The 72,089-nt window shown below is 40.5% G+C and overlaps 4 protein-coding genes across 8 annotated transcripts; 3 read left to right on the forward strand and 1 right to left on the reverse strand.

Moving 5' to 3' along the window:
• Positions 1-28,755: 28,755 nt before the first annotated feature.
• On the reverse strand, positions 28,756-33,981 carry LOC120785338 (alcohol dehydrogenase class-3-like). Its single transcript, XM_040119978.1, has 11 exons — positions 33,909-33,981; positions 33,745-33,791; positions 33,505-33,606; positions 32,961-33,111; positions 32,765-32,852; positions 32,435-32,654; positions 31,175-31,435; positions 30,942-31,074; positions 30,060-30,198; positions 28,973-29,058; positions 28,756-28,866 (listed from the first exon to the last, which is right to left on the reverse strand). The coding sequence occupies exons 2-10, from the start codon at positions 33,760-33,762 to the stop codon at positions 29,034-29,036; spliced, it is 1,137 nt and encodes a 378-aa protein (XP_039975912.1). The 5' UTR covers positions 33,763-33,791; positions 33,909-33,981; the 3' UTR covers positions 28,756-28,866; positions 28,973-29,033.
• gar1 (GAR1 homolog, ribonucleoprotein) lies at positions 33,654-37,067 on the forward strand. Of its 2 annotated transcripts, none has more exons than XM_040119979.1 (7): positions 33,654-34,107; positions 34,359-34,576; positions 35,358-35,512; positions 35,639-35,698; positions 35,803-35,929; positions 36,332-36,448; positions 36,542-37,067. In XM_040119979.1, the coding sequence occupies exons 2-7, from the start codon at positions 34,375-34,377 to the stop codon at positions 36,550-36,552; spliced, it is 672 nt and encodes a 223-aa protein (XP_039975913.1). In that variant the 5' UTR covers positions 33,654-34,107; positions 34,359-34,374; the 3' UTR covers positions 36,553-37,067. The 2 variants fall into 2 exon arrangements, with proteins under 2 accessions (XP_039975913.1, XP_039975914.1); XM_040119980.1 differs by having other exon boundaries at positions 34,090-34,185.
• Positions 37,068-37,867: 800 nt separating this feature from the next.
• LOC120785579 (alcohol dehydrogenase class-3) lies at positions 37,868-42,219 on the forward strand. Its single transcript, XM_040120410.1, has 9 exons — positions 37,868-37,996; positions 38,581-38,682; positions 39,061-39,202; positions 39,312-39,399; positions 39,664-39,883; positions 40,523-40,783; positions 41,048-41,183; positions 41,703-41,841; positions 42,008-42,219. The coding sequence occupies exons 1-9, from the start codon at positions 37,979-37,981 to the stop codon at positions 42,030-42,032; spliced, it is 1,131 nt and encodes a 376-aa protein (XP_039976344.1). The 5' UTR covers positions 37,868-37,978; the 3' UTR covers positions 42,033-42,219.
• Positions 42,220-44,351: 2,132 nt separating this feature from the next.
• LOC120785361 (eukaryotic translation initiation factor 4E-1A-like) lies at positions 44,352-50,844 on the forward strand. 4 transcript variants are annotated; one of them, XM_040120030.1, is made up of 8 exons: positions 44,442-44,460; positions 45,344-45,453; positions 45,775-45,878; positions 46,351-46,446; positions 46,826-46,889; positions 49,166-49,279; positions 49,656-49,795; positions 50,604-50,844. In XM_040120030.1, exons 2-8 carry the CDS (start codon positions 45,403-45,405, stop codon positions 50,716-50,718), a joined length of 684 nt encoding a protein of 227 aa, XP_039975964.1. In that variant the 5' UTR covers positions 44,442-44,460; positions 45,344-45,402; the 3' UTR covers positions 50,719-50,844. The 4 variants fall into 4 exon arrangements, with proteins under 4 accessions (XP_039975967.1, XP_039975968.1, XP_039975964.1 ...); XM_040120033.1 differs by lacking the exon at positions 45,344-45,453 and having other exon boundaries at positions 44,352-44,460; XM_040120034.1 differs by lacking the exon at positions 49,166-49,279 and having other exon boundaries at positions 44,432-44,460.
• The last annotated feature ends 21,245 nt before the right edge of the window (positions 50,845-72,089 follow it).

Genomic DNA, 72,089 nt, shown 5'->3' on the forward strand with positions numbered 1-72,089 from the left:
TTCCACAGATCAGACAACACACTTTATTTTTATTTTTCAACAGAATCGCCCACACCCTGAGTTTAGTGATGTTTCCTTGGGAGAGACGGTCAGGAATGGCATGACCACAAGGAGGACAGGGAACTTTAGGGGAAAAAAGAACAGAGGATGTTATCAGATCGAAGGAATGAGCAGGAGAGCGAAAATGAGACAAAGTGACTCAACTCAATATGTGCACAACTCCCCCGTTTTCCTCTTCTAGCTGAAACTAATGAATTTTTGCGGGGAGAGGAAATGCTTTGGGAATAGGTAAAAATTTCATCAAACACCGGATGTGTGCACTTGATTAGTAATTCAGACCAAAGCTAACTTTGGTAAGACAATATTACAAGAGGGCTCAAGGAAATAGCTAATGAGCAACTAAGCTAACTTCCCTTGCTCCAGAGCATACAGTCATCTGATTTTCTAGGCATCGAATCCTAATTGGATTGTGGAGAAGTGAAGAGGACAAAGAACATTTATCTTTCCCAATTATCAGGAATTCCTATCTTGGGCAAATTTGCCATCTTACATTACCATTTGATTGAATTAACTATTGATGAGTAGCGGAAACCAATATAATTTCAGTCTTCTGACCCTTGACAGTCTCTAGATTATTTTGGTTTTGAATATTAGAGAAAGCTTTAAAAATCTTCGGTTAATTTCGACCATCTTCCCAGCCCCATCTTTAATTCCTCACTCTGTCTTTCTCTTTCCCTCCCGACACCTGTCTTCCATTAGGGTCTGGTGACCAGCTATTTGCTCAGACTGCACAGGAAGCGATACAGTGACATGCGCAATAGTCTCAAATCATCCGCGAGCCGACGCTGAGGTTGCATCCCGATGAAGACGTAAAGTAATATCCCAGCAGTACATGAGGCCAGCCAGCCCCTTTTTTTACAGGCAACATAAAAAGAGGTTCGAGTGTCGGTCACGAGACAGGGCTGGGCCCCATTGTTTCAATAAGGGTTCATCAGTTCAGATAATGTAACAGGGTGAGGTGGCTGCTGCCGGACATTGCTAATGTACCATGTGATGTAATTAGGTAATACTGCATGCCTTCACTGGCATTTGCAGACACAAACAACTCTCATAACTGAGAGATTTATCATCACTACCATGTCAAGTCTCACGTTTCCCTACGGTCAGCTTTTCAGGAGGTAAAACCCGTCTTAAAATTTACCGTCTTGCATTTTTGGAATTGTCAAAGGGTTCACGAGAGGGTTTCATGGGGTTAAAAGTTCAAAGAATTTGCTCAGTTTACATAAGATTGTGTAATCTGAGATTGGTATTGCAAGTTTTTCCCCTTATTGTACAGAAAATGTTTGAGACAGTGTGAGACACGATGCCTTTTTTCCCAGCTGTTTTTTTTCTACAGGGATGTTTTGTCTACCCTCTGAATAGAAAAAAAAAACAGTAAAATTGAAATAATTTTTGTCTGTTTTGACGCTCTCCACAGGTTGGGGTCCCAATTAACCCCAGATGGATGGAAATCGCCCACACGGGAGGTGACGTGAGGTGATTCGCCATCACTTTGGTATTAATCCCATAATGCAAGCTTACGGTGGGGATTTCAGAAGCAGAGGAGGGGAAGTGGGGGGTCCAGAGGGTTCGTGTTCAGGCTTCTTCTGTGAATCATGCAGCCTAGCGTGCGATCGGCACACTGCCCTCCTCTTGACTCCCTCATAAGCTCTGTTACAATAACACACTTGCCTTTCACTCCGGCCCTAACCCCAAGCCTCCCCCGTCCCAAACTCCCTCCACCCACCACCGCCACCGCCAACACTCCACTTCTCTGAAAAACACAGGAAGAAAAAAAAGAAACAGCCCAGTACCTACAGTTTTCTGTAAGATAAAAGCTGGAGGGTATTTATGTCGGCCACTGGCTGGCCCCGAAAATCCATTACTGTTGTTAGCATAACTGTGATGACAAAGATAATCTTTGTTATCATCATCATTATTATTATTATTCCCTGCTTTAATTAATTTCTCCCCGGGGCTCAGAGCAGTAATAAGGAGCAGACGTTGACTGTTTCTGCCCCACTCTACTTCCTCAACGCTGACGTCCCAACCAAGTGCAAGTCAAGGTTAACAGTGCCATCTACAGTAGAGAGAAAACTAGTCCATCATCTGCTTTGAGGATATGAGAGGTACATTGACATATCTTAGGTATCACCCATCTTATACTGGCAGGTTTTTTACTTATTCTTATTTAAGGTGGGTTCAGAAAAAGTGGGTCTCTTTGGCAAAGGAACAAGTGTACCACTCCAACAAATATTCACTCACACTAGTCATGTTTTTGTGAAATGGTACAACCCTTCTTAACATATGCATGTAAAGTTTTGAAGGCAACTGATTACTGTTTAAAAGTGATATACTTTCTCCATCATTCGTGATTTTAAGGCTTAGGGGGACAGCTTGACACTCAATTGTGTTATGATAATCAATAATAAACCGATCATCAACACACGTCGAAACATTTGAATATTATTTGTAATTGAAAAATTGTTAAAATTTTAAGTTTGTGTTTATGTTGAGCCTTGAAAATTGGAAAACCACTAAAAAAAAAAAAAAAAAGTTGTTGAACCCACCCCGTACTCAAGGAATTACAGTTTAAACCCCAGATGCCGGCCAATCTATAGTATATTTATCTAGGTCTGGCACTTCTAGGGTTATTCCTTGATGGATAGTATGGTAGAACTGCAGCCTGTTTTCCTGGCCTTTTTCTGTCTGTCATATCAAAGATTTCCACCCCTGCGACAATCTATAGCTGAGACTAATTTCTGAGCATTCTTAAGAACATTACTGGTTCCTTAACTGTTGTTGGAACCAAACTCAAAGTGCGCTCTACGTGTCACATGGGACAAATTCATGATTGACACAGAAATCCATTCTCTCCCCATTTTTTTTCATCACCTACTTTGTTAGAATATTCCTGAGTAATTGTTTGCCATTTTAATCATTTAAACGGGACTGAGGCTGGGTGAGTGACATGAACTCATTCACAGCTGACTAATTTACTGCATCAGTGTCAAAGACTATACACAGGGATTCAGAGATTTAACCATTTGCCTTGACGAGGGAGAGAGGAGGAAAAAAAAGCTCAAGACGGACCATTACTGTTTATCCTCAGCCTTATCACTACTGGCGATGGGCTTGTAAATATTATCCTATTCTCCTTAATCCACTGCACAACGCTGTGCTCACCCACTTACCGGAAGCTTCGACATTTACCTCGGGATTTGCCGAGGCTTGGGCTACAGTGGCTGCGAGTGGGAAAGTGCTAATCTACAAGGCAGATTCAGGATTAGTCTGGTGAGCCAGGTGACCTGAGGGCCTGAGATCTTATTGGCCGGAGGAGATGCAGGCCTGTGGTCCATGGCAGGGGGTGACTAACTAGAGGAAACTAGGGGGGGGGGGGGGGGGTTCTCCCCAGCTCTGCTTTCTCCTTGTTTCTCCCATTCTCCTTTTTTCTCTCTCTTCCACACACTTTCTCTCTCGCTGGCTCTCAAGAAGCCCTGATGAGAATTCCACTAATCAGCTGAGGATTAACAGGGACTCAGACAACACTACATCTAATTCCCCCTTCACCGCCACTGGGGCAACAAGAGGCCCCACGCAGCACTACGGCACACCAGCACTGAGCGGATCACTATGAATGTGTATGTAACTATTTCTATTCACCTCAGATGTGAAATAGATACTCACTTGTTGATTTGGACATAATTGATCAGTATGAGTTATCAATAAATTGCTCCATCATGCTACCCCTGCTTAGAAATTAGGTGTATATACTACTTGTTTTGCCAGATACATTTTTAGGTAAACATAACTGCTACCTTGATTATGAAAGTAAACACTTCTTGAATAGTGCTTCAAGTCACTGTCGACTCAAAGAGAGCAGTGATGATTTGATTAATAAATTGGTAGATAGGCAGAAAAAATATTTAAAAACCACTGACAACCAATCAACTGTATCGTCAATTATCAATCAGAATTGCCAAATATTTACTAATTCCAGCTTCTCACTAGTGAAGATTTGCTGCTTTCCTCCTTTTTATTGTTGTATAGTGCATACCTTTGTGTGTCAGACTGTGGACAAAATAAACACGATGTTAGCTAGGGGCTCTGGGAAATTATAATGGGCACTTTTGTTGGACAGTAGAGATACAGACGTGTAAAGATGGGGGATATGGCGAGTAACGATAGTTGCTGGCTGCAATTGTATCCCCACGACACCGAACAGAATAAACACTTAATAACTTAAATGAAAATAAAAAAATCAATAATGAAAAGAACCATTATCTGCAGAGCAAGAAGAGTTTAAGTGAATGTGTGCAGCTGTGCTATTGCTGTGCAGGAGGATGGTAAAAACATCATATAAAAAAAACAAACTAGAAACAAATATAAATAAGTGACTGAATAAAAGACTAATTCTGGCTAAAATACCCATATTGGATAAGACAGTGTGGTCAAAACACAGCAAAGCTTAATGTTTTGGCCTCCGTGTTTTGAATGCGCATTTTATTTTTGTCTGAGACGAGCGTGTCAGCGTGTTATCCCGTATGCCTGGATGAGAGCACGACGGTCAGCCTGTGTTTTCAAAGTGACTCTGGCATCGGGAACTCATTCATTTTAATGCCGAGGCTCATTCACTTGCCAGGTCATGCTGGGCCACCCAGAAAGTAAAACTACTTATAAAAAAAAGAAAAAAAAAAAATTTACAACATCAAGACTGTTTAGTTGGCACTGTGTGAGGTGGGTTATGTGATATATTATAAAGTCAGTATTTCTGCATCTGCTCCATAGTAATATCTCAAACCGTGCATTATGCCTGATGTACAATTCATGATAATATATTTGAGGCATCAAGGGTAAGTGGGTTGCATTTTCAGTCCGGTTAAGTACATTTTGGCAGCAGTCCCGTGCTATCTCGGAGACAGGTTGGCTTCCCAGCCTCCCACAGTTTTGCAGTAATGAAGGAGCTGTCTTACCCAAACAAACAGGCTCTCTGGAGATGTACCTCAACTACCTCCTTAATCCAGGAAGTCTCTCTTATCTCCCCACAAATGGCCCCGTAGTGAGGCGCAGCACACTACAGTGTCATTCATCAGTTAAACCCCAGAGCGATGAGCAGGTACGATTGCTTCACGCTCGGAAAGTGAAAAGTGACAGCACACACTATGGTGGCGTAGATCAGGGCTCTAAAATCTGTTTTGTTGATCTGATGTCAATCTGTGTGTCACAATGCCGAATCCACACAGAATGATGTGCTTTTATTTTTCACTGGCAGATATCAATACCTCTATTACTCAAATCCCCCTGGTGTGATGGTGCTGTTATGTTGGTCAATGAGGATTTTAAGCTTATTCTACTGTGGCATTCGTCATAAATCTGTGTTGTCATAAAGCCTATTCAATACAGTTAAAATATTTTGAAGCATGTATTTCTCAGACCCTCCTAATAACATTTTTGGATACCTGTATTAATCATCACAAGTTTTGGCAGCCCAAATTCAGCTCTGCCACAAAATATTTTTTCCCTGTATGTTTCAACTTCCTGTTCAGATTTATCTGTTTTGACCAAAAGCAATTTTCCATCCTCACTTATTTGAGTCGGTAGAATCGGTTAAAACCTTAAGATCCCGCATTTATTTTTTCCCTAATTGCCTTTTATGTCTTACTCAAATGTAACTTTTGCTTTGTATATTTTGACTTTATCTTTGTCTGACAGCAGAAATAAACAGGAAACATAGTAAGACCAACCAAGTGCAACTCACTCACAGAATACTATTGTCTTTTATCTTTGAGGTAGTTGCTTTACTCGTCTGACAAATTGCCCTATGCCATATACCACAAACGTCCCCTAAATTAGCCCCACGGTCAAATTTCTCCAACATGTAGTCCTGACATTTTACCAAATGTAAAGTGCATGACATCTGATAGAAATGCACCGAAATGTTTGATGGCTTGTCCGTAGGGTATGGCAGTGCCTGAAGGTGCTGACAAGAAGGAAACGGGGGCAAAAAAGTGGGGGAGTGAAGATTGGCAGCAGAGAAAAGTAATTTGTGGAGGAGCTGTGACACCTGGCGCCACTCATTAGACAACTTCATAGAGAGCTAAAAGCTTTGCTTCTCCCACTGAACAGACTCCCACGCGATGCTGACTGGACCATGTCAGGCACAGCGCTGTCGAATGAAAAGCAGGAATCTACAAAAGTTTGTCCGAAATTTTAGAAAGCGTGTTTATAGTTTGCACAGAAACAGTGATTTTTAAAATAGTTTTAAACTATCGACACACACACATACAAACACTCCAAATCAACTTTTGGCAAACTTTTTTTTTTTTCAGTCTTTGACCTCCCAAATTGCTTGGTTTATTTTTTCAATTGTTACAGAACATTTTATTACGAATTATTATTGGAATAATTTTGATGATTAATAATGTCTGAATATTACTTATAATTCTACCTCTACTAGTACTAGTACTACTACTACTAATAATAATAATAATACTAATAATAATAATAAAAATAAAAGTAATAGGATGGTAAAATGTTATACTGCCATACATATTCTCACACCCACAATGTGAAATTACTATGGAAATACAAATAATACAACTTTATGTTTATCAGTTACATGCATATACCTGCAGAGAAAAATATGTGTTATTTTAGGTCTTTATCCAGTTATCCAGTTAGTAATTTAGTATTTAATGCTTAAATAAGATAAAATATCTAATCAATTATGAAACATTTCTTTTTTTCACTTCTCAAACACAATAATCCTACTAACAGCTGCCAACATTAGGTAATTTCAATTTAATTATCTTTCTTTTGCTGCTGCGCATTTTCTGAGGATAATGTTGTCTCTTATATGCCTTAAATGTTAATGCAATGTAAAAGGTTTAGGGTTTATATTACTGATACACTTATATAGGTATGTTACTTATATATGTATTATATACCCATATGATATACATAATAAGAGGAAGACAGGGGTTTACAAGTAATTATTAAAATTTTAATTGCTGATGATTTATGAGATACATACATTATTGCCAAAATAAAATAATCATACTGTTTGTCTATTCTAGATACTATCAATATTTTAAAGTTGTTTTGCCATTTGTGTCTGTCCTATAATTTGTACATCCTAATAAAATACCTGTTCTCTTCCAGCTCAGACGTGTTCTCTCTCATTTTGAGTTAATGTGTGTGTCCAATAGCCAAGCAGTTTCCCATTACTATCAATTACTCCGAGGCAGGTTTTGAGCCAGTTGCTAAGAGCTTTCATCCAATAGTGTTGATCGTTAATACTGATCTTTACATTTTTTCCAACCAAAGCTCTTATAAAGAGCTAAGACCATAAGACTGTGTTTGCGAGTTTAGTGACTACGCCAACAAGGCAACAAGGAGCTGGAGAGAATTGGAAACCGAGCACACAGCCGGTTCAGAAAGCTGAAAACAGCTGTGTTTTTACAACCAGTGAAACACAACGCTAGAAAGGATTTTTTTTTTTTCATTGGCTACCCATACTGCACCTGCCATTTCCATCACAGCCATGTGGTCACAAAGGGAGCAGTATATCTGTCAACAGGATCAAGTCCTCAATAGACCCCGCGAGCCTCTCAATCCTTCAAGACACCCCCTCCACTGGCCTCAACAAAGCTTCAAAACCCCTCAACCTGGCCATCTCAGTCCAATTCATTCAGGATATCCTCCTATTTTCTCTAAAGAAGATACTTCCTTCACCTGTCCAAACTGTCCAAACTACCTGGGGAGCAGTGTGTTACCAATACAGAGTCCAATTCGCCAGCTGTTCTCCAAAATCTGACACACAAGTTTGTTCTTGAACAAACCTGTATGTCAGATTTTTGAACCTGAAACTGGGACATTTATCTTTGAAAATTTCAAGCTAAACATCCTGCTGCACTGAGCTGTTCTGAGGGAAATGTGCGGGTTGATGCAATACTACCGATGCTGTTCCGGTCTGGTTTGTTTGCAGTTTCTGAGTAAATGTAAATCTCTCAGTATCACCTGTCTTAACTAAATTATTTACAGGAGTAATTTCACAGAGGAGGGACACGGCAAATAAAAAAACTCACTGCCCCTTGTAAAGAAACTTGTGGCTCAGCCTCTAAGCTCTAAACCTGTGAGTGATCCCCCAGTTCGACATTTGTGCCAGTATGGGGTACGTACCCTCTGAGGTAAAAAAAAAAAAAACCCAAAAAGAGGGAAGGAAATATAGAGACTGGGTCGACGCGCTAGGGATTAGGGAGGGGTCACAGTGGATCAGCTGGGTCTTCCTCTCCCACAGAGGAGGGAAAACAAATATTAATCACCTCTGGCACTTCACACACAAAGGGCCCCGAGATGCGAGGGCAGGAGGGCCGACGGAGAAGAAGACACAGGCCTCAATAACTAATGAAAAGCCCTCACAAGGGCCATGTCGCGGTGGGGCCAGCGCTCTCGGGACACCTCAGTGTGTGAACGTGTGTTTGTAGTGCTTGGAGGCAAATTCAGTTGCACTTACACATGCAGGTGATGCTGAGTGGGCATAAGGGGTTTCTTCTCCTTGATGTGGTGTTGACTATTCCACATTAAGTGCATGTTTACGTTTCTGACTGTTTATAAGTGTTGACTGGATGCTCGAAAAGGAACAGAATGATCGAGACAGAGAAAAAAACTGGTTGTCTGTAACAACGAAGGTAACTGAAATGTGTGTTTATTTACTCTCTTCCTTGTTGGCAACATGCTCTGTCCACACTCGTCTTCCTCCCACACCTCCCAAACCTCCCCAAAATCCTTCGTCCATGAGGCATCGTACGAGTGGCAACGACGAACCCCACCTGGCATACTGGCGACGGCGCCATCTGGTCCCGGCCAAGGCTCGCCATCGGGCCTGCAGGCAGTACCCGCAGTGCCAGTGTGGTGTTGTTTAATGAGCACATATGAGCAAACATTTGACTGCCAGGTGGCGTTGCCGCCACGCCATGCCGACCAGGCGGAGTTCTGCCATTGCCGTTCAAACCCAGGGGCATCAAAGGGGGGCCTTGGATTTCCAAAGTAACTAAGCCATAATCCACCCCCTTATTGGTCCCATTCATATTGAAATACATGATCAGAGGAGCTGCAGAGGCCCTAATCTTGCCAATGAGCGGTCCGGCACAGCTGCAGGGATAAAGTCAGAGTATGAGACCACCAGTATATTAGAAAAACTAAGGCCTTGCTGATTGGATTATGGGAGACGAAAAGGGGAAGGGGGTGCTAGGGGGTGAGGAAATGTCATCTTCCAACGTTGTGTGTGGTGTAGCGGTCTCGGTGTTGGCAACCAAGGATCAGGAGGTGGGGCAGACACACTTTGTCCCTGGGTTCGGTGACCCGCAAAAGAGAAATTGGAGGGGGTGAGATGAAGAATAGCGACAACAAAATGGAAAGCAAAGGCAAAGGCTGACTATGTGGAGTCAGGCCTTGATAGTTCCTCCCAGTTGCCCAGCATGAGCTCGTCTGGAATTAAGTTGTAGCATGGCAGTATTGAGGAGGGAAAGAAAGCGCGGGAGAGAGAGAGAGAGAGAGAGAGAGAGAGAGAGAGAGAGAGAGGACTAAACCGGGCATTAGCTGTCGACTTAAAGGTTTGTGCTGGTTTCTCTGGTAGGAAGAGCCGCCCCGTTTAAGTGTGATTGAGCGTGGCTTAGATGGGGATCAATGGTTATCCTCTCGACTGTTTTGTTTTGAGGTTTCTTTTCTGTATTTACTGTGAGGAAACGGAGGAGCCATTTTGTTTCACAAAGCAGGAGCCAAATATTTCCATAGTTGTATGTCTGGCACTGGCAATGTGATTTATTCATTTAAACTGACAAATTTGTCTTAAGCACAAACTTTACTATCCATTACTGTTCCTCCACACTTTTCATCTTTAACATTGACTGTAAAAACCAAACTGTGGAATCTAACAGGATTATCTTTGGTGCTATTTTGAGAGTGGATCATTGAAATTAATTTCAAAGAAAAAAAATCATATGAAATACACATCTCCTTATTTGGACTCCGTAGCAATGTGAATGTAATTCTCATGGATTTTTTATTATTATTATTATTTAGTCCGGACTTCTTTTGCCCTTGGTGATTAGAATGATTCCTCTTCCATCTCTCCTTCAGACTCTACAGTTGAGCAGCAGCACAGCTTCACAGCCTATACACACTGGGTTGACAGTGAGTTTTTTGGCCCTTGTTAGACCGACCCAAGATGTCTACAGTGGGTCGACACTTAGCCTGCCTTAGGATAGAGTTATAGAGAAAGACTCTGGTCTATTTCATATTCACTTCTTATCGACCTGTTCACGTCTAAGCTGAAGATATGAAATACTTGGACAATTTGAATGATAATTTGCCCCAGGCATAAAAAATACAAAGCATTATCAGCTTTATCATTATCACGTGACCTCAACCCAACTGAGCATGCTTTTCACTTCCCGAAGAGAAAACTGAGTAGAGATAGACCCACAAACACGCAGCAACTGAAGGCAGCTGCAGTAAAGGCTTGGGAAAGCATCTCACAGGAGGAAACTCAGGTGATGTCTGTGGGTTCCAGACTTCAGGGAGTCATTGACTAATCCTTGTATTTATAATTATGTTGGTTTGTCCAATTACTTTTGAGCCTTTTAAAATGGAGGGACTATGAATAACAATGGTTGTAATTCCAGTTAATGTGATATTTTTGTTAAGCCCCTTGAATTAAAGATGAATGTCTACACTTCATTCACATCTTGATGCCTTCATTTCAGGGCCACTGTGGTGGTGTAAAGAGGCAAAATTACAAAAATTGTGTCAGTGTCCAAATACTCATGTACCTACATATATATATATATATATATATATATATATATATATACATATACACACACAAATATATACACACACACACATACACATATATACACACACACACACACATACACACACACACACACATACACACACATATATACATACACATATATACATATATATATATACATACAAATATACACATATATATACATACATATACACATATATACACACACATATACACATATATACACACACATATACACATATATACACACACATACACACACATATACACATATTTACACACACACATACACATATATGCACACACACATATACACACATATACACATATATACAGAAACACATATATACACATATACATATATACACATATACACATATATACATACATACATACATACATACATATATCCATACATACATACATACATACATACATATATATATATATACACATATATATACACACACATATATATATATATATATATATATATGTATGGACCTAGAAAATATGTGGGGAGTGCCAGTGGTAATTGGAGCACTGGGGGCTCAGAAACCGGGTACAACATCTGAGGTCTCTATCCAGGAGAGTGCAGTCCTAGGAACAGCTAAGATACTGCGTAGAACCCTCAAATCCCCAGGCCTCTGGTAGAGGACCAGAGCTCGAGGAAGACACACCACCACCACCCCCATGGGAGGGGGGTGAGAGGGAGATTTAAAAAAAAAAATAAAAAATATATATATATATATATATATATATATATATATACATATAAAAAAAAATCTCCCTCTCATCCAGCTGCACTAGAAAAAAACTTCTCTACTTCTGCATATATATATATATATATATATATATATATATATATATATATATATATATATATAAATATATATGTGTGTGTGTATAAATATATGTATAGATTTATGCATGTATATATGTATATAATTTGTTTTCAACTACTTTTCTACTTTTTTTGTGCAAAAAAGATTGGGTATGTATTTGAATACTGACCTTCAAAAATCTACATCATTTAAAGGCTGCATACCCGCAGCATCCATCATGTCATTTAATCCTTGTTAATGTGCTGTAAGGGTCACTTCAGTTCAAAACAAATGTCAACTTTGGTCCCTGTGGGCTAAGAGAGCTAGCTCAACAATGCGATTGTTCCTCAGAGGGATCTACAGTTGATTAAGTACCCTGTTGAAAGAGTGGAGCAGTTGCCAAACCAATACTAAAATGTCCTGCGCAACAATGGTTGGTCAAGTGCCAGAGCTCATTATCCACTGTGCGGATCATTACATTAGCAATTTGAAATTTAACATTTACAGGTCTTATTTTACATGTGCCTGCACTAGTGGCCTGCAGCGGTCCAGGCTATGTGCTACAGACAAGAGCTGCAATACAGTAAATTCAGAGTAAGCTGTTGTTTGGCATCTGAGTTCAATCTGTCCTATTGATCTAGTCTGTTTTGATCATTTTTGTGAAGGGAACCAACAAAATGAAATAATCAGTTTATCAAGTTTTTGCTTCTTACTGTAGCTTGTGTGTTACCTTTGTTCATAAATTGTACATATTTTGTCGAGTGATAACATTTATTCTTGGTAAAAGTTAACTCTTTGTAAAAGTTAACAGATCATTCACCTATTTTTTTAAAAACAAGAGTGAGAGAAGTCTTACGCTGACAATGAAAGCGTCTCGTTTCACAGCACAGTTTCCCCCGAATGAAAGGCAGATGACAGAGCACCCCACAAGCACACTGATTCATATTGCTTACAGTGTAAGGCAATATGGCCGTTAGCCATCAGTTTTTACTTGAAGTGACTTAGTTATTGCCACATATAGTTCCCTTCTCAGTCTTGCAGGGGTCGTGATAGTTGCCCTCCTTCTGCTATTCAAGCTAGCAGCCTGTGCCCGTGTGACAGACTGCAAATCTATAGCCCCAGTGCGCCCCGGGAGTTGGGTGACAGTTTGTGTCAGCTGTGTCTTTTACCTGTCGTCGGGGAGCGGCTGCTATTCTTCTTCCCCTCTCTCTGGGAGCTGGTTTCTCCGTCGCCCACTTGTAGCAGAAGGTTCCTCGCTGGGTGACATGCCTCTTTAATGCGGGGGAGCCCCGCGGCTATTTATCTCCGTCTCCGCACCTTTCGGAATTGGCAACGTCCCCGTCTCGCTAGTGATCCCTCAATCAGCAGCTGAGTGCCTGGCTATCTGGCTTTAGCCCGTGACAGTTGTATATTCTCACCTGCTGAAATAGCAGCGAGCGAGTGAGTAGGGGAGCGAACGCGTGTTGAATTTTGTCTCTGTACCACCGTGTTGAGTCAGCGGCGAGGCCTTCGGGGGTACAAATGGCACGCAGGAGTGTGACATCGCAAACATCACAAATCACCAAACGGCCCCGAATGCTGTCATTACGGAGCTGTAGAGTATGTGGTAGGCAGACTGAGCGCAGTCGAATGTGAGCTAGATTGGGTGTCACACGGCACGGTAATTAGGCCCGAATTTCGTTTGACTACGTCGGCCAGCGCATATTCGAAGCAAAGTTGTATATGCACCGAAATAATACAATGTTCGCAGACGCTGTAGCCCAAGAGCTGAAGACCTCTAACATGGCTGACAGAGAGTGCATTACATCATCAAAAAGGTAATAGCTGTCTCTGTTAAGCTACGGGTTATTCAACTAGCTCACACTACGCTAAAAGTCCACGCTGTTATCAGGCGATGTCTGCTTTAGATGTTGAGATTTCAGTCAGCTTCTGGTCCATTACAGTACCAATTACTGCCATAAAAAGATGCAGCATGATTTACTTTGATTTAACCTGCACTCAAGGAAATTACCTGAAACATGCAGAGAGCAAGCATCTGTTTAAAAATCTAAAATCTTTAAATGTCCTTGTTTAATGACTGCAGCTTCAGACTGCAACTAACTGCCAATTTGACCGATTGAGTTGTTGTCTGCTGACTCAGACGCCACCTCCGTACGACAACAGGAGCAGAGAAAAGATTCATCTTTAACTGTAAACCCCTCAGATTATCTTAATTATACACAATACCCAGACTCGGTCCTTTGAAATGTAATCCTCTCTTGCCTCTCCCCGTAACCGCACGCACCAGTAAAAGATCACTGGAAACCCCCCTGAAGTAGTATGAACATGTACAAAATCTTCTGTTTGTACAAACACTGTGTACATGTACACTAAACACAAAGCATTATAAGGAATGCGGTACTTTTCACAGAATAGTCTGAATTCATGTGAAGTTCTGTTTGTTAACCAGGTCAACTGGATGCCCATTTACACCTGGATTGTGCAGAAGGGTGTCAAGCTCAACTTTAGGAAGGTATTCTTGATATTTTGAACGTTCAGTGCACAACAAAATAAGCATATACAGTTTTTTTGTCTGTTTAATTTGAAGCAAACTAAGTAAAGATTTGTGAAGAGTTTGTTTTTTCAAAATCTATTCAGGTCTGTCACCTGCCAGCTTGTCGTTGTTGTTGGCCTACTCGGCAAAGAGAGAACGAGAAGAGAAAAAAACGAGAAACGAAAGAGGATAAGGTAATCTCGATCGAACTGAAATGAAGTTGAGACACACACTCTTAAATCCACCTGCTGCTTCGCTACTGGTGTGAAATACGTTTTCAGAACAGCCTTCTTTTTCTCAATTACAGCGCTGAAGTTTCCTCAGTGTAGTACTCCTTGAAACTCCTTGAATATCAGTTGTTGAAGCTGACAATATGCATAATCGATCAAATTCGAGCTTACCATAGATAAACCCAGTTTTTTTTCTAAGAGCTTACCCACACACCTGCTGTGAGGTCACATGACTTTATCGAGACCTGCTCCACTTGACAGAAGAATCATATGGTGAGCGAATGGATCCTGTAAAGGAGATCAAAGATTTATTGCGCTTCCTTTGCACCCAAACCTTGATGTCATAAAATTTTATGATGTGTTTTCCACCGAGTACTTTTTAAGCACATCTTTACCAGACAGCAGAGACATAATTCACTCGTGGCCATAACTTAGGCAAGACAGCTTTTTTTAAGACTGATATGAACCAGCTTCGAGTTAGAACTAAAGCACATACTTGAAACTTTCAGTTATATCTTCATTTTCTTTCAATTACTTTTATTGGGAAAATTTCGTTTTTGTACAGTCCCCGCCCCCCCCAAGTCTAGCCATGTTGTCTTAACCACTCTGTTGGAATTGAAAGCAAAAATGAATATTTGAAGTATTTCCCAAATTCTGCATTTTACGCAGCCATGAGATTTTCCAGAAACAACCTTCTGGTTCAACTCTGGTTGAAACTTTGTGCGCAAGCAGAATTACAATTGAGCGGAGTATTCAAATGTACATTATAGGGCAGAGATGTAAACATGTGAGCTGGAGAATAACATTAGAATGGTAGCCAAAACTATGAATACAGTTGTATTATATGGTAGTAAAAAAAAGTGTAAAAGTATAGTAAAAGTGCCTTCATGTGTAATAGTTAGGTTGTTATTCAAAACCTTTTTTTGATAGTTAACTTCTGTATGCAAGGAGGGTATCCTGTATTTTCCCATGCAGATGAGGTCTCGACCTTGCCTTAAAGCGACGAAAGTCCTAAATGAATTTATAGGGCTTTCATGGAGTTTTTATAGCTACGTTATGGTTGAAAAAGAGGGGTTTCAACCCTGCCAAATATCAATTTCTTCTGGAAACACTTTTACTTTTTTGGCAGGCATCTGGAGATCTGAGGAGATTCAGTATTGGCACAAAACGTCTATTATAACCAGGTTCAATACATAAATAGAAGTATTTATCACAACCCTGTTACATACACATAATGCTGTAAACTCCACTGCTATATACATATATACATACACACACCTCTGATGCAGACACACTGCATGCATATAGTATTCAGTTTTCAAAAATGTTACACCATAAAGAATTTTGGCAGTGAGGCTGTTTTAATTAAGCTTATATGTTTTGGTTCCCAGTTCGAACTCACTCATTTTCATTTGGATCTGGAGAGCTGCGAGGGTCCTCTGAGCGATATGGTTGGAGGACACTAAATCCTCATGCTGTTAATTAGGGCTCAAAGAAATATTGCGGATGAGAGAGAATGTCTTGGCAAAAATCGGCGAGAGATGCTCCTGGGAAATTATTGTTTTTAAGTTAATACGTTGTTTTACTCTTAGCAGAGTGAAAGGGGATTTTAGGGATTCAAATCAAAACAAACAAAATGTCCAAATGAACTAAAAGAGCAAGGAAAGGATCTCTGAAAGGAAATCGACATCACGAATGTTAAGAACAAAACAAAGTTCAGATGTAGTCAGCTAAAATTCTGCTTCGCCAGTGTCTATGCACATGCAATGACTCACATAGACACACACACACACACACACAATCGCAAAAAGGCTTGTCAAAGATAAAACATTATGAAGTAGCCCACAGTCTCTTCATGCTAATCAAGATAAATAGCTTCTACTGTAGCAAATTGAACAGGCTCCATTTAATGCTGTTCTAATTTTCATTTCTTATCTGAGGATAGGCACGCTATTAAAACAAATTGTGAGCATGAAGGTTTGGATAATATTTAAAAGCTCGAAACAGCCACGTGATTAATGTGGTTACAGTTGGCAGATAAGAGAAAGACTAATGGCTCTGAGAGGCTGCCAATTCTATAGCACCTTGACAGTCTATGTTAACCCAGTGATTTCCTAACCTGCTCTCCGAACACGTTTCATTTCTCAAATGATTTCAAGAGCTTCATTCAAAAACATGGCAAAATTAACAGAAATTACTGACATGAAAAAATGAGAGACGATAACACATTTGGGAAATTCAAACTTAAAATTGTGAAGGCACGTTTAATTAGGAGGGTTTTTTTGTGCAAATCTAACTTGAAAACTTATAGTAACTTCAGCAAATTTAAAAAAAACAAACAATAACAAATAAACAAATTTAAAAACAAAAACAGAATTTCCAGATTCATTTTAGGTACCAAGCAAACACCTTTAATCAGTGTTAGTGAACTATGATCAGTATGATTATACTGTACATGACAATGGGCCAATAATAAGAAACTGTGTGAAGACAACAACAAGAGACAAAAATATGTTATGCTTTTACCAATAAAACAATAAGCCCAATGAGAGATCTCCTTTAATTTTCCCACGACCCGATCTATTCAGATTTTAAACTAGACAATTATGTAGTAAGATATCTTACAACACTATGAGCATTTTGCATGGTGCATAAAAAAAAAAAAAAAAAAAAACCCAACTTGTTTAATCACCCACACAACAACCAACTGCTGATTATCAGTGCCGCAATTGTGTTAATTACATTAAGGCTTTCTTCCACACACATCTATAAGTAACCATATAGCCATAATTCTTATCATTCACTGAAATGCATAACAGTGGTAAACTGATTCGACACGTAACAGCTTTTTTTTCCGATAAAATTATGGACAGAAAGTGCTTCTACTTTTCATTAATGATGCTTTAACTATATACATATACATATATATATATCCACATATACATATATATACACATACACATATATATATATATATATATATCACATAAATATACATATACACATACATATACATACATATATATATACACATATACATACATATATATACACATATATACATATATATATATGTATATGTATATGTATATATATGTATATATATATATTTATATATATACACACAAATATGAGGCTGTTTAAAACTAAAATTGGAAAATCTACCTAAAATCCATGATGCTGCAATACACATAATATGCTTTCATTATTTTTACTGAATTTCTACTGATCTGTGATGTTATTTATCTACCATAAAAGCAAAAGATAGCCCTTTATTATGCATGTGGCAAGTGCTCAAAAGCTCCCACTGTAATTGATATCATTGATGTATGATCGTAAAAGAAATCCAAAATATATCTTAAAACTACAAAATACAGGTCAATCCCTGCATATTAATTTGACACTTGCAAGTTGAAAAGCCTCCTTTTATGAGCTTTCCCATCCAGTTAATACGTTTTCAGCTTTGCCAGATTCCTTGTCTCTGAAATGCAGTGACACGATTCTGTGCAACACTGCTCCCCCAAGTGGAGCTACACCTCCACTGCATTTACAAAAAACAAAACAAAAAACAAACACACAACTCATCACAAGATAAATTCTGATTTTAGATTTTTGCTCAACCAGAACTAGTAGTTTCTTGACATTCCCGTTGTTGGATTTGTAGAACGCAACACGCCGTGATGCTCTGAACAGGTCTGCAGAACTGCAGATTTCAGCTCGAGCAACAAAAATGACCAGATCAGATAAGCCTCTCCCGTTGTTCCTCCAAACATCAACCGTGTTTCAAAGAGCAACGCTGCAACTGATCATTAAGCAACGGTTTTCCACTTCAGGCTCTCCTTGAAACAGCCCAGTCAGTCGTTAGAGCGCTGATCCCTCTGCCACAGGGCTCGGACACGAACGCGCAGAAAATCAATTGGCCCCCCTACAACTCCCTACAAAGCCATATTTTTCTTCACACCCACCACGCCACCTACAAATTAGTGTTAAACTTGTCCATAACTTGATATGTTGCTACATAAAAACAGATGTCACATTCAGAGATCTATGATGTAGACTGTTATTCTCTATTAAACAAGGAGATTTCTAAAATATCTGACTGTCTTTTGCATATATTCCCAATGTTCTGTGCTTTTCAACCTTGAAAACTTTGCTGTTTGTTGTTTGTAATATGCCGGCACTTAAGCTTATTCTCCTTTTAAGAACTCTAGTTAAGCTAAAGGCCCTAAAATGAATATAAACTGGTGGCTGTGGGTGTTCCAAGGGCCCCTGCAGTACACTTACTTGTCAGGACAGGACAGAGCTCTGGGGTGGGTAAATCTGCCTCCAGTGCCCCAGGGATGAGGGATTACCCTGGGCTATTTGGTTGCTTCCAAACAGGTGAGGAGCCAGGTTAGACATGACAGACTTTGTCGGGGTGTCCAGGGCTTAGGGGATATTACTTTAAAAGCAACTTGGTGGGTGTTCCCGGTGCTCTCCCCCTATCTTCTCTTGGTTGTTTGTTTGTAAGTCATTAGAGATGGAGCATTTTGCGCCGGTAGTGGTTCTTAATCCAAGTGGTAGTGATTATAGGGGCAGTCAATAGAAGCTAATTGTGTGCACTGTGCAGTTAATAACACAAACGCAATCGGTCGGCATTAAATGATGAAGTCATCTCGTGTTGTTCCACGCGGCTCTCTTATCTTATTTCTCATGAATAAAAACACAGCACATGACTGGAACAGCCCTCTAATGAAATACTTTTTCGGGACGAATATCTTCACTTTCAACCAGTGTGTGGGATCAAAGTGCTCAACTGGCATTGTTACTGGACCCACTTCTCAAACATAAACCCCTATCTAGGCCGGGGACTTTGTGTGCCTTAATAAAGTCCTAATCACTGGGAAGCATTGTTTATTTTCTGTTACACTGGCCCTGGGGCCACACAAATTTAAACCCTCTGGCACTGTGGCTTTCCCTCAAAGCCTCACATATCCGCTAAATACCATCGGAGATCTGAGACTTTCCGTGATCGTCCCTTTCATTAATGTTTGTGGTGACCTGACTCGGCCTCTCTGGCATCAGTTTCCTGCACTAATGCTGATTCAGCTATGCTTTCTCTATCAAACATTTATTCAACAGGGACAGGAGTTATTTGTCAACGTCACGACACTGTGTTTCTGACAATTTCGGTCGTTAGTATTTATTGACTTACGTGTGATGTTTGTAATTTGGGATTTGTAGCTTATTTTGCTATTACTTTTACTATTTTGATTAAGAGCAGCAATTTAATGCCGAAAGATACCGGTCGAATATCTGGAAAGTGTCACTGCGAAAGTTGGAGTTCTGTCAAAATACAGAGTACATAAGCACTTGAATAATAGGCAAAGGATAGTTTTGATTAGCACGCTAAATTCAAGTCAACATGGCAATCTGGTCTTTTTTTGTTGTACTAACTCTTTAAAAAAGGTCTGCGTATTTGCAGTAGCAAACAATGTTTTAAAAAGATTTGATGGCATTAGCTTGGAGTATTTGTAATAAGAATGTATGGCTCCTGGTTATTGGGGATATCACATCACCACCTAGTGGAGTTTGTTGTTTTTACAGCTGTGACAGATGCTCTTCTGCTCTAAATGAAGGGCAGCCAGCAGCCTGCCTGAAAGAAGGTACCAATACCAAAAAAAATTCAAAAATAATATCGGACCACGTGTGTCACTTCATACGATTTCTGTACGCTGGACATCTCAATAAGGAGCACAACATCCCTTCCCAATTATCTTTGACTGTCACTGATATTCATATCAAGGCCAGATTTTCCCCGTTTGCTCAGGGAACATCCCATTCAAGCAAATGTGTTTGCTCACACTCTCGAGACATGTGGGCTGAGGAATGAAATATCAAACAGGACAACTGTTTAACGGGATGCGCGCACGCTCATACGCCGCACGTGCGTGCACACACACACACACACACACACACACACAATGACGCGTGCATTCAAATGCACACACTTGCTGCATTTCAAAAGCAAGTGAATCCGCGAGAACACACACTCGCTGACACTACATATCTCAGTATCCTACATGGTAACTGGACCTCCATCACGTCAGCTGAACGATCAATGACAGAATTGTGGGTATTTCATTAATGATTTGTAAAGGAGAGAGAGTGAGAGAAGCGGGAGACGTGTCCTGGTGTGCTCTGGGACAGGGGAGGGCTAGATTACCCATGTGCCAGGGGAATCTAATGCAATTACGAGTGTTTGCTTACACCATGTGTCCCCTTCCGTCTGCGCAGGGGCATCGGGACTGCGCCCGCCATCATCCCCCTATTCAGCTCTCTTGTTTGTTTTCAGTATTTACACCACCACAAGCCCCCCCCAGCCTCATCCTCATCACCACCACCACCACCCCCTCCCCATTTGCCCCTGCCTTCAATATCGCTAATTAAAGTAAACCAATAAGGTTGGGGGAGGGCAGAAAATAAGACGTGTTTGAAGACCAGATTGAACTCTACCGGCAACTCACAAGTCAAAAGAGACACTGAGGGTGGTGGTGGTGTGTGTGTGTGTGTGTGTGTGTGTGTGTGTGTGTGTGCCCGGGGGGGGGGGGGGTTGTTGCTTGGCAAAATATACATTATTTATAATGCAGGAAAGAAGGCCACATAGGGAGAGAGGAGGTTTGTCTAAGAGATTAGCGATGGCTTGCTTATTAGCTTTAGCTCACATTCCCAGTCATTTGCCTTTTCTTCAGGACTCCCATTCCATCTACAAAGAAGTAGCCAGATTATTGATTTGAATCCATTTGGACTTTTTTTTGCTTTAGTTCTAATCTTATTATGGCTCCACTTGAATGCATCTGTCATTAGTGGAGAGGGTAGTTACAAGAAATGTAAGCGGAAAACTAGAAAAACTAGACAGATAGACAGATAGATAGATGGATGGATAGCACAACTCTAAACATCAATATGTAATTATTTTTGGATTAAAATGTTGCCCTATGCACTATGTCTAGCAGGGCAGCCCTGGTTTGACTTTCTTATTTTGACTATTCCCTGGGAAACGGATGACATTTCATTTTTGTGTATTTAGTGCCAAGGATGATATTAAGATAATCTGCCCATGCTCCTGTTTGCTCTCAGGGATTTGGGAAGTATAGGCAAATATGCAGCGCACAGAGACTCCAGCTAAGATGAGGGGCGACAGAGAGACTTTTGGTAAAGCGACAGAGCCGGGCCGGTGGCGGTGAACTGTTGGCTCTCTCAGCGTGAGGTTGTGAGAATATTGTCCATGTCCAAACCGCCCTCGTTAGGATTACATATTTGATGTTAAAGCCATTGCTAAAGTTTAAATCTGTGTGTTTTGCTGGCAGCAAAGTTGACCTTACAATGTGAACCTTCTTGAACACTAACTTCCCAAAGGCATTCAGGATTTCTGCTGCTATGCTAATACAAGTCAAGATCATAAGGGGGGGGGGGGGGGGGCATTCATTTTGGAAGTGAGCATTTGAAATCACAGCAGGACACATAACAGAGTGACTGCAGCTGTATGGTACAAAATCACCAGGGTGAACCATTTTAATGTCAGGTAGTTTTAGTATTTTATCTAGCAGGTGTGTGAATCTAATAGCGTTAGGGACGTATGGTGGCCTTTTGGTCAGCAGAAAAACATCCTGCAACGACTACTGTATTATGCCCTTGAACCCAAATTTAAACTGGAGCTATTATTACCGACCCACTATAGAATCTATGGCTGTTGCACACGGCCTCACACTACACAGTACTGTCAACTGAAATTGGCAACTACACAAACAACACCAATGCACCTTGTACCGGATTACACAATATTATTTTACAATAGTGTTATTATTATATTATTTAGTGTATGTTTCATTTTACATTCGTACACACACACAGATATATAATGTATAGAATAAAGTACACACTGTATATTATAGATACACTGCTGTATATTTCATGTCTTGCATCTACTCTTTTACCCACAGCGTATTACTACACTAGTTCATACGCTACAGATATCCTAACTTCATTTGGACTCCTAAGAAGTCAAAATTCTACCCCAATGAGGCCTGCAGGGTTGCTCTATTAGAGGACTTACGTGTGCACATGCATTGTGTATTTACCCAGCTATTTTCACAATGCATAAATAATGTACACGGCCTTGTAATCTATACAGTTTTTGAAGCTTTTTCATATTTATTCGTTTTAAGTAGTTCTTAATCCATGTCCTGACCCTTTAGATTATTTTTTGCACTGCTGTAACATGAGCATCCCCCTGGGTATCAACGAAGTCTTATCCCTTATTTATAGGTTATTAACCTACTATTGCCACCTAAAAAATGCTGGCTTGTGTGAGCTGTCAACATCCAGTCAGCTTTTCTATGCTATGCCATACCAGTTCTCTGCAACTTCTGTTGTCGATAACTGGACAAATAACGAATAACACAATTACCACATGAAAAATAACTGCATATAGGAATGGGGCTGACTAAAAGCTTTCGAGTCATTTCATTATTAGATTTTCAACTCATAAGTCTTTGGTGTTTGTTGCTGATTATCCGACCCCTTTGAAAGGCAATGCCAAAGCAGTATAGAATCACTGAATCACTATTTTTCATTCAGTTTATTTCACCCTGACCAGGGCCAGCTATATACTTAAAATATACATAAATGTAAATCCACGATTACTCACCTCTACCCTTCCTGCAGATGTATAATTGAAAACTGTGGGAGGCTTGAGAGTGAGTAATGGGCCCAGGCACCTATAATTATTCATTTCAGGTTTCTTTTATTTTTCGCCACAATTACCAGCCAAAGAAAAGTGTTTCAACTGTGCTCAGTTAGAAGTGTATTTTTTGGGATTGGCCCAATCCTTTTGTGGCCTGGCAGCTGGCCAAGGAACAGTGACTTGGGAGCCTCATCTTTGGACAACAGTGAGTTGTCAGGAGGAGAAGGAGAAAAACAGAATGATGTACTTTGCAGTGGCAGTGTAACAAGGTAACTATGACTCACCACAAGCTCATTTGGATTTTTCTTGTCCTACCACAACGTAGAGAGTCATTTGACTTTGAATCTTTTTTTAAAGGCCAAACAGAACGATTGAAAAACATTTTGCTCAGGGTTGCAGAAAAAAGTTTACTATTTCTTATTGTTATAAGAAACATTCTGGGATGAGAATTTTCTTTTTAGCCATTTAGGTCTCACTTTCATCCAAAGCAATTTAAAATGAAGAGAGCAAAAGAACAGACCAGACCCATTTAACTGCAGAAATTCTTTATGCTATTATTCTTATTATTATTATTACTACTAGTAGTAGTAATAAAAGAGTTTGTCTGCCGCTGACTTAAAGTCATTTGTGTCTTCATTAAAACTCATCTTTATTATTGTAACCGTCTATATTCAGCATTTAGTAAAAAAGTGCAAAATTGTTTGCAATTGGTACCAAAATGCAGCCATAATGATTTCGACTAGTAACTAAGAGAAGAGACCACATTACTCAATTTTTAGTGACCCCCTTTTTTGACTTTCAACTGACTCAAGAATACAATTCAACTTCATATTTATCACTTGTAATGCATGACATAGATTGGCTACGAATGATATTTCAGACCTACTAAGCTCATATTTACAAGGGCACACATTTAGGTCAGGAGGGAAGGCTCTTCTAGACTAAGACAGAATGATCATGTGTTTGTCTTTATGGTGCTGAAACTGTGTATGAACTACCGTTCACAATTTGCATCATTTTCTTTTAAACATCAGCTAAAAACTGACCTTTTTAAACCAGCTTTCATCTGACTAATTTTATACTCCACTGACTATATTATACTTTTTTATTTACTTTTTCACATTTTATCAGTCTTTCATGTTTTTGTATAAGCACCTTGTAACTATGATGATTAAGAAAAGTGCTAAACAGATTTTTATTATTATAATATAGACGTAAGTCCTATATAGAAGTAACTACTCACTTGGGTTTTATAACACATAGTAACAGCCCCAAATAAAAGTAGAAGCAGTAGAAGACAGTCTTTATGAACAGCATCACTCCACATGCCCATTTTCTTATTGTTTGGTGTATAGACTATTGTAGATTGTTCCATATAGGAACACAACCAGCAATTTCATACCAATTATATTCTTACAATCACACACACACACACACACACACACACACAAAACCTTCACAAACATTCCCAGGAATTACCCGAGCCCCATGTGGCTGTGGAAAACAGGGGAGCTGCAGACTGAGCAGGTTTGGGAGGTAGCTAAACCTCCCAGTACTTTCCTCATGCTTGTGAACTTCTTCTTGGGGATTAGGGGGTAAACACACTGGGTCTCAGAGAAATATCTCCCCCTACCTCCAGCCCGTAACCACATGAAATGACTCTGTTGACTCAATGTTGGCACGTTGAAAAAAGGCATTGTGGCAGATGGGGATAGGGCTGGGTCCAAGTCTGTCGTGGATAAGTTCTATCAAGCCCACAAGGTTAAATGATCTAAGATACAGTCAGTGTAGCTTTTTAAGGCTGCTATCATCAATCTTTTACTTTTATCGCATTAATAATTAAAGACAGGGGTTTTACCGGTTTATTCATACAGACAATCTGATTCTGCGATCCTGCTATTTGACATGGTATGATGTTTATCTGTAATCAAAATGTCCAAAATTGTCTTTGCTATGGATGCAAACTTTGGACCAGGTCGTACGTGACAGACTCAAATGAATTCAAATAAATCAACCTACACCGACTACTGTACCTCAGTGTATGACTCCTTCCCACACATTCTAGTGGTACTCTGTGGGACCAATAAGGGAGAGACCAAACAAAGGAGTGCCATGATAGCACCTTTGAGCTAATCTCTCAATTACTACTTTACTGCTGCTGTCAGACAAAACACAACAAAAGCTTAGAGCTGTCACGCATGTAGCTCTTTGTGTGTGTGTGTTTGTGTGGTAATAGCCATGTATGGTCTGTCTAATCCCGCTCTTTGTTGTCTATTTCTGTTGCAACTTAACTATAAAACACTGACACAATATGATTGACAGGTAACAAAATACAAAACATATAGTCTTGCATGGCTCAATGAGAAGAGCATGATATAATCATTATCACGGTGAGGGGTTTGGTGTTACAATAAAGCCTCTGAAGTGTGTGGCCATGGACTTTTATTGTGTATGTATGAGGAGTGCCAACAAAAATGTCTTATTTTTATATACATTTAAAAAAAAAAAAGTAAGCCATGTCATATTTCTAAGTGCTTCTTATGTGTATAATCTATGTTAGGCAAACTTTGGGCTCGGCACAAAACAATTTCTAAAAATGTTAACATGCTGAAAATAAAATAGGCTTTCAGTTAATGACAATACACTGTCGTGTCAGATCTGTTACTGCACAATGCACTAATGCAGATCCCCCTCCAAGACACCAAGCACTGCGCTGCGCTGTGCTGTCCTCTACTGAAGCTGGGTATTCCACTGACACAGAAGCTAAAGCTAACCTTGTCAAATAGAAGACCAGGGATGTCACAGGCAATGCCTGACATTAGCCGTATAATGGCGAGGATTTGCGGATAAAACAGGGGCCTCACATTGGCAGTCTTTAGTGACTTAAGTGGGCCATTCTTCCGTAGCCATTCGGGCTATACTGTATATCCATCCCTCTCTCTCTCTGCCTAACTGACTATGTCTCTTTCAGATTTGCTTTTCCTCTGGCTCATTTCTCAGAGATGTTGATACAGTAGTTTTCTTTGACCGATTGATGCGATTTCGTGTTTTACGTTTATGATGTTCGCAAGACATATGGCCGACATTTGGACCAACGGGTGTACAGTTCATGTCCGAGCATGGTAATGGGCTCGCAGTTCAAATAGCCAGAACTTTCTATCTAGTTATAAGGCAGGCCTTTTTTTCCACAGCAGACACGTTGACTTGTCATAGTAGGAAAAAAGGACATTCCAAGTGTCCCAGTAAGCCATGAGAGTGTGACAGTGGGCCGGCATGCACAACACTAGGACCCTGAAACGCAAGCAGCCAAATGAAATCCGGCCTTCAATTATTTTATTAATTACACCGGCACTTGGAACAACATGTCTTTTGTGAAAAAGGCTTATCGAGTGGGCCATACATCCCTATAACTTCACCATAGGTGTAGCAAGCAGAAAACTATTAACACTAAAAAGGTGTTTGCACGAAATTCGAGTGAATGAACCAAGGTTGGATGGAGAGAGAAATTCCGGTTCTGGCAGAACCTCAGGGATTTTTTTTGACGGTCCTTGGGCTCAGAGATGCAGCGGCCCACCGGGGATTTGTCCCCATTATTGCCACTGGCCAGTCTGCTCGATTCTCCTGTCTGGTCACACAGTCAGTTTACAGATTACACTTCAGTAAATAAACCAGTCTCTCTTGATGCTTGCTATGAATTCTCACCATATCACAGTTGTTTTCACTGAGGAAAAAACAGCCAGAATGTGAAAGTCAGCACGACGAACATGAAGTAAAGCTAAATAAATATAATATAGTCATAAATGGACGCCTACTCCTGGAGATCATATATTGACTAATTAATTGCTTTTGCAGAGGCAACTCTTGTTCTCTATGTATTGAATTAACTAATATAAAACCATACAAACAGGGATTCTAAAATAGTACAATTTGTAGTTTCTGGTGGATATATTATATGTACCCGTTGAATCAGAGTGACACCAATTCCCATTAACCATGTGTGTAAATCAGTAATAGTGAATTATATGTTCTGTGTTTTTGACTAACAACACTGTCTTTGTTAAAATACAGTGATCCCCACCTACTATTTTCATGCTCTCATCATATTCAGTGTGCCATCATGTGTCTGTCACACACGGATACGGCTTAATAAATAAGGGGAAATCTCTTGATCCCAATCTAAATATTGTGAAAGGCAAGGCGGCACTTTTTGACATTTTTTTCCAGACATGCCCTTATTTTTTGTGGTGGCATTTACCTCGTCTGGCATTTCTATTGTTTGTCAATTATCTTCCTGGAGTCTCATGTCTGAAAGAGTTGTCGCAGTGAAGTGATGACAGCAGTAGGTTAAAAAAAAAAAAAAAAAAAGGAACACAGAAATATAACTGTAAATATGATTTGCAAATTTTAGGGTTTCTGTCTCCATCGCTATTCAACTCCGTGCCACTTAATGCCAAAAGGTTCCTATGCGGGCAATATCTGCAGAGAAAGCCGCACGGATGAATGTGAAGCGTGACAAGGTGGATGGTTTAAAGAATGTGTACAATGCTTCGGTTGTTATTCCGATAGCATGTCCTCTCTGTATCAGTTGCACAATGATGTGACAATTCCAGAGGTTGTAGAGTTCAAACACAAAAAGGAAAAAAAAAGAAAAAAAAGAAACAGTAGGAGACTTATGGTCATCACTTTGGATAGTTTCCTCATAGATAAGGCAGACATTCAGACACATGTCCCCAAGAAAAGCCTAATAAATCTGTGAGCATGTCCAACATTTACAGATGAGAGTGCCCAGTCACATAACCACCTGTTAAAACTCGTCTTTTTCTTTTCATCTCCCTCTCGTATCCCTCTCTACTGCTTCATTCTCTGCATTACTCCACTTTCTATTTCGCGAAAATTTTCTCAACTTTGAGATTCTTTGGGATGGGGGGGGGGGTCTAAGATGTATAATCTCTGATTGATAGCACACAGGCAGACGATCCCAGGGGAGGGAGAGCACCAATTTATTTTCCATTTTAAACAAAGATGGAAAAGCAGGGGACACTGCCAAGGATCTTCATTTGATCTGAATGGAACTTCAATAAAACAAATTCCTTTGACGGCTATTTCAGTTCTTCGCTGAGAAGAACTGAAAACAACCTTCACCAAACAACCTTTTGTCTTCTGTCCTGACAGCCCACAAGGCCACTTTTATTTTAGCCCTTGTCACTGACTCCCTTTTAAATCAATATATAATATTACCAAGGGTGAAATTTGGTAAGCCTGACAACATGAAGCAAATACTTCCCCGTGGCTGATGACAGATTTGGCTCCTTTGTCTTTCAGCCCATCTTCTATTCAAGGGTATTTAATTCCAACTATCACGACTATCAAGACTAGAACCACTATAGAGGCCAAGTTTAACAAATGTAGAGATTAAACTTCATGTTACTGCAGGTGCTGTGTGGCTGTCTCTTTTTATATATATATATAAAAATATATAATAGATGATTCTGTGGTCATCAAGTCTTTGATAAACAAGAAGAAAACAACCTCGGACTTTAATCTGAATAAAAATACAGCATTCCTCGCAGGTAGAAACACAGTGTCTTTATAAAGTTAGGTGGTATTCACTGACACGAATACAGGAGCGGTTGCGTGACATGAGACTGCCATCTAGTGGCAAATGCGCTAATTTGCTGCAAAAGACAAGCACAGAAAGAATATTAATTATCAATATCTTTTAAGAAAAAAATGGCAGAGTGATTTCACAAATACACTGCAGAGTGGTGTACAAAATATTACCCTGCCACGAGTGTCAATCCTCCTTAGTAGCCTCTTTAGGTTTAGCCTCCTCTGGAGAATCTCATAGACTGATTATAGTACGGATACTAAGAAAAAAAAAGAAGAACAATTATTAGGATAACTTAAGTCACAGATTTCTCACCAGACCCAATATGTAATACAGACAAGAGAATCGCCACAACTAGACAATGAATCAATTAGACAGAAAACTACTCCTAAACTATTTTGATAATTGATTAATCATTTTGAGTACTTTCTTTTTCCTTTTAAAGCCAACAATCTCTGGCTCCAATGTGAATATTTGCTGGTTTCCTTAGTCTCCTACAATTGTTAACTGAATATCGTTGGGTTTTGGACTGTTGCTCCTGCAAAGCAAGACATTTAAATACATGACCTTGGAATCTGGGAAACTGTAAGGGACGTTTTTCCCTGGTTTTTTTTTTTCCTTTTTTTAAAATTTCAGAGACAAGCGATGTATCAAGAATATAATGAGTAGATTAATCAATGATGAAAATAGTCAGTTGCAGCCCTAATAGAAAGAAACAATATATAATATAGAATAATATATACTGTACATTTATATTACACATACTGTATGTATGTTCCTGAAAAGTTATCAGTTTGTAAAATATTTGTTGTTTTCCTGACAGGGGAAAGACCAGGGGGCTCCTGTCATCTCAGGCCCCTGGGCCTGTGACTGGCAGGCCCGTACGGTGATCCATCCATGTAAGTGTACTTTATGTGGCAGATATTCCATGACGTGTGGGAGCACAGTTTTGACATTAAAAAAAAGGAACAGACGTATTTTGCAAAGACGGCCACTGCAGCAGTTTGACATACAACTGCTAGGTCAAGGTATTTAGGAAAATGCTGTGCTTAACCCCAACGCTAACCTTAACCGCAAACCAAGTCTTAAATGATTAACTTTGTGAGGACCAGCTTTTTGTCACAAATAGGATGAGTCCCAATAATGTGACTACGTGAACAGATTTTTGCCCCCGTATTTCGAGTAATGCAGGGAGACGCGCATGCACACATCAGCGGCAAAAGCCCAAAAACTAGCAGCCACAAATAAATCCGGTCTTACCTTTTCCCACTTTTCAAAAGGTCAAAGGCCACATTGATTTGATCCAGCAGGAGGGTGTGGGTGATAAACTCATCCAGCTTCAGCTTGTTGTTCATGTAGTCGTCCACCAGGTTAGGCACATCCTGCACACTCTTCCAGCCTTTGAAAGAGGGATGAGGAAACTGAGTCCTCATGAACCCCAACATGGAGCGCATGAAGACCCTCCATGTTGGGGTTCAGGCGCTGCTGAAAAAGGCACTTATTTTCTTGTCATCTCTCACAATAACGTCCAGGTTGATTGCCTTAGGTCCTTAAGTGACTAGTGTCCTTGGACACTTCAGTTATGATAGAGATTATTAAATCACTGATGTCCAGCCCATATCAGATGTTGTTGCACTGGTGGACCCACTTCACTAAATTTAGAGATTTTTTGTTTCCCAGCAAAACGTAATCAAGATACTGGGTTAGGGCTTGATGCTTTTAACAGAAGGTCAGCATATGTTTACACACTGTACATGTACATTACTTTAAAGTGTGATCCTACTTTTTTTGGATATAAATATTATGACCAAGGACCTCCTGCTTTACTTAACATTTAGCATTTGTCGTGGCTGCATTGCATTCTGGTCTAGCTAGCTTGAAGCGACCCGCCTCTTCTCAGTGAACAGTAACTCAAGAAAGAAGCCTTTTTGATTGTGGGGGACTTTCATTAAAACCCCTAAAACCATTAACTGACTGATGGATCGACAGCAGTATCGATAATCCCTCCACTGTTTGAGTCATTAAATCAAGCACAACTGCACAACATTCACTGGTTCTTGCTTTTCTCTGGTTTATAGATGTATAAATTGGTTACTTTGGGACTGTTGATCAGACAAAACATTGTAATCTGAAGAAATTCACCTCCAAAGTAAGTCCCCTTCAAGGTGCGTCCCATCAGGATCTTCTCAACCACAACGCTCATTGCTTCTGTCTCTGTCCACCCAGCAATCACACAGGTGCCCCAGGCATCTATTGTAGACTCAAGTGCAGCGCTCTAGGACAAGTGATGCTGCATTTAAGATACATTTAAATATTCACAGACTCCGGTGAAACTAGAATGTGGAAAAGAACGTGTGTAATCATCCCACACCCACCATGATAGCTGGACTTCCGACACACTCCAGAGCGTAGTCCACACCTCCGCCTGTCATCTCTGCCAGAACCTCCTGGATGGGCCGGCTGTGATCTCCGGGGTCGACACATTCAGTGGCTCCAAACACCACGGCTTTCGCAAACTTGTCAGGGTTGATGTCAACCCCGATGATCCTTTTCGCCCCGGCGGCCTGGCAGCCCATGACGGCGGCCAGTCCGACAGCTCCGAGCCCAAACACGGCACACACGGAATTTTTTTCAACCTAGATGCACACAGTGTGGGGGTCACGCTGTTAAAGCGACACCTGATGAGACCACTTCATCGTGTTTACAGATGACTGATATATTGATACTGATTGATATATTAATTTTACTGTTTTCTATTGGACTTGTATTGGCCCTTTTTATTCTTATGTAAGCCTGCTTTTAATTAACCAGAGTTTTAAGCCTTATTGGCTTTTATTCATTGTTTGTCAAGGACTTTCCAAGCCTCATTAAAAAAAGTGCTGTTTAAATTAAACATACTGTTATATCATTTCAAAAATCCTAATTGAATTTTACTTTAGAGTCACCACACTTGAATTTTCCATTAGCTGGAGTATTTTGAAAGAACAGATTCTTATCAGGAACACAAGAATGCTCTATCATTGGTTTTCAGGCAAGAGTTTATCCTTACATTGCTACTGAGCAGTCCGAAGTTTGTTCGATATTCAAGACACTTTTGATCATCTTCTATATGTTGTGTTTAAGGGTGACATCCTACACATCTGTATCTTTTTCTACAGCCCTTTAGCCTTTTCCACAAAACTTTGTTTGGTTGATTTTGTATTCAGCTTATTTTAAAATACAAAACACTATAGAAAAACAGAAGATGTGGATTATGTAACTTCTTAGTTCTATTTAGCCCATTCATTACTCTTATATGGTGTTCATGTTATATACTGCTATCAAGTGGGGAAAATAAATAACTGTCAACACCACGCTACTGTGTACAATGGGCAACAACCGAGGAAAATGGCAGATACAAATTACAACTAAGATGTTTTCCTTCATATGGTAAGTCCATTTTGTTATAATGAGCTAAACTGTTCATAACCGGTCGTGTTTGTAAATAAACGTTTGTAAATTTCTTGCATCTGCATGTCTCTTGTTCTAAGGAGAGGCAGGGTTTGCATAGACACAAGCACTGGTCCACATCAGAGTTGATGAGAATTCAAGCCATGATTTGAACGCAAGCGTGAAGCAGATGTGTATCCTCTTACCTTGCCTGTTTTAACAGCTGCACCATAACCAGTCGAGACACCGCAACCTAGCAGACAAACTTTATCCAGCGGTGCATCGCTTCTTATCTTTGCAAGTGAGGTGTCAGGAACCACAGTGTACTGGGAGAAAGAACTGACACCTAGGAACTGGAACACCTGCTGCCCCTTGCAAGATATCCTGCTTGTGCCATCAGCCAAAACACCCATTTGTGTATTTGCCCTAAAAGCCACAAAAAAAAAAAAAAAAAGCAACAATGTATAGTGAGACACCATGAAAAACAATAGAGCAAAGGTGCATGTCTGTGTGTAAACATGGGGTAATGAAATCACCAGTTCCTCCTGCAGTGGTTTGTTTTAGGACTCTGACATCGTTCGCATTCCCCACACTGAGGCAGAAAAAGAGGAATAACTTTATCCCCTGAAAACAACAAGAAGCAAACTACTTCAGTCAGAGCTCTATGTATTAAAAAAAGAGAAATTAATCCAACCAAATGTCGGCTGGTTCGCTGTGAGCTGTATAATTTACCCGGGGAGAATTTGGTGACTTCTGGACCAACACTCTCCACTACCCCTGCCGCTTCATGGCCGAGAATTAATGGGAATGGTCTAGACTTCATCCCTTTTCTAGTCCCATACAGGCATTCCCAGTCTGTGTGGCACACGCTGGTGGCAACAATCTGTACAAAACAGTTAGGGTGCTGTGTTCACCTGACGCCTTTATGAGGTGGATGTGATTGGTATGAAAATGTGCATATCAACAGGAAACAAAACTTAGAAAGAGCCAGTCAAATGTATTCAAATGTTTCATGTCAGCATTTATCGTCCACATGATCAAACTAAAGACTAGAACTAATACCCACTTGAGTAACACAATTCTTATCCTTATTCCTGGGTAAATTATTATGCCACGTTTCCCAATAATTACCACTGAGAAATCAGCAGCTGTCAACACTGAGAACTTTGCTCTGCAGCTTCTCACAGTCGCATACATTTATAACCAAAGTTCCAGGTCATAACTATGCTCGTGTCTCCTTGTGTTGCGGTCAAACGTTGCGGGATGAGCAGCTGACCTTGATGCGGACTTCATGGGCCTTGGGTGGGGCCACCTCCACATCGTCAATGACCAGGGGCCTGCCAGGTCCCCAGGCAACAGCTGCCTTGCACCTGATCACCTGAGAGGGGGGTGGAAAAACTTGTGGTCGCTGCTCGGTTGGCACCCACACTGTGGTCTTGAGCCTGTTCTGGCCGGGCGTGGTCGCTGTTTTTGTAATGGTCGACTAACGCCCCCCGTACACATGTTATTTTCTTACCTGCCCCGTTGTTGACATTGTGGAGTGATGTTTTCCGATAGTTATTTCTGCATTTGAACATAGGATTGGGTCGGAATATTTACATCGGCGCACACCACCAAGTCACAGGGAAATAGCTTTGCGCCCTACTATACGAATGCTTTACTCTGCGAAGTCGTACTGACCCAGTTCGTTGTGTTTTTGTGCAGATGAGTCAAGCAGCTCGCTCTCTGCTCTTTTAAATATTTGACGGCAGGGGAGGGGGTGTAAATTTACGACACTTCACGACACTAGTGAATACCTTTGCGGCAGTCTCTGGTCACACGTGTTGTCATTGCATGGCTGTCCCTCGGAGTAAATATCCGCAGCTAGCTGATCAAATTTGTGAGTGTTTTTGCTTTAACTGTGTGTAGATAGCGTTGCGGGCTTTTCAGCCTCTATATTTGGAAGCGAATAAATAAGGTATTGGTTTGTGTTAGAAAATGCGGGTGAATTTTGTAGTTTGGATGTCTGACTCGAGCTAGCATGTTAGCAAGAACTTGTGTAGCGCTTCTGAATCCACATCGCTGAAGCCTGTGCTGCATTTAACCAACTACTTATTCGCGCGTTTTATGTCGTCTTTTGTTTTGTCACAGAGGACCCGAGGAGAAAATGTCTTTCAGAGGAGGAGGTGGACGAGGTGGAGGATTTAACCGAGGCGGAGGGTTTAACCGAGGTGGAGGTTTTAACCGAGGTGGAGGAGGCAGAGGCGGAGGAGGGTTCGGTGGAGGCAGAGGTGGTGGAGGATTTGGACGGGGGGGTGGCAGAGGTGGTTTCAACAGACAAGACTACGGTCCTCCAGAATATGTTGTCGGTAAGATCATCAAATCACAAAGTAGTAAGGTTGAAGACATCCGCCCCAGTGTTATTAGATCTTGCTCAATACGGTTGAGGCTTGGGTAATGAATTGAGAGGATTTTATAATAAGTTGCTTTTTTGATGGGGCAGATTCAATGCCATCAATAGGGGGAGTAGCTTGTAAATGTCCAAAGTGTCCTAAACACTGAATCATCACCGACTGTACCTGACAAAAGTTACGATAGTTACCTGTTTTCTAGCCTACTCCAATATATCAGACACTGGGTGTAATAATATGTGCAGTCTGATCTCCATGGTAATTAAACCTAAACTTCATAGATTTTGTGCTACATTGTCAGTGCACGTTATTTTTAACGCTCAGGCAATGTTACAGCCATCTTGGGTTTTCTAAACACTCACAAGTTGTAAACTTCATCCCATCTTCATGAAGTGAATACAAGTCCCCTAAATGTAGTATGAGGCCTGGCACACTTTCTTTCTGCCAACTCCTTGCATCTTTTGTTGTTGTTTCTTTTTCTAAGTTATCAAAAACTCCACTGCCATCGCTGTTTTGATGTCGCAGCGTGCATTGTGGGACATCTCCTTGTGCAAAGTCTGCAGAGTTGCAGACTTACAGAAATTGCATGATAATGGTTCAATAAGTCAACCAGAAGTCCCTCAACCACTTCCCAATTTATACAGTAGGCAGGGACAGAAATTGAAACTGGTCCTTAGTCGTGATGGCTACTCCATGTTTTACACAACTAACTGTGTTTGAATGTCTTTCCACTCTGCAGCACTGGGAGAGTTCATGCATCCATGTGAAGATGATATCGTGTGTAAGTGTACAACGGAGGAAAACAAGGTCCCCTACTTCAATGCCCCAGTGTACTTGGAAAACAAGGAGCAGATCGGGAAGGTGGATGAGATATTCGGCCAGCTCCGGGATTTTGTATCCTTTCTGTTGCTCTTTTTTCATTCTCAGGACTTCTGAAAAACATAAATAAATAAAGGTGACCATCCATGGATTAAATATCATTCTTTCTTTTCCTGATCATTCCTTAACTTATCTTTGCAGTATTTTTCAGTCAAACTTTCTGAAAATATGAAGGCATCTTCATTTAAGAAACTGCAGAAGGTATAAAACGTCACTAACATTTTAAAGTAGTTTATTTACATACCTGAAAAAATTACAGTACCTCTGTGTAATAAACCATTTGTAATTTGCATCTTCTCTGTTAGTTTTATATAGATCCAATGAAGCTCCTCCCGCTGCAGAGATTCCTCCCCAGGCCACCGGGAGAGAAGGGGCCGCCAAGAGGAGGCCGAGGTGGGGGTAGAGGTGGAGGAAGAGGGGGCGGTCGTGGAGGTGAGGCATCCAAACTTATTGTCTCATTTTAATTAATCCTGTCTCCTATTGTTGATGAATATGTAGATCAACGGGCAGTGGTGGCCTAAAGTTTAGAGAAGCGAGCTTGTGACCTGGCAGGATTAAATCAGACTCTGGTTGTGCTGGGCAGCTTTCATTTGGGAATGTGTGTAACTATGTACATATAATCAGAGTGTTCCTGTAAAAGAGAGGTTGCCTCTCAGTGAAACTACTCTGAATAAATAAACAAAAAAATAAATAAAAAATAAAAAAAACACTTAGGCACTTCCGCTTATCTCTGTCTTATTTGCTGTGGATTTAGAGTGAAAATGAAAACCTATTCATTGCATGGCTTGGAAAAGTGGTCTGATTAATTCTGCTTTGCTTTTGTTTTTGTTTCAGGTGGATTTCGAGGCGGCAGGGGGGGAGGTGGCCGTGGAGGAGGATTTGGAGGTGGTGGTCGCGGCGGAGGAGGAGGCTTCAGAGGAAGAGGAGGTGGTGGCGGACGTGGATTCAGAGGTTGGCCCTTTTTTTCATGTTCCAAAATGTTTAGTTGTCTTTCCTGGTGTGAAGGTACTTGTGTGTGATCTTTTTCTTTTTGTTTACTTATAGGTGGGAGATGATCTGAGAGTGACGGTCTGGTGGGATCTTTTCATCCCTGTCTACACCTGCTCCAGTGAAAAGGCTGCGTTCCATTCCAGTGCCTTGCCTGTTGTACTCAGAACATGGACATTGACTCTATTTGTAGAACTTGAGTGGATCTTCTCATTTTGTTTTATTTTTGTAACAGTTTTGAAGCTGTGTCAGATCTCCGTGATTTTTATTTAAAAGGTGTAACACAGCAGGGACCTTGTCATCCTGTTATGAAGGGTTATAGGCTCCCTTTGTGAACAGGCATGTCATTACCATGTGCTGACTGTGTTAAATTGTTTGGCCATGACAGATGTTTGTGCTTCTGATATAGATCTCAGGAGACACATTCACAGACTTCCATGCGCTACTGTTGTCAGATGTGGGAAAATGTGTAGGAAATCGGACTTTATTCAATGTTAGTGAAAACATTTTAATATTCATAATTTGTCTTAGCAAAATTCTGTCACATTTTTGTTGAAGGCCTTGATTAAAAGGTGCTTTGTAATTGTGTGTTTATTTTATATTGTCAGGTCTCTCTTCGAAAGTCATTGACATTATGGAACATTGCGGAACACATACGGTGTTTTTATCCAACGTTACCCAGAGCAGAAATAAAAACACTTTGTACACCAAGTACCCAAATCTAGCTCAGAGAGTATTGTGAAAGTTTCCCACCAGTCTAAAATGTGCTTTGCTTATTACCCCCCTTGGATGTCTGACCTTCACTGTGCCAAATGATTAGCCTGGCATCGCCACGCCAAATTTGGATTTGCATGAGCTCGCTGACGGGGTCTGGTTTCCGGGCTACGGGATGATGTGTGCGCAGAGATTGACACTAGAAGGCCGTTTTCACGTTGTCTGCAGGAGGGGCAGATAATGTGAAAACCAAATTATTAATCAAATTAACTCCACACGTCCAGCTACAACATTAACATGCCGCTTACACGTGAATGTATCAGTAATAAAAATCACTCACAGTACTTTTAATACATTTTCCTGGTTATACTTAGGTAAAAATTTCAATGCAGTTTTTTTTCCTGTAATGGAGTATTTTTTTTTTTATAATGTGGCAAAAGTACTTTTACTTAAGTTAGCCTTCTGAATACTTCCACCACCACTGTTAAATGCAAATCAATAGCCTCATCTTCCCACGTTTAGTATATTCATTATTTCAAACTATTACTTCCAAGGTCAAGAATGAGCTTTGACACTCAAATGTCGGTATTTATATCCGCTCTTTAAGAAGCAATGAGAATTATTTTTTGAGTTATTTTCTAAACGTGTGTGAAGCCGTTGCCCCCCGACCGGGCATCCGCCGTGAGCGCGTCACGAGACGTCCGCTCTCTGATTGGCCCGGACGTTGACTCCTTTACGGCCGCGCGCGCCGCCCCGTCATCTCTCGCAGAAGGAAGGAACATGGAGACGGCCGGAAAAGTAAGAAGCTTCGCTACGAAGTAGACAAGGAATATTTGAAACGCAGTCTTCCCTCATGCATGTATCGTTAAGGTGGCGTCAAACTTACGTAAAAAAAAAAAATGAATTAAAAAAAAAAAAGTTTCTTTTAATTAACGTATTAACGTCTGTTGAATGAACAAGTACAAAGAATCACAGTTCAATTAGTTCACAGGGATCCGGGGTCAGGCGGTCGCAACTGGTATCTGCACGTTGCTCCTATGCTTGTCCCGAGAGACACTTTTCAAAATCTGAAGGCATTAAAGCGCATTGAAACTAGTGTTGGTGAACGATAGACTGCTGCCACGTCTCGTCCATTTAGCATCGAAAATACGAGGCGATTGGAAAGACTGTGTCAACGGTACGAAAGCAGAACGGTCACGGTTAGTCCGGCAGTTAAAATATGGCAACTCTTGCATAAGCGTGGACACTGTTCAAAGTCTAACCGCGCTGTGCAATTAGCTCGGGCCCGTCACGGCCACCGTGAAGCTGCGGTTACTCATTTAATTGCAGCAGCATTGTATGAAGGAAAAAAAAAACCAACAGGCGACGTGCTTTGCCCTCAGGTGATCAAGTGCAAGGCAGCTGTTGCCTGGGAACCTGGGAAACCCCTTTCCATTGAAGAGGTGGAGGTAGCACCACCCAAGGCCCATGAAGTCCGCATCAAGGTAAACCGAACCACTGCCCGACACTTCTTCCATGCCAGGAAAGCCCAACATGAATGCAACTGATTAGGAAGGCCAGCTCAGTGAGGAGGCTCCCTATAGATTGTATCCAGCTTCTGTATTCTTTTTGGGGACATGCCTTATCAGCATGAAAAGAAGAGAAATGGCTCTACCCCCGGAAGAATCACACTTAGCCTTTGTTTTACACTGTGCAAACAGACATAATGTGGATGATTATGTTGTTTTCATAAACGAGGTATGACTTACACATTATGTTGAGAAAATACTGCGAAGATCAGGCCTAAGATGTTTTTACAATACTCTTACATCTAGCAGCTGTGTCTGACGTGAGTTTTAAAAAAAAAACACTCTGCCTCTCAGGTCTTTGCCACAGGAGTGTGTCATACAGATGCCTACACCCTGAGTGGCAGTGACCCCGAGGGACTTTTCCCCGTCATCTTGGGCCATGAGGGTGCTGGGACAGTTGAGAGTGTCGGTGAGGGTGTCACCAAATTTAAGCCAGGTATGGAGCCACCAGTGGAAAATATTTAAACATAAACCCCCATTTCTGCAGTTATACAAATAAGTACTCTTTTTATGATTTTAATCATTGGCAATTCTCTTTGACAAAGGTGATACCGTCATTCCATTGTATGTACCACAGTGTGGCGAATGCAAATTCTGCAAAAATCCCAAGACCAACCTTTGCCAGAAAATTAGGTAATGTTGTCAGCCTAATTTATGCAACTTTTTTCAGTGATGCGACTGAAATTTAAAAATGTATGTCTCTGTGGCAGAACTTGGGCCTCAGTAGATGATCTCACTGCCTCAGGCACCTCACTCCAGGGCAAACAAATCAGAGCTCAGTCATCATCAGTTTGACCGTCTGCCTGCCCTTCGTTGAGGTACACAGCAACTGCGTTTCAACATACGCAGATAAAATGACCCAATTTCCCTCCCCCCCCTCGTGCTTCCACCCTGCAGAATAACCCAGGGCCAGGGCCTGCTCCCTGACAAGACCTCACGCTTCACTTGCAAGGGAAAGCCAGTGTTTCACTTCATGGGCACCAGCACCTTCTCTGAGTACACCGTGGTGGCCGACATCTCTTTGGCCAAGGTGAACGAGAAGGCTCCGCTGGATAAAGTGTGCCTTCTTGGATGTGGCATTTCTACAGGTTACGGTGCTGCTCTTAACACTGCCAAGGTAGGTATCACAGGCTGACGGCTACGCTATAAGACTGCCTCCTGACGACAACAACAACAAAAAAAGTTTATTTCTTTTCCTCTAACAGAGATAAACACTGCTGAAAAATTGTGACACATTTTATTGTTTAAAGCTCTTTATGCAAGGCATGTTTTTTGCCAAGTGCAGCCTCAAAGGACCATTAAAGAGAAATTCAAATTTCGTCACTGTTTCCAGGTCTCACTCTGAAATGGGTCACCCATATTAATCATGCTTTGATTTGATGTGAATATGAATTGTTGCCAAGGGGTCACTTTCCTAGTTGTTAACAGACAATGATGCATTAACAAATTTTCTAGCAACATTTCAAAAAACATTTAATGGTATGTTTACAAAAAGAATGACATGGGACCGGATGTGTGTTTCCACGTTTTTGTCACCTTTTTAATCCCTGGTACATGCATTAAAAAGAGAAATGAATTGCCGTGTAACTCACTATAACAAGCAAAAAAAAATCCAACTCTGTTATTTGTATAAGTAAATGTGATTAGGCTACATCAGGCAAAACACATTTCAGGTTCATACTTTTCTTTTCTATTTGCAGAATAATTATTTAATGCTTGAATTCTCACATTTTTATTCTTCCTCATGCACACTCAGGTTGAGCCTGGTTCCACGTGCGCTATATTTGGCCTTGGAGCTGTTGGCTTGGCTGTTATAATGGGTTGCAAGGTAGCAGGGGCAACCAGGATCATTGGTGTGGACCTCAACCCTGCAAAATTTGAGAAAGCCAAGGAGTTCGGAGCCACTGACTTTGTGAACCCCAAAGACCACAGCAAGCCCATCCAGGAGGTTCTGGTGGAGATGACTGACGGGGGTGTGGACTATTCCTTTGAGTGCATTGGAAATGTGCAAATCATGGTGAGACTCGCTTTGTGTTCACATTTTGTTATGCGAAACATGCAGCACCTCGCATAGATACACTAATGAGCAACATGCACAGCACTGTTATAAGTTAATAGTGTTCATGTATCATCTTAGTTGGGCTGTATGTGTCCGTAGAAGAGCCAGTGCAGATATGCATTGTGTTCAGTGTAGTCGACAGGTGGCACAAGCAGCATGTAAAGCACTATTCATAAGTTGGCAGTGCATAGAAACCAGAAAATGACCAGTTTATTATTTCAGAGAGCTGCTCTGGAGGCATGCCACAAAGGATGGGGGGAAAGTGTCATCATCGGTGTAGCCGGAGCTGGACAGGAGATCTCAACCAGACCATTCCAGCTGGTGACAGGCCGAGTGTGGAGGGGAACAGCCTTTGGAGGTGGGTGACTGTTTTAGAGAGTTTCTTGTTATAAAACGCTTAATGTGGCCTGGCAGCAGTTCCACTTTCTGCAAGTTCAAACCCTTTTGCATATTATCATCTGAGACAGGAGGCAGTTCTAGACTGAAGAGTCAATGGGCACTTGGGTTTTTATAGCACCCACTTTTATTAGGCAGAATTGAAACTGGAGCTAAAACTTATCTTTTAATAATTTGACATAAAGATAACAAATTGCTTTTCTAATGAAAATGTGTGTGTGTATATATAGTGGTATTTTATTAGCCTTGAGGTGATCATTAAATAATTGTAGTGGGCATAGGCTGTTTTCAAACCTTTTTAGCATATAAATCCACATAGTCCACATGTAAATGGAACAAAGGAGATGCTGTAGCTTGGTATTATTTGTGGTAATTTAGTTGTTCTACCAAGTAAACATTTACCAGCTATTTATGTCGTTTTTTGGGGAATAAGTGCCTTGCCAATTACAGTTGTAAAACTGCTTTTCATATTCACCCCCAGGCTGGAAGAGTGTGGAGAGTGTTCCTAAATTGGTGGAAGACTACATGAATAAGAAGTTGAAGGTGGATGAGTTTGTTACCCACACCCTGCCCTTTGAGCAGATAAATGAGGGATTTGACCTCATGCATGCTGGAAAGAGGTGAGAAGAACATTTCCTATACGCAGTCAGTGCATATTAGAATCATTGTTCTAAAAATAGAATTTTGGTTCCTTGTCAGGCACTTACACCACTTTGTTCTCTGCTGTTCTGTTGACTGTCGTTCTTCATTTCCCAGCCTATCACATTTTCTTTTTTCTCATTGCAGTATCCGCGCAGTGCTGACCTTCTGAAGTGCCTTCAACGTTGACATCCTTCACATCCGGCCTTTAAACAATCTCCTCCCATAGTTGCAGCACTTAATGTATTTCTCTGCACTTGCTTGATTACATAAATTTAAGTATTAAAACATCATTTTTATTAACAGCAGAATACCTGTTTGCAACAAAAACAGTCTCATTAAAATGTTTGGAATATGCATTTATTCTCCGCTTTTCCTTTTGTTGCTCATTTACTGATGGTTTATAAGAACACGTCACATTTATACTGTAAAATGCATAAAGGCATTTGGCTGCTGCTCTTATTAAGTTAACAGTTAGCAATTACTCACTTCAGCCCTAGATAGTCACACTTCCAGGAGTTCGTAGCATGAAAAAACATCTAATCATATTACTTGAAAGTTAGTTTACGGTACCACATACTTACTACTCATATTATGTAACACAGTTTACCCTGGAAACACATGCCAGACAATAGATATCACAATAAAATATACCCATTAATATGATAATAATTAGGGATACTTTTCTTTTAACTGAAAATTTTAAAAAGAACAGATATTCCAGCCAAAATACCTGGAAAAAATAATTAAGCTATACAGTACTGTACTTACATTGAATTTTGGTAAAGTTCTTCTCACACACCCTGAGATAGCATACCACAGGCTGATACGATCACAAGCCTCATCCTGAGTAAAAGATAATATTTATCACACAATCAAAAATATTTGCTGCTCATGTGTCACATTGAAGACTGTTTATCACTCAGAGGACCATGGTTTATCAGTGGCGATTTCTACTGAGCCTGCATGTCATAGAATATACATGTATAATTTTTATGGGTACAAAGTACTAAGCCTATGATATATATCAGCAGCTTGGTTTTTGCAATATTAACATCTCATTGCAACACGTTTATCCAGGCTGTCATTTGGAAATGTTTCTCTGTGCTGCCTTCACTCCTAACCAGTACTCCTACGTACAGATAACTTTTTATATGTGCAATCCAAGGCAAGCAGTCGTGCAAAACATTCATGTTGCATTCATGCAATATTTTTCACTTTATACTGCCTCAGGTTGTGTGGCACGCAACGGACGTTTTCACTCTTTATCTCGTCATTTTTTTGCCCGTTAGGTTAAATTCTACAAAGTTTCCCTGGCTGTTTGAGGGGGTGTTCTTGTTTCTTGTCTACTGTGATGACCTTTCAGACTGGGAGTTTGATTAAGGGTTATATAAATAAACCTGACCTCCAGGCATCGCAGGTGTCACCCTGGCTCTCAAGGCGACCCTGCCACCCAGGCAGTACCCACAGTAACACGCTGACATTTTTTGTGAACAGTAATACACTGACACAATCACCATCAGCCATTTTGCTAAAAGACTGCGGTGACTCAGTTGTACTGCGAAAAAGCAATTTCTCTCGTCGAACAGAGCGTGTTTTATTTTTCTTCATGCCTTTTGATCATTCTAGATGGTTCATAAATGAAGAGAAGATGTAACCACAACAGGGACTTCAGGTGTGCTCATAAGTCTTATTCTACTACATGATGTACATCTATTGCACTATTTTCCTACTAGCATTATTTAATTGCCCAACCTATTCTGATTACTTAAAGGAAAACTGATTACTACTGCCTTCTTATCTTTTTTTTCCGATTAGATTAGGATTTTTAAAAATAATCTACCCATGCTGGATATTATATCATCAATCGGTGGTAGAAAAAGTTACATAAAGTACATTTACTCAAGTACTGTACTTCAGTACAATTTAGAGGTACTTGTACTTGACATGGGTATTTCCATTTTCTGCTACTCTATAGTTCTGCTCCCTTACATCTCAGAGGGAAATGTTATATTTTTTACTGCACTACATTTACGTGACCACTGTAATTATTTGCTACTTCTCAGATTAAGATTTTACATGTAAAACACATGATCAGTTTATGAAATACTCAATGTTATAGATTTACCCACCCAACAGTTTATAAAATTGTTCAAATTAGCTCCACAATAACAACACTAAAATGATGCTTACATGTTAATGAATATGTGATAATATACCAATAATATGTATAATAATAAATACTCTGAAAGGGGCCATAATGCATAATGAATAGTTTTACTTTGATACTTAAGGTACATTTTGCTAATACTTTCTGTACTTTTACTTGAGGAGGATATTGAATGCAGGACTTCTACTGGTAACAGAGTATTTTATCGTCGTTTGATTCCGATACTTTGACTTAGGTAAAGGATCCAACCAGTGTCAACGACTGAGTCAGAGGGACATTGTGTCCCACACCCTGGATCAATATCGGCATGTGCTTTTGGCCCCCCTTGTCGCGCATGCGTCCTGTAGAGACCAGATGGCCCAATCAGCTATTTTAACACACGCCAAAAATAACTCAGTGTGATTTCCAGAAGATGGCGACCGCGCTGGTGGTGAGTACGCCGCAGCACACCCGTAGCTGCATCACCCAACCTGGGCTTTTGCCATCCAAGCTGCCCGTTTGTCCAACGTTCAAAACGCCAGGGACAAAATGCAAGTTACCGGCAGGTTTGACCGAGTAACAGGCAGGCTCTGTAACTCTGTAAACTTCCTGTTATTACTGACAGGTAACAGAAGTCGTTAGCCAAACATTACTAATTTAGCATTGCGGATGAACGTTAGTCGAGTGTTCCTAACAAGTATTCCTAACAATAACGCTTATGAGACGTTTTTTTTTCTTTTTCTTTTTTTTCTGAAACTTCACAATAACAGGTCGCTAACGTGTCGTCAACGCGGGGAAAACACGACTAGTTAAACACAGTGTTGACCGAGCGGACGCCTCAGTCGGTATCCTTAGACGAACCCCTGTGCTCTGGATGAATGAGAGGAATCACGCTTCGGTAACGTTTATCTTATAAACCGTTGAGTGTGTTCCCACGAAGGTCAATGGGAACTTCGACAGACGGCGAAAACGTCGCCGCTGGGTATTATGAACGCAGTGATACTAGAAGAAGGATTCATTTTTTTTTACTATATTACATCCGTAGGGACTGGACAGATCGCAGCAGTGCCTTTTTTAAATACAATGTTAAAGGGTGACCATGCGATAAACGCTACTTTTGTGAAGACGTCTTCTGCAAGCACAAGTCCCATGCTTCAAGTTCATTTTTAACTTCGCGTTATTCTACCTGGATGAATGTCATGAAAGTAGGTCTGAGCATGGCTTTTTGTCGTTGTGCTGTAAGGTCTCCCCGTTACGTTTGGTGAGTGGAAGCGGGTGGCCACATTTGGTGAAAATGTGTGTGTGTGTAAAAAGCAGTTTAATTTTGTTTTCAGGACGTTATCTGCCAAGGCCCTCAACGCAAAGGCAGGTAGAAGACAGGGTCAAATGAAGAATGGGGTGTAACAGAATCCTGCTACACTCCTGCTGTGCCCTAGATCTGCAAGTGTGTATGTGGCAACTTCCAAAAAAAAAAAACTGCTGACCTCTCTTCAACTACTCGTACTCCCAGAATAAAATGACCCCCCCAAATCTACAATCCTCATGCAAATTTCACGCACACTCAAAGTGTCACAGCTATGTCCATTAATTTTTTTTTATTTTTTTTTTTTTTAAGTTCAGATGTATGACTATCAAACTGAGGAGAAAATTTAAAATTACAAACAGCACAACAGTGCCAGTAGCTGTCATCACAGATGGTATATGAGAATCACGAAAGTGCAAAGAGTCTTTTTAATGCATGTTTGCGCTTGTTTTTGTTCTCGAGGCGTCAACTTCAGTTCCTGCGAATCCTGAAAAGGAAAAATGCCAAACAGCCATTCAAAACGTTGCGAGTCCTGAAGCATACATCAAGCACCCACTACAAAACAAGTAAGACTGCAGCTCAGTTCCCTTCTATGGTTTTTTTTTTTTTTTTTTCCTCCCCCTTCCCCCAACAGATTCAAGAAGTTATGAATTGCATTTGCAGTAAACAAGTGCATCAATACAGTTTAGATTAGTTGCACGCCAGTTGGCCGAAGGTGATTAGATAGTGGTAAATTAAGCTGTTACCTGATTCATAAGGTGCCATCAAACTTTGTGCACCTATCAACAAACAGCTTCGAAGGATGGAAATGATGAAGCGTTACCTTTTCTTTGAGAAGAATCATCCCTCCAGTTCGTGCATTTGCTATATGGTATTGTTATAATCAATTAAGACACTTAAGCCACTTAGTGGCTGGGATTTAAGCAGGTATCTCCCACTGTCAAGTACATTAGCTGTATAGGAAATGTGTCTACCAGTTTGACTAATGAAGGCAAAGCCTGCAGCTGTAGTGTGATATAACTCTTCTTTGTTTTGCAGGTGGGCTCTTTGGTTTTTCAAGAATGACAAAAGCAAGACATGGCAAGCCAACCTTCGTCTCATCTCTAAATTTGACACGGTGGAAGACTTCTGGGCGTAAGTATATTATTGCTCTACACATGAAAGCACTACAAGCTGTATAATTACACCGTGCCTATAATCATGAGATTTGTTGCAGATCAGTTCAACCATTTGGGAGGGGAAAATTAAATTTGAATGCTAGTAAGTTACATCCTGGATTTGTTTATTTTGTACCTGTTGTCTCCCCAACACCTGTGTCAGTTTATATACTGTGAAATGGAATACATTTGATTGATGATCAATTTCTCTCTGTTCTTTAGTCACCAAGTCAACACTTGTCAGTTGTTGGTGATATATGAGGTTAAAATTCATATTGCACCACATTTGTAGCCATGTTGCTAACAGGTTTTCTCTCGCGTGTGGCTGAACATAAAATATCCTTCTTTATTTTCAGATTATACAATCACATTCAGCTATCAAGTAACTTGATGTCTGGCTGTGACTACTCACTGTTTAAGGTAAGTGGTTTTATCACTGACTTTCAACATCATAAAATATATCCACTTAAAACTATGAATTTTCTTAGCTTCAACTGTTAAAACAGATAATCATATTCATTCAGCTGGACTGAACAAGGGTTACAGTGTCTGTTTGTGTCTATGGCTGTAGTCCAGGTCCACTTGTTCAGAACCAAAAAGAAAAACAGTGGTCTTCTGGTGTATTTTCATTCTGGTCAGTTAAGAGCACACACTGTCCTTTTTACAAAGAGACCAATAGTTTAAAACATGGATTCACATGGCCTGATGGGTAACTCATCCATTTGAGTTTTGTTGACTTGACTTGTAATCCTCCATCATCAGTGACAAATGTACCCAGTGGGTGGGAGAATCAGAGCATTTTATTCTAGTTACTAGCAGTGAGATAGGCTGCACTTCACTGGACTTGACATCATCTTCTCTGCTGGCTACAAAAAACTTATGGAGAGAGAGTTTAGTTATGAGCAACAGTGAAGACTGAAACCTACAGTAAGTGACTGAAACTGGACCTCATCGGCCATAAATACTGTCAGACAGCTAGAAACATAGGATTGTTAATGAGGAATTGCCTCATATCATTTCATTTACATGCCAGCATGGTTATCCAATGCATATCAAACTAGACCGGCACTCAGTAGAGCACATACCTCCGCCAGGGTGAAAGATGCCCTATCCCGCAATGTTAAAGGAAGTTATTAGAAAAGGCCCGCATCTGCCCCTTTAACCAGATCCACACCAAAATTTAATGGGTTCTTCCCTGGCCCATGCCCCACCCCTACAGCAAGGTTGGTGCAAATCGATTCAGGACTTTTTGCGTAATCTTGCTGACAAGTAAACAAATGAACAAATAAACACACCGACAAACAAACAAGGGTGAAAACATAACCTACTTGGCGGAGACTTTTTTTTCTAAACAGTTGTCATGATCAGTACAGGAGTTGTGTAGACTCTTGTTTAGTTTAGCTAGCTAAGTGTCCCACATTCAGGCTCGTCTGTCGCATTTTCGAAGAAATTAAGGAACAGACACGCTTATTCTTGTGAGGTGCTGGTTTGAATGTACATGTCAAAGGAGAGAGCTGCACATACATAACAATGATGCAATCTTTCGAGGCAGCAAGTTGTTTTTTCCTCTCTTCTAATAATTATCATTTTGTGAATTTTGTCTTCTTTGTGGTCTGTGTCGCATTCTCACCACACTATTCTCACCAAAAAGCAAAGCGAGTCCACCTTTTCATGTGCTATCAGTGTGGTTGTTTGACAAACAGACAAATGTACCACAGTGTGTTTAAACCTCGCCAAACAAGTTAGGTGTGCCCACATCCTGACAGTGCAGAAACCCTAATTCACCACACCCAAAATAACAGAGCTGTTATTCTATAACTTTTATCTGGTGCTGCTTTTGATTTTAGCACATAATTGATGGTTTCCTTTCCGAAGTTGTAGTTACAGTGAACAAGAACAGGTGTTTTTGTTCCTACATATGAACTCTGTACCACAGATCTCATGTTTTTAGAAGATCAAGTTGACAAACCTTAAAAGCACTACCTTCCATAAAAGCATATATGACTGTTTTTATTTTTTATTCTTTTATTTTTTATTTTCATGTAAATTATTTGTCAAAACGGACAATCTTTTGGAATTTACCTATATCCTGTTGTCAGACAACTAAAGAATGAATATTTGAATGTTTCTTCTGTGCAACAGTTGACCACTTCAATATACAATCACATTTACTTTGCTGTTATCTTAATAGGAACCATGTGAGCCACTGGGATATGTCATGTTTATATTGGATGTGTTTTTTCCTCCAGTTTTGCATTAGGTGACTAGTTTCCACCTTTTTTTTTTTTTTTTTTTAAGTTTTTATCACATCCACATTCTGCATGGTTTATAGCCATACAAATGCTTTTCTTGCTCAAAATCAGAATGTGTTCACACATGACAGAACTGCATGTCAAGATGTCAAAGCTAGCCACAAGTTCCCACAAAGTGAATCTAGTTTGTCTCTCTCCTTAGTGAGTGGAATAGTTTGTCAATATTGTATAGTTAACACATTAATTAGTGTAAGTTTGACTTTTGTAAATTATGTTTTTAAGGAACAACAGTGAAACTAAAGAACTTAACCACCTGCAGTACTATCTAATTGCTACATGAACTGATCCTGATCTAAAGGGTACCTGAAAAATTAAAAAAAATCTTCATTATGGACATGTTGGCATATTTTAGTGTTATGAGCTTTAGCCCTTACTTGGATACAGGATGGAATTGAGCCCATGTGGGAAGACGAAAGGAACCGACGAGGTGGCCGCTGGCTGATAACTCTGTCCAAACAGCAACGCAAATCAGACCTAGACCGGTTCTGGTTGGAGACGGTATGTTAAGTCCTGTCGAGTATTGGTTACATGAACTATACCATTAATATTCTTATCTACAGGCTTTTTTTCACCAAAGACATTGTGACACATCACAACATGAAAAGGTGCAATAATGACAGCTGAATTCCATTTAGCTGCTTTGGTTTCAGGGTCCTGGTATTGTGCATGCTGGCTCGATGTTATACTGCGATGGCTTACTAGGAGACTTGAATAGAATGCACTCATTGTTAAATGTTTTTGCGACACCTGTGCGTTTCCTACTGTGACAAGTCAAAATGTCTGCTGTGGATAAAGATCCATCAGCTACTAAATGCCACTGAAAAGTGAAAAACTGCCACAAGACATTTTGAAATAATGTCTTCTCTTCCTGCAGCTCTTGTGTCTTGTGGGTGAAGCTTTTGATGACTACAGTGATGATGTGTGTGGAGCTGTCATCAATGTCCGAGCCAAAGGAGACAAAATAGCAATATGGACCACAGACTACGAAAACAAAGAGGCCATCACACACATAGGGTGAGCTGAGGATGCCACAATTATTGATGGCCAATAAACATTGTCAAATGACTTTTCTTAAGCCCATTCACACACACAAAAAGGAGTACAACTCCACACATACCATTTTTCATACATGGTCTCTGGAACAACCACTTGTACACAGTCATGCAATTAGAAGTAACATCAAAACAATAAGGAGTATTTACTATATACTATTTAATGCTAAAGGTCCCTATTCCACAAAGAATCATCTATAGATTATATAGATATAGATATAGATTATATATATATCTGGCTACACCAGTATGTATTGCACCTATTTTAACGTTTTATACTAGCATACTTTTCTGTTTATACTTATTATCAATCCAGTGATTCTAGGTTTTGCCCAGCTGCATTTTTTTTTTTTCAATAGATAACCCAAGTATTTTAACCCCATTAGTTTAAAAAACAAAAAAAAAAAAAAAACAGCTCTAATTTTTTTTCACTAGCACAGTGGTAGATACCCATAACAGAAACCCCCGGTACCACGTTTGAGCTTTTCAAACCTTGAAGATCCCTCCCGGGTAAAATATAGAGAAAATTCTTTATCACAGGATAGCCTCTATAAACTAGTTTGCTACAGCTTGACATTGTAATAGAGATAACATTGGCAAAGATTGTGTTTTACAGATTTGTGTATAACTTGTATGTTATGTATTCCTATATAAAGACTTTGAATTTTTTATTTTTTTTTTATTTTTTTTTTTTTTGTTTTCTTTCCTCCCCTCCTTTTGCACATTTTCCTAATATGGAGTGCATGTTTATCGTCTGTTTTCCTTTTTAGGCGTGTGTATAAAGAGAGATTAGGCGTTCCGCCGAAAGTGATCATTGGATACCAGTCACACGCTGACACAGCCACAAAGAGTGGTTCGACAACCAAGAACAAGTTTGTCGCCTGAGGACCGTTACCCAGAATCATCAAGCGTACTTTTTTCCTATTACCAGCGTAGATTTTCTGTAATTTTTCCATGAATGTAACTGGTATGTTTATCCACCAACAAAAATTTGAAGTGGAGATAAATTGTTTCTCTTTTGTTTGCCTATTTGTTGCCACTTTACCAAAGCTTTTGTTTATGGTGAGTATGTGCAGTTAAAATGTAGCACTATCGTTTGAGAACTTTATGATTTTTGTGGTGGTGGGCTGAAGATGAGTTAAATTTTTGATGCCCAGTTTTCATTTTTAAATGCAACTGCATAGTTCTGGTGAATTTTTGATCTGATCTAGCCCTTTAGTTTATATCAACTATTTTTGTTAAATTACTTAACATTAAAAGCAAAAAACAAAGTAAAAAAAAAAAATCTTCTTTGGTATAATCTGTAGCTTTTTGTTAGTACTGTACATGGCACTCAGTCAATTTACAGTATAAATGTATGGGTTTATTGTACATTTTGTTGCACGATAAAATTTATAACTATACAATGGGTTTTAACCCACATCCTCTGAAAGTCAACAGAACAAATTGATTTGAAACTTTTTTTTGAATTCATCCCTATTTCATAGAAATTTAAGAAGAGTCAGAAAATGTTTTGACATTTTTGAGAAGTTATCAGTTTGATATATGTAAAATTCACTTTATTGCCAATGTTGAATAGTCTTACTTTTTTTACTCTTTAGTTTCTGGTCAAGCAGTTTGCACAAAATGTGGAATGTTGAAATTGAGATGTTCACCGTTTTGAAAAGTGGAAAATATATTTAGATACTTGTGGAGCTTCATAATGAGCGTCTAAAGATTTTGAAGTTTACTCCTTTGCCACTCGAGTGAACTACAAATTTCACAGTAAAATGGGCCAGGAAGAATAGGTAATTCCTTGGGAACTCAAATTTATCACTAGAGCAAATACAGGATATAAATGCTAGCCAGTTTCACCTGAGGTGTTGACACACTTTTATACTATTCAGATAAATATCTAAAATTCTAAGCTTCAGAGCACACAAAGATGTCATGACAACAGCATTTTGTACCACAGTCTGTAAGGAGGATATTTTCCAGATATACATACTGTTAGGTAATTCAAATTTTTGTTTTGTAAGCACCCAAGCCATATGACAGTGTAAATTGTTTTCTTGTTTTAAAGTTTACTTTTTTGTTTGGTATGAGTTGAGTTGATTACTGCTTCGTAATTTTGCATAGTATAAATATTTCCATTCCAGATTTTGTTTTGTATGTGACATAAGCAAAAGGAGTGCTTTTTGGAGGGCTTGAACTGTGCCTTGAATGTAACACCCTGCTGCGTATTTCTGAGCAGTAAATGTACAAAGGATGTGATGTAAATAAACGTGTACAGTGGATTGTGTTCTTTCAAAACAAGCTGTTTTGGTTCCTTGTGGATGGATTAAATTGATCATTAAATGGGAACAGAACACTGTAGGAAAAGAGGATGAGTGCATGGCCTTCAGTCTAACCTGAAAACATACACTCACTGAGCACTTTATTAGGAACACCTGTACACCTGCTTCATGCAGTTATCCAGTCAGCCAACCATGTGGCAGTATTGCATTGCATAAAATCACCTAAATACTGGTCAAAAGCTTCAGTTATTATTCGAATCAAACAGGAGAATGGGGGAAAAAATGTGATGTTAGTGATTTTGACCGTGGTATGATTGTTGGTGCCAGATAGGCTGGTTTGAGTATTTCTGAAACTGCTGATCTCCTGGGATTTTCATGCACAACAGTTTCTAGAGTTGGCTCAGAATGGTGCGAAAAACAAAAAACATCCAGTGAGCGGCAGTTCTGACCAAAACACTGTATTGATGAGAGAAGTCAGAAGAGAATGGCCAGACTGGTTGGAGCTGACAGGCTACGGTAACTCAGATAACCACTCTTTACAACTGTGGTGAGCAGAAAAGCACCTCGGAATGAATGTGTCAAACCTTGAAGCAGATGGGCTACAACAGCAGAAGACTTCATCAGGTTCGACTCCTGTCAGCCAAGAATAGAAATTTGAGGATGCAGTGGGCACAGTCTAACCAAAATGGGACAGTTGAAGACTGGAAAAATGTAGCCTGGTCTGATGAATCTCAGTTCTTGCCGAGGCACGCAGATGGTTTGGTCATAATTTGGTGTCAACAGCTTGAGTCCACGGACCCAACCTACCGTGTGTCAACAGTCCAAGCTGCTGCTTGTGGTTTAATGGTGTGGGGAATGTTTTCTTTATACACTTTGGGTGGCACGCTTAATACCAATCAATCATCGTTTGAATGCCACAGCCTATCTGAGTGTTGCTGCTGACCATGTGCACCCATTTATGGCCACAATTTACCATCTTGTAATGGCTACTTCCAGCTTGATAATGCACCATGTCACAAAGCAAACGTCGTTTCAAACTGGTTTCATGAACATGAAACCTTGAACTCTAATCAGTTCAGTGACCTTCAGGGGCCTCCGCAGTCCCCAGATCTGAATGCAATAGAACACTTTGCATCCCAAAGTTCTTTGCAGTAGAACTTTGGGATGTGTTAGAGCAGGACATTGGCAGCGTGAATGTCCAGCTGATTACGTGATACAATCATGTCAACATGGACCAGAATCTCAAAGGAATCTTTCCGATATCTTGTGGAATCAATGCCACGAAGAAGGCCTGGATGTTTTGAGAGCAATGGGAGGCCCTACACGGTATTAGTATGGTGTTCCTAATAAAATGCTCAGCGAATGTACTTTGAATGCTGTATACATTACCACAACACTAATCTGCTATTCAACCTTAAAATTCAGTTTTATGAAAGCTCAGTTTATCTTGATTAGTGAGCCTCCCCAGCCGTTAACAATGTCTTACTTATTTCTCTAAGTAGTTCTCCACCTCTCTTTCAAACCCCTAGTTTTCAACTCTGTTGGATAGTTGGATAACGCAAGGTTTGGTACACTGTTCAATAATGAAATGTTTTTCTCGGGGCTATTTGAAAAAAAAGAACATCATAAAGTCTCCTGCATTATCTTTCAGAGTTACACTGTCTTAGGTCTGTGTTAAGGTTTTTGTTGGCTTTGAAACCAGGTTACGGTTGATTTAGAGATTTCTGTAATAACTGCAGTTACAGTAATTCTCCTTTATAAGGATACACAAATTGCAGTTGGACTTAAAGGGGCTTTATGTAATCTATCATATCTATTGACTGCTACTTGAGAGCAACAGCAGCATAGCCCCTCCTGTCCCTTTGAAATAAGCTCCCCGGTGACACAATCAGTCAAGGCACATCTTAACATTAGAGACAACTAAGAGGACATTAGAAGGGACATGGGGGTGAGACAGAAATGTCTCATGAGATTTTAAGTTAAGGGGTTTACCTCAATGCAAAACACAACAAGAGACCTTTGTTAAAAGCTTCGGAGCTTTTTTTGTTTTGTGAATGTTAGACATTCAAACCACTGTCTGCCACTAAGTGCCTCACTGACTCATAGCAGACCTTAGAAATAACCTTCCCTAGATGGAAATACAACAAATAAATTCACAGATGGTATTTCACAATTGTATTAAATCAAGAATCCAGGCGCAGGTGGTTTCACGGCTGAATTTTACAGTGGCTTTTGTTACTCAACTACTCTTTAAGATAGCTGCCGTGGAGTCATTCCACAGCTCCCTGCCACAATGCCACCGACACTTACATGTCTAGCGAACAAAAAGGAAACAGAAAGGGTGATAGTCCTGTGTCTGTGACAGGCTGTGATACAAAAAAGTCTGAACCAAATCTTAGCTAAAGGGTTGACTGAAGTTGAGGCATCCTCGGCTCACCCCTGCCCAGTTGGCTTTATTCATAAAAGTAACCATATTTATATCAAATGTATTTGGACTCAATTTTGAAAGATAGTCGCAAGTGGTGGAGATATGGGCCTGGCGGGCATCTATAGCAGTGTCCTGTCATATGGGCTTCATCAGTTCGTGATTGTGTGGAGAGCTTTGCAGGTACACTATATACATACTTGTTCAATTTATATATTAATTTATTGATATGTGATTCGGGTAATGCTATAGTCAAAGGTTAGATCAAGTAATGATCAAGAAACCTTTAAGCTCAAGTTCTTAAAATTTTTATTAATTTATTTGACATTTTCTGTAATAAACTTGGTACAAATACATTTTTACATGCACATAATGCCATCTGTTTTCCTAAAGTTAGTAATATCCCACTCTTTGTGAAATATCTTGTATTTATCATTAGCTCTGTTTTGTTCATTTACATGGTTTTACAGACTGTTTTGTGTGATCAGGTATATTATTGTATGTACTCTTGCTGAGCTGTTAACCTTGCCCGATGGCTTTATTTTTGTATTTAGTATTTTTTATTCTCCCCTGTTCAGCTGTTACACAGGCTCAAGTAAATTAACTTACTGCAGGTACGGTCAATCCTTCAGGCCTCAGATGTTTTCAGATGTCCTCCTGGTACAGGTCAGTGAGATTATTTGCCCATTTATCGTATGGAAATGTGTGTGTGTGTGTGTGCGTGTGTGTGTGTGTATGTGTGTGTGTCTGTCATAGGCTACTTTTGGGGACAAATTTCAGACTAAAGACCAGTTAGTTTGGGGACGTCTTTTCCAAATGGGGACAAAAGCTGTGTCCCAAGTGGGGAAAATCCCAATTTTTGGGTCAGTGGTTAGGGTTAGGGTAAGTCTCCAGGAAATGAATGCAAGTCTATGTAATGTCCCCAAAAGTGACCAAGGTCAATGCATGTGTGTGTGTGTGTGTGTGTGTGTGTGTGTGTGTGTGTGTGTGTGTGTGTGTGTTATGTAAAGTAATTATGTGTCAGATTTAAAAATCCCTCTAGATCAGTACAAATGTGATAAAATATGTTAATGTAATTAACTGTCTGATAGCGTAATAATATCTTCTGATGGTTGATTAAATCATTTTCCTCATCATATGGCACATACAGGCATTTATTTTAGTTATTGAATCGAGGAGATGGAAAAACAGACATTTTCTTTGATAATGACTAATTATTACATTATACTGTAGTTCTTATGTTGGTGATGCTGTCTAATCACCTTTTGGCAGCAACATTCAGAATTGATTTATGTAAAACCTACTTGCCTTCCTACGCACTTCTTCACTGATTAGCACTTCTTAGTGGTAACAGCTGACACCAGAAGAGAGTGGATTTGATAACCCTGATGTCCTGACAGATGGAAGCACTAATCCGAGCTAACACCTGTAATTGACAGAGGCAACATAAATGCGTTCCACCTCTTAAGGTTGCAATATAAAGGCAGATGCAAGGAAAACATAAGCTTCTCGTGCAGATGTTTCAAGGCTCGCGCACTCTCGAGCTTATGTTTACAATTGGACTTTAGCCAGAGGGGGAGGTATTATTCAGATCCTTCACTGAAGTAAAAGGAGCATGTCAATGTTAAAACATTTAACTAGAGCAAAAATTCTGTATTAACATTCTTTCAAAGTAAAATTTGATATTATGTCTATAAAAAAATTAAAACTCCCGCTCAGATTGTTAAATTGTGAATTCCTTAAAGAGTAAGCAGCTTGCTAATGATGCGGCCGGTCCCGGTGGCTGTAAGTAGAAAGTCTCACGAAACTGCGATAATCAGGTCCCAGCACCTCAAAATTGGCCTTGAATTTGTCACTCTGCACTTATGCTTTCAGATAATGTTGCCGCTGAGAGGGACTTACACTGAGCAGGCTCGGGGTCAGTGCTCATCTAATCAAAGGACACTTTGAAATGATGTCTGTTTATGAGCATGCTGGCTATTAAGGAGATCAAAGCCCACGCTCACCAACTTCTTCGGATGTACCGCTTTTTTTTTTTTTTTTTTTCTCCAGATGGGCACACTAAGTGAATTATGTGAATTAGAAGGGTTGACATGCATACCCTTAATTAAGCTCCAGTGCTGTACTTACATCTTATTACAAATACATGGGCATTAGTAAGCTGCTATAGCAGTTTCCGCTCTTTCCCCAAGATTTTGGAACCTGGCTGCAGGGATTTGCTACATGTCAGCCACAGAAAACATAACTAAAGTCAGGTACTAATGTTGGGCGAGAAGGCCTGGATCACAGTCGGCATTCAGAATTCATCCTAAAGGTGCTGGATGGTTGCGGTCAGGGCTCTGTGCAGGCCGTTCAGGTTCCTCAACACCAAACTCTGAAAACCATTTGTGATCTGAGGGGAAAGGGCCTTCACCAAACACTAGCCACAAATTTGTTATCATTAAAATAAAAAACAGCACCAGAACAAAGTTACACTGAAGTATGTGGACAGTGTCAGCATACCTTTCACCATATAATTTCTATCTATCTATCTGTCTATCCATCCATCCATCCATCTCTGTCCACCCCTTTGTTGCTATGGATAACTTATGTAAGAGTGTACATCAAGAGAGACTGTGACAGTGGTGATTTTCTCTTCTTCTCATAAACTGCCCACAAGGAGGCAGTGTAACTACACAATAGAGTTACATCCTCCAGACTCTGAATCTTCTGCAAACGTTTTGGTAGGGGAAATTGTGACTCGCCGAGTGTGTCTCTGTTGCACACACTAGGGAAAGAAGATATCTGTAAATAGCAGCTGGGTGTCTTATTTATTTATAACCCCCCCCCCCTCCCAAAGCAAAAATCCACATTACAATTCTCTCCCTATCACCTTAGGCAACTGTCAACCTCCTGCTCAAAAGCCCCTGTACAGTGCACAAAAGGGGACAGGGAGAGTCAAGCTGTGCACCCTCCACTGATGTTTTTGTCCCCCTACTATGCAGAAGTGCAGGAGTTACAGACCCAGTGACGTGACGCCACTCCGGACGAGGCTGCAGCATAAACGGTTGCAGATATTTCCTGGCATCTACAGGAGGTGCCGAATCCCTCCGTGTTTCATGACAGACATGTCGCTGAACCATTTCTCATTCCGAGTGCCTCACCAGTGGCTGCCTCCGCGGACTGTAAGCTAGGCTCAGTAGGTAGGTTATTATCCGTGGTACCGCTGACATTGTCCTAGAGCGGATAATGATCGTGTCATCTTTCTGTCTGAACAAGGGGAGGGAATCCACTCATTTGCCCAGTAGTATATAGGGGGCTTCATATCACACAGAAACTTAGACTACATGTGCACATGAACGCGCAGACACGCACAAGCTCTGGAGTTCACACTTGCGTGTGAAAACAGCTTTCAAGTCAGTGGAACAAGCAAAAAAGGATTATTGATAGGATCCAGTTTAAATAAATATTGTGATAATGTTTATATGGTCAGTCAAGTTAAACTATAATAGCCTGCTGCTTGGCAGTCCACTGCACTATGTTTTGTCAATGCACCATCTGGGCTAAGACCCACGGTGACCTTTGACTTGTGGGTCTGAAAATCCCAAGCAAAATCTAAATTTAAATGACAGTTGTCATAGTTTGACATTTTTGTGGCAGATTGGCTGAGCAGCAATAGCATGGAGGATTGCTCCACACAATAACAGAAAATAGGTGGTCAAGTTAATTGGTATGCCTGGAGACTCCTACATTTCAGTCAAAACTCAGACATGTGGCAACAAAAAGTATTTGATGATTTAGAGAATGTATGGGTTTTGAATTTAGACAAAGATCTATGTCTTTTTGATTTGACAGTGAAAAGAAAAAATAAAAACAGATCATTTTAAACAGTGTATAAAAGCCTGTGAACCTAGCCTAAAATGTGTGAATCGCTCCTTCATGCTCATTCTTCCCCCTGTTTCTTTCCTGCTTTAGTAAGTCCTCATGTGCTTTGCTCCATAAACCACATTGTGACAAACTTGTCTGGTAGGAAAGGCTTTGCAAATATGTTTAACTTTTGCTTGACTCATTGGAAATGGAAATGCTGGGGGGGCTAAAAGCAGACAACGCCGGGATGTGCAGCTCATATTTACACAAACAGAGCCACGTCCAAGTATGCAGACGGCGTTTTACTACCCAAACAAGGTTCAACTTACACAAGTGCTGTCAGCATTGTGCATGTCTAATGCATCAGGATCCCCGTTCATTCAAGTGCCGATCAATGTCGTGCTTCGCAGTTACTTTTGCCAGGGAGGAAATGTCTACCATACTGTGATAGCTTTTTAGTTCTTTCTGTGTCAGCAGGTTATCAGCAGCTGACCACAGACCCTGAATATCTTTTAACCGCAAGTAAACGGAAGAGTTTAAAAAGGGCAACTGTAGCCATGTTCTCCTCACAGATTTCTGGCCCACTTCTGTGAACTGACTGTAAAATGGCAAACACTAATATGTTTGTAATCCAGAGCAGCGCAAGTAAGCTGCCCGCACCAGAAAGACTGACCGTGTGTATCTGCGCCTGCAAAATGACATTGTTCAATGAAGTGAACAACCACTGTAAGTTAATTTATTTAACAGTTCACTGAGTTGTAGTGGGAGAGTACAGTAAGCTTCTCCTCGCCGCCTCAGTGCCTGCCCTCAACTATGGTGATGCAATCTACACTGTTGTCACGGACAAAAAAAAAAAAACAGCTGCATTTAAGTTTTTTTTCCCTTTTTTTTTTTTTTTTTTAGCTTATACTTGATAAACACAAACATAAATGATTATCAGCGTATTAGAAATACTGCTCAAAACAAGAAAGCCCAAGGGGACCAAGGACCGAGGCTTTGAGTCTGTATATCCTCTCTTAATGTTTTAAAAACATTTTAAAAGAACCGCAAGTCATCTTAAATGTTAGAAAGTGTACTTTCATTTTCTTTGCAGTTCACACTTAACACACTTAACTTTACCACTTAACCCAATTTGGTCAACAAAATCTACTTCATGTTTTTGCCAGTTTTTTTTACTGACTTTGGCATTTTTTTTCTGCATCGTGTGGACTGAAATGTGATAGCACTGAGGTTTTTTTGCCCGCTGAAAAAAGAGCCACCGGTAATAAGAAGCCTCCCTCAGTACAACAGCTACAACAGCTAGAATAAACAGTAACAAAATCTGAGCAGAGGCTCTGAGGGAAGGAATGAAACTATGTAAAACAGGTTAAAAAAAAAAATAGTTAGAAAATAAACATCCTCAGGTCTTTATTATACAGGGGGGGAAAAAAATGGAGACTCTTCCATATTCCGAACAATGTTTCCATCCATGCTGATTTGTCCTTGAGCAAGACAATGAATTCCTACCTGCTCCTGGCAGCTTTGTGCTCTGACCCATCTGGGGAAACGGCAGTGTAGATGTGCATAACGTAGCGAGTAAGTTCCCCCCGTTTCAGTACACATGTTCAGTTTGGGCAGGGAAGAGATCCCCTGGCAGTTACTTAGTTAAATGAGCTTTCCCTCCTGTCGGTTCAGCAGTAATCACTGGAGTGACACGGCTCCAGAATCCGGTCTATGTTAAATCTATCCCCCATAGCTTTGGGTATCATCCATCTCTGAGCCTGCTTCCTTGGACAAGTTGGGTTTTTCTGACCCAGATTTAAAAAAAAACCACAAAAAAAACCAAAAACAAATCTGCAACACATTTACATCAGATAATGCTGGGGCAGGATGACCTGCTGCAATGTGCTTCTCACACAGAGTTTGATCTCGACTCTGAGGCCAGCTCGTCATGTGTAAACGGTGTTTCCCTGGCAACATATTCCGTATGAGAAATGCCGATGAACGCAGTGGACTGAGTGGAGTGGAGATCTCTATCTAGAAAATTGTTCACTGGCTGCAAGAGCTTATGATGAAGATCTCCAAGGACAAATATCTTAGATTTAGGACACAATCGGCATATGATGTATTAGAATTCAAGACACACATAGTGAATATGCAGACATTTCAGAGAGAGCAGTGGGGACAGCACACTGGCACTCACTGTTTATTTCAAAATATAATCTAACATCCCACGGTTGCCTGTGAAACAGGTGAAGATTCATTTTTCCGACAGGAATTGACGCTTTGACAAATCAAGGGACCAAACCTGTGACCTTTTTCGTACAGAAAGGTCCGTCTGACGCCACCGCCCTGCGTTTCCTGCGTAACATTTGCAAAGCTCTCATAAAAACCTTGCCCGGAAAAATTGTGTTTGGACAAGATACATTCAGCCACACCACACCGCCTCTTCTCTAAATATTCAGGCCACATCAGGTATTGATATGCCATTACATTTGGAGTGATTGCATTTTTGTGCAGGATAACGGAGGCACAGCATTGTTTGTAAAACAAACAGCAGCTTGTTCAGCCATCCTGTTCCGCGGGATGGAGGTTAATGCAACAAAATCCTGCATGTTCGACATTTGTAACTATACAAAACTGCCTCTAATCCAAGTCTCCAGTGTTTCAGGGAGCCCGTGTGTTTACTGTGTCTGTGTGAGTGCATCGATTTGTTAGCTGTGTAATCCTCGATTGTGACAATGGTCAGTGAGATTAGGGGCTAGAGCCACAGCGTTGGGCCTTTTAGGTGGGTAATGGGCAAAAAAGCGTGTTAATTGCCCTTGACTGTTGAAAGTAAATTAATTATTGATCGCTCTCCCGACTCCTCTTCTGTACTTACATACCCTTACAAATCCTTTTATCTCCGGCTCGGAGTAAGAACATTTCCTCTTTTCCCATCATTATTCAGGCTGGCGAGCAGGAGGACCACTAGCCAACCTCTTGAACCAGAGCCTTCCTGTTTTTCATTCCCGCTTGTAGCTGAGTAGTGCGCCGAAAAGGTCTGTCTGAAATCCCTCCTCAAAAGATGCTTTGCCTTCTTCTGCCATCTCTCACACCTCCTCTCTCCCTACCTTCCCTCCCCTCTCATTTTCAAATAGTTCCTTCTTCATGTTCTTGCTACATCCTGCCGTCGCTTGCCTACTCACACACATATACATTGACACGTATGCGCACACACTACATACACATGTTCTCTCGCCCCCACCCCCGCAGCCCTTAGAAATAAATAAGGGAGCAGATGAATAAAAACCGGGGTTGAGTTCTACAAGATGTGTCGTAAATTGATGACAGTGAATGTAAAGGCGAGGAAGCAGTACAGACAACAGCATCATTATTCTGCCTATTGATTTTTCCTCCTCTCCTGCTAAAAGGAAAAGCCACCTTGTATTTGAAATGAGATATAAACAAAGTCCAACGTGATATAAATGCATATATTTTTCTTGGAGCTGCGGATGTCAAAACCCTTTGGATTAAAGCTTCAGCTTGAGAAGAGGCTTGTGTGTGGTATCTGTATACTTGCCTGTGTGTGCACACGATGTTGATATGTTTATTTGTTTGAGAGAAAGTGGCAGTTGCTCTATTTTGCAAACTTCTTGTTTGGTGCCATATTTGATATTTTCATACATTTCAGTCCTATATTTTATCACACATCAAACTGCATCTCAAGTCAAAACCAGAGGTGCTGTGATATCTATCTGCGATTAGACAGTCAGTGACAGTACAACACTGTCTGTGTGGTACCGACCTCACAAAATAGATTACATTACTTTAGTCTTTCCGTCTTTACAAACAGTAAATTAAGAGGACCAAAACAGAAAAACTGAGGGGAAAAAATGTCATTAAAAGGAATAGTTAGACATTTTGGGATATATTCTTATTTCTTAGTTTTCTCGCCGAGAGTTAGATTGATACAACTCTCTGGTAGGTGTAGAGGTAGAGCCTGGAGGCAGGGACAGGTAGCCAAAGACTTTGTTACAGCACGTAACTGTCCCTACAAACAAAACTTGCCATTTTTTTACGCTTCAGTTATTGTATAGATTAAACAAACCAAGTAAAATGTCAGTTACTGAGCTTTTCGAGGTGCTGGTAGACATAGTTTTACCTTTGGGCAGAGCCAGGCTAGCTATTTCTCCCTGCTTCCTGTCTTTATGCTAGGCAGGGCTAATCATCTCCTAGCTCCAACGACATATTTAGCGCAAAGACACGAGGGTGGTACCGATGTTCTCACCTCTAGGCAGGAAAGGGAATAAGCATATTTCACAAAATGTTTAACTTTTCCTTTAAAGGTTCATTCTCTGGAGCCATCTTAACCTCCGCTGTAAGACTCAGCTGCTAGCTTTAGCTGTACCTTGGTAGTAATGGCTTAAGGGTGAATTCAACAACCATCCACAGCCACACTGGTTAATTACACCTCTGCTCAGAATGCGTTTACCTGGAACTACGGGTATTTGATGTCAGAAAACTCATAAACTAAAGGGAGGAAATGATGAAAGTTGGCATGTGCCGATAAGAGAATGCAGCAGATGTAAATCAAGCACAGTACATGGCCACACAGTCTGGGTAAGAGCTCTAATCAAGGATAACAATTGAAAGCCAAAATCCCCAACATAGGGGATTAAATGGCATCACCCCTGTTGGCAGGCGTACTGGACCTTGGTCGTCATGGTTACAGTATTAACCACATGGTTAAGCTTATGGAATGGTCACAGTTTGCTTAGGTTTAGGCAAAAAAAAAAACTATGTGATCTTAACAAAATAAACGACTATGTTTGGTAGCGTTTTGAATTCGATTTTCATTTGGATTTTTACATTTGTTCTCTCATTAAAACCACTGGACGTGGGATTTGAAAACTCCTTCCTTTAAGCACCCTGTGGTGGTACAATGATGAAATTCTGGCAGAAACTGAATGCGCCTATATTTTCCCAAGGCAAAATTCTTTGTTGTGGAAAGAGTATTTACAATGCCTGCTGTTGTTGCTGTACAAGATATAGCTCAATGTGATGTCATGAGGTATATGTGTGACTAGAGGAACAGGAAAAATACACCTCAAACAATAAAATGGACTCATAAATGCAGCAGCTGTTGCTTTATGTGTGGCTCTGTCCTCTTGCACTATAACTGAGGTTGTGTTGTACTTAACGTTGTACCTGCCTTTACATGACTTTGATAGTTGAGCACTGTAAGTTCCTGCAGCAGTGTCATGAATGAAAATTCATTTCACGTTTATCGCTCTTGGTGACTTGAGCTTTTTTTATTCTGACAGCTTTATCATCGAAGGACCTTGAATCCTCCTGTAGCATTTCTACTATGATAATTGAGAGAGAGATTTAGGCAGATCTCAGGCTTTTGTGTGTCTTCTGTGTTAGCAGGGAGGTTTTCATCTCTTTGAGTCTGGGATCTTTATGGTGATCTAATCTCTTGCATTTAGGCTTTTGGTCAGTTGAATTATATCCTTTCACTTTCTGAACGAGAAAGCAATTTCTTTTTGGCTGAGGTTTATGCACTGAACCATTTCAGTGACTTGCCTTGAAGAAAGTTTGAGGCAGAAAGTTATCTATATAATGACCACATTACTTCTACTTCACAAGTTAAATTTATTTTAATTGCCTATAGAAAACGGGTGCGGACAAAGGTTAGAAAACTATTAAATCAAGAGATGGTTTAAAATGAAGAATGCACAAAATCATAAACAAGACAGTTGGGGAAGGTAGGCCACAGGGGAGAAAAGATAAAGTTTATCGACCCATGTGGAAAATTCTCAGTTGATAAAAGTGGACACAGATATTACAGCAGCGCTGTAATCAGAGGAGTCACCTTTTGGACCGAAGAGGCTAATTAATATGAATCCTCCAAGACGTATAATACTCAACAACAACAGCTCAGATCCACCATGATGAACAGCAGAACGGTGTTGCTTTTGCGTGTTTGTGTAGAGTTGGTACTAATAGTTTACTCTACAGTATAGATAACATAAAGCAGGATCTTGAGGAGTGACAGTACCAATCATACTGGCATTAACTGTACACATAGAAAAACACAATCACTGAGGACATGAACACCATAATTTTTTTTCATTGTAATGGTTAACATTTTTAAACTTTTCTTCACTGAACTCTTTGGAGTACAGTTTTGATCAGTGTTATGATCTCTATGTGAAACATTTGAATTTTAAACCTTTATATTGTGCTTTATAAAAGGTATCTTATAGTAGGTTAGGACATACACCAGTCTGCCACAACATTAAAACCACTTGCCTAATATTGTGTAGGTCCCGCTCGTGCTGCCAAAACAGCTCTGACCCATCGAGGCACGGACTCCATAAGACCTCTGAAGGTGATCGGATTAAAATCTGGGGAATTTGGAGGCTAAGTCAACACCTTGAACTCTTTGTCAGGTTCATCAAACCATTCCTGAATAATTTGCAGCTGTGCCAGGGAGCATTATCCTGCTGAAAGAGGCCACTGCCATCAGGCAATACTGTTGCCATGAAGGGGCATACTTGGTCTGCAGCAATTTTAGGTAGATGGTACGCATCAAAGCAACATCCACATGAATGTCAGGACCCAAGGTGTCCCCGCAGAACATTGTCCAGAGCATCAGACTGCCTCTGCCGACTTGCCATAATGCATAATGGATCCTGGTGCCATCTCTTCCCCACGTAAATTATGCACATGCACCCGGCCATCCACATGATGTAAAAGAGAGAAATGATTCATCAGACCAGGCCACCTTCTTCCATTGCTCAATGGTCCAGTTGTGACACTCACGTGGCCATTGTAGGCGCTTTTGGCAGTGGACAGGGGTCAGCATGGGTAATCCGACCGGTCTGCAGCTACGCAGCCCCATATGCAGCCAGCTGCGATGCACTGTGTGTTCTGACAGCTTTCTATCATAGCAAACATTACGTTTTTCAGCAATTTGTGCTATTGTAGCTCTTCTGTGGGATCGGACCACGTGGGGCAGCCTTTGATCCCCACGATCATCAGAGAGCCCTGGGCGCCCATGACCCATGTCGCCAGTTCACCGGTTGTACTTCCTTGGACCATTTTTAACCACTGCATATTGGGAGAGTCCCACAAGACCAGCCGTTAGCTCTGAACCAGTCATCTAGCCATCACAATTTGGCCCTTGTCAAAGTAGCACAGGAAGTGCCTTGAAATGACGCTGACTTAAAACATCTAAGAGTATATAATCACCTTACGCTTGCCCATCTTTCTGCTTCCAACACATGAACTTCAAGAACTGACTGTTCACTTGCTGCCTAATATACCCCAGCCCTTGACAGGTACCATTGTAATGAGATAATCAGTGTTATTCACGTTACCTGTCAGTGCTTTTAATGTTGCGGCTGATCGGTGTATAAAACGGATATAGTGTCTTGATCAAGTGCATTTTTGATTGGATATATTGCTGTGGCTCTTCTCCTGTTTTGTCATTTCCTTGATCAAGGCCCCCCCCCGCAACATATTACACATACAACATACAATATAAAGAACTGTGTGTTAGTTAGGGGCCTTGCAGGGATTCAATGACATCTCTCCCCTAAATCCTGTTGTTCCATGGAAGTTTGTCTGTGTAAAGGGTTTCCTCTGTCATTCCTCCCTTCATACTTTTCCATTACATGACCCATGAATGATTCAGGAGCCACCGTGTTTGTTGCAAATAGTCATTCATTTTTTATAGCAGCTTTATCTTGAAAACCCTCTCCTGTCCTGAACCACTATGCTGGATCACGGTTGGATTTTCATCACTGGTGGATGAAGTGCCACGCTGGCATTTTTTTCTGACCTGCCCAGATGCATGAATTCATAAATTGTGGATGTAGTACTGATGGACTCCCTTGTTTTCTCTGATGACATTTCCATACATGGCTCACTGTGGAAAATGTCATTTTGGCTCTCAAGCACCACACCATTTGCCCCTTACTTAAATATGATACTGTAAGTGTTTCCAAACAGCACAAAAAAACCCAGACATTTTCATAAATTCTGAATGTTTTGCATATCTTCTGCACCAAGCCCACATAGTTTATTTTGCTCCAACCACACAGCAAATGCTTTTCACTGGGAAGACAAATGCATGCACATCAGTAATTGGCTGTGCGTGGTTATATACTCTTAGGTGTTTGAGTCAACCTCAATTCAAGTCACTTCCTGTATAGCTGCTCTGGATAAGTAGCTATTTGCTGAATGACCAAAATATCAAATTATATAAATGCCTTATATAAGAGATACTCCGTTAGAAAAAGAGAGAAAAAAACCCAAAAAAAACCAGCTATGTTGATCCTCAGACCCCAAGCTATTAGTCAAGGTTTAATACAACCACACACAACTTTTCATGGCTCCGGCTTATCACAAAATAAACACCATATGAACTGAGGCATTTATATTGTGATGTAATTGAATTTTGACCTCAAGAATAGATATTGAGGTACAATGTGGCAGGGACCTGAGTAGGAAGTGGAATTGGGTACAACGAGGCTATCCAAAAATCTCTCTTGGGGCAGAAAATAAAAATTTGAATTTATCTGAGACAGGGTCCTGTTGCACATATCTGTATACACACATGCACAACGGGGCTGCAGTGATTTCCCACCAGCCCCGAGAGGACAGTTATATCCTTGACTTCTCTTTACTTCAAGCTAGTGGCAGACACTCCACCCACCTAAACCTGCAGCTGTTCCGAGTGAGAGTGGCAGCCTCGTTTAGGTAAATGTTTTTCCTCCAGGATCTTCAGCTTGTACACGGTGTTCAAAGGGAAGTTATCTATCTTGTCCTTTCCTCACACCACGTTCCCCTCTTTCAGTTAGATTTTCTCTTCTCTTCCCTTTCTTTTTCTCCCTTTCTTTCCCTCCACATCTCAAGATTAATAATGCAGCATAACTGATCCTTCCTTATTTATCTTTACCAGATAGTGCTCAGCCAGCACAAGCTAATTTTAGAGGATGACACTGCTGAGTGCTTGCGATAAGCAGCTCACAATGAGCGGGACATTATTTTCTTTCTCTCTCCGGTTCCAGTCCTTCTCAGGTGGAAATCACTGTAAACACAGCATGTCCCAGATCTCGTAGATTGCAAGCATTTCAGAACATATTTTGTATCACTACCCATTAGTTTTGAAGCATGCATCTGGAATACGTCTTGTGTCTATTTCCTTTCTTCTTGTTTAAAAGTTCAGATATAAATAGATATATCTTAACAAAGGGGTGGTGTCGATAACAGCAGGGGGCCCCAGATCCTTGCTTGGCGCAGAAACCTAACTGTTTAGCATTCAATGCTCTGAGCCCGTGGCACAAATTCTTATTATACAGAATGTATTATTAATTTCCAAGCCTTCAAAAATATTGACCTCAGTATTTGTCTAACCTAATCATGTTTATTTTATCTTGCCCATAGCCTGTAAATCATGCTAAATCAGCTTTAATTACACTGGAGTGGAGTTTGTCTACAGTTGAGGTAGTGAAGATTAGATTCAAGGACAGGATTATTTTATTGCTATCACTGAATTTTTGTTGCCTCCTGCTCTGTGTGTGTATTGCTGTGCTGGCATGTGGGTGTATGTGCATGTGTGATGTTATCTGATGAGGGAGATAATTGGAATTTATGGGAGGTAACAGATAACATGGCCATGCATCCAGCCAGACTGACAACAGCAGGAGCGGCGGTATATATCCTATCATGGCCGTTCATTTTCAACGAGTGGTTTGGAACAGGAAGCCAGTGGCTAGATGATACAGCAGAATCTGTCCGACACAGACTGAAGCTGCTTCACCCGGGATTTCTTCTGTTTTTAACGCTGGTAAACCACAGGCACCGAGTGCAGGCGGTACGTGCTTGTAACCTGGGGATTTTACTGAATGGAGCGACACATTATCTTTTATGAAGTCTTCTAAGGTCTCGGAGGACATTTTAGCAGCTGCTATCTGTTCTCCTGTGCCTCCAGTTTGTGCTGCTGTAACCTTCTTCCACACTCTCAGCCACTGTGCCGATTACAGTATAGAAAACGTTCGATTTCTGAAAGCAGCACTTTAGAATGCAGAGCTAAAATACAAGAGAAGACGGGAGGTATAAAGGCCTGTTGACACCGGCATTGAGGACGCTGAAACTTTGCAGCGAAATCAGTTTATTTCAGTGGAATCGTTGGGATCAGTGGTTCCGCTTGCGTGGGCAGATAAATCCATACATATCTGCACATAAGGAGGTACGATTTTTGGACGGTAAAGAAACAGATGTCTGTGGCACAAGTTGCGTGAACTATAGTCCCTTTAGCAACCAGGCTAACAAGCTTCCTAAATGACAATGAGAGGTTTTTTTTCACCTCTTCAATAGCCACATTAAGAACAAATAAATGGATGTAAAAAGATAAAATACAAAGAAGCTCGGAGTATTGCGACTAGTGCTAACACAGTCCTGGCTTGCTAGTGTGTTGGCCATTAACTTGCCAGCTACAGTAGTTCACCAACTAGTCCTGCGAGTAGTCCCTATATCATTTCTATCACTACCTATTTCATGCATGAACAGCCCTAAACGGGAATTTACGATAACAAATAAACAAAATTCTCATGATCATCCAAATGTTTGAACAATTTATAATCTAAAAAGTAAGGAGAAGTTTCCCGGTCAGTATTCTTCATAGTGTTCTCTCACTCCCATGTGCTCATGTGTCCAAACCACCATCAATATACATTTCGTTTCTGGAATACTGAGTCAAGGTACCCTTTCAGAAACATGTGAATAAAGAGTCTCTATATTCTTTACACCATGAGATGCATTATGGCTGTGGTGTTGGCCGTAATCATCTCTGTTGCTGCAAAAGGATAGTATGCAGAGATTCTTGTCGTAGTTAAATGAATATTTGACAAATGAGTTTCCCTTGAAGACATATGATACATTATTAGCATTTTATCATAACTAATGATGCGGGTGATCAGGATTATGTAGAGAAGATAAATCATTTCCCTTCCTTTCATTTACAGAATGACAATGCTTTATGGCTCCTTGCTGGGCATTAGACCTGGGTCATAGATTATATCCTTAGTCGATTTTAAAGGGATATTTTCAACTTGGGCCTTATTCTCATAGCTTTCTTGCAGTCATGACAAGCGATTGTGTTGAAAATTTCATCACCCAATTCTCAGTGGAGCTTCAGTGTACTGCAACTCTCTGTTGCAGGGGCCAACGCAATTCCCCACCACTGCACCCAAAAGGGGATTAAAGCACAATCCAACCCTGAACATGCGCTTCATTACTTCTACAGTGGCAGGCAGCCATGACAAAAGTCACCCATGCTGCATCTATAGTGCATTAATACGCTGGTGATAGCAAAGGTAAAGTTCCCCTACAATACATCTATCTTACATTAGTCTTACAGGAGCATCTGCAACATATTCGTTTAAAAATGTGATAAAGCGGAGTTGAAGACTTGCAGTATATTGCGACAGTGACCTCATATCTCAAGCGACTGGTTGCGCCGCTATTCCTTTTGCCACCTGACAGCTGAAAAGAGAGCACATTTGAATTTTTTTTTGACCGTTTCTTCTAAGGGCAGAGAAATACTATAAAGCTGGTGCGGTGGTGTGGAGTGAAAAATGGTTTGTATGATAGAGAGGGCCTTGGCCAATTTTATATGGCTGGCTTTGAGACAGACTAATAAACATATAATACTAGTGAGAGAGACAGTGTGAATACACAGCACACTCTGTCACTCTTAGCTCTTGGCAGAGAGTGCATTCCGGGGCTGTTTTAAGGCTTCATCCTGGGAGTTGTCTATGCAGGACTAATGTCCTCCGAACTGTACAGACAGACAATGCAGGTTAGGAGTGTTGGCTGCAGAGGCGCAAGGCAGCCTCCCTCTGTTTGGGGATTTGAATCTGCATTCAAGCCTTTGCTTCCCTTCCTCAACCGCTTCCTTCTGTCCTGTGGCCATCAAGAGCAGGGGGTAAACACATGGAGTTGAAAAGAAAAAAATCTTTATTTGTTCAGTTAGCATGTGTTGAAGGGTTTCTTACCAAATGTTTGTCATGTGGCATTCACTGACCAACACCGATGCTCTTGCATCCTTGAAATGTTTCTATTCTATAAGCCCACAGTGACCACCTTTTCCAAGATGTTCTTGATGATACTTTAAATTAAAAAAACTAAACCACTTCACTTGTGGTAGTGAGCATGCATAATGTATACTTGTGTGTGGGCCTTCATCTAAGACTGTTAGTTACTGGCCCAGGCTAACAGGCTAGGGAAAAATAAAAAATAGAAAAAATTTGCAGCTTTGATTTTACCCTACTCAGCTTCCACGTACCACTCTCTTAACGCACTTCAATTTCCAAATACCCATGCTTAGTAAAAACTGAATAATTCTTCTTGTCTCTATTTTACATTTTTTAAAGCAGATGCCTCAACCTGCTTTTAATGCAGGCGTTGCCTTCACATTAATGTGGTGGCCTGAGCCCGTGGACAGTTTGTTTCATGACTTATTTCATTAATCCTTTCCTGAATTTCACCCTGCTCTCTATGTGTTTATCTCTATTGCTCAAAACGCAGCGCAGGACCCTCGCTTTCACCCGTTTCAAACAGGCAACATTAGTTGCTTTTATGCATTATTTAAGGCTGAATGTATATTTGGGGCGGTAAAATGTACATCCTACATCTTTTCTGTCGGTTTTGCACCTTTGCATGTTCCCGCATAGTGTACCCACTTGTGTGTCACTATAATCAGTCCATTTGTGTTATGATGAAACTGTATTGACTTTTTTTGATGTAACTGCTTTTCACCAACTTGCCTTGTCTGCTTCAGTGATGGATTCTCAACATTTTCCAGATTGTCTTATTACAATCACAAGAGAGAATGTGTGAACTCGTATTCATAGCTGCAGAGAACAGAAGGAAAAGCAGTGTTTTTTTTTTTCATACTAAAGGTCAGGACCTTGACTCAAAACATCTCATCCACTAAAAATTGTGAATAGCATTTTTCAAAAATGTTATAGTGATTAAGGAAGGATTTTTACTCAAAGACATCTCTGCACCAATGTCATCATTTCTTTACATTATTTCATGTAGTCAAAGATGTTTTTTTCAATCTCTCTTTACAGAAAGCAGCATCAGAGACCAGTGATGGATGGAAAAGGTCATGCCAGCCCTCTTTTCAACACTGACAGACAGCTCACTGTCCAGACCTCTGGAGCTGGTTGAACTGGGCTAAGCCTCAGAGCAGATCACGCCAGCTGCTAGAATTCAGAGCCACACAGCAGTCGCAACAAAAGTGCCCTGGAGCTGAACTCAAACGCATTTTTATTTATTTATTCCCTCAGAATATAGGGATTGTTATCTGATGTTTTACAACACAATGACTACTTTATATAAATCTGTTTAACCTGAAAAAAAAGAGAGGAGAGTTTCTATCAATTGAGGGACATATTAAATGCCTACACGATCCTAATGACGTTAAATAAAATGCTGCCTTGACTGAGGATTCAGATGGAGCTGAGCAAGCTTTTGATTGAAAGATAAATTGAGAATGCTGACTGCTCATTTGTTCCACTGACTATGGTCTAATAATACCCTCAAGCCCTACACTTTTTCACACCATGTTATTCTGAAAAATATCGTTTCCAAAGGAGGTCAAAAGAACAAAAGATGAAATCTCTAGGCAGTAATTGAAATGGCTCAGTAGTGTGGGGGTTTAATATCAT

This window comes from Xiphias gladius, chromosome 23, assembly GCF_016859285.1.
Source record: "Xiphias gladius isolate SHS-SW01 ecotype Sanya breed wild chromosome 23, ASM1685928v1, whole genome shotgun sequence".
NCBI classification, from domain to species: Eukaryota; Metazoa; Chordata; class Actinopteri; order Istiophoriformes; family Xiphiidae; genus Xiphias; species Xiphias gladius.

Coding starts and splice junctions, on each gene's coding strand:
- LOC120785338 (XM_040119978.1), bottom strand. Junction 32,853..32,960: donor AGTCACCAAATTCTCCCCGG/GTAAATTATACA, acceptor TGTTGTTTTCAG/GGGATAAAGTTATTCCTCTT. Junction 32,655..32,764: donor AACCACTGCAGGAGGAACTG/GTGATTTCATTA, acceptor TGTGGCTTTTAG/GGCAAATACACAAATGGGTG.
- LOC120785361 (XM_040120030.1), top strand. CDS start 45,403: ATGGGGTGTAACAGAATCCTGCTACACTCCTGCTGTGCCCTAGATCTG. Junction 45,879..46,350: donor AAGCACCCACTACAAAACAA/GTAAGACTGCAG, acceptor TTTGTTTTGCAG/GTGGGCTCTTTGGTTTTTCA. Junction 49,796..50,603: donor GAGGCCATCACACACATAGG/GTGAGCTGAGGA, acceptor TTTCCTTTTTAG/GCGTGTGTATAAAGAGAGAT.
- gar1 (XM_040119979.1), top strand. CDS start 34,375: ATGTCTTTCAGAGGAGGAGGTGGACGAGGTGGAGGATTTAACCGAGGC. Junction 35,513..35,638: donor TCGGCCAGCTCCGGGATTTT/GTATCCTTTCTG, acceptor TTATCTTTGCAG/TATTTTTCAGTCAAACTTTC. Junction 35,699..35,802: donor CATTTAAGAAACTGCAGAAG/GTATAAAACGTC, acceptor CTTCTCTGTTAG/TTTTATATAGATCCAATGAA.
- LOC120785579 (XM_040120410.1), top strand. Junction 39,203..39,311: donor TGTCACCAAATTTAAGCCAG/GTATGGAGCCAC, acceptor TCTTTGACAAAG/GTGATACCGTCATTCCATTG. Junction 41,842..42,007: donor CTCATGCATGCTGGAAAGAG/GTGAGAAGAACA, acceptor TTCTCATTGCAG/TATCCGCGCAGTGCTGACCT.